Below are 72,089 nucleotides of genomic sequence, written 5' to 3' on the forward strand. Positions count from 1 at the left end.
ATACAATTCTCAGCTGACTTTTCATATAACAGAGACTCAAATTGTCCTTCCCTCCTCCTTGTCTGAATTGTCATAAGTAAATAATTTAAAAGTCTGCATTCAAATATTCAATTTAGTTACCATTCATTGCGTAAAGAATCAAGACATTTTGTTATTTTGAAATAACATCTAGAAACCTTGTTCAATATGCCTAGAGAAATCTTTACATACAGTTTAAAAAAAAAAAAATACCCCAAAATTTTCATTTCTATAAGCTAGAAGCTAATAACCACAACTTTTTAATTAAAATATATAACTGGCAATGGAAAGTATGAGATTAGGTATTAAACAAAACTATAATTCAGAAGAAAAAAATTATAATAACATAACACCTATCCTTATAGATGTATTTAAACAATGAGCACATGTCTATCTTAACTAAGCAACATTGGAGGACTATTATCTAACACATTACAAAGTCTGATTGATTGATCGTTTGCCCTTTTCTTTAATAGACTATTAGAGTAATAGACAAAGGAAGAAATAAAGTGCCCAGCTAATCGATCTAAATCATACCAGAAAGGTCAAAATAGAATTGTACATTACCACTGTCAGAAATACATAAAACATTAACATTTCTATACCATGTACTCATCACAGAAAAAGACACAATATTCATCCAAAATAGCTACTGAATTGGAAATGGAATAGCCAAAAATCTAATCTCAGGAGTGGTGCTGATGGGAAGACTATGGATTCATCTTTTTTTTTTTTTCAGGATCTTTAGTTCTCTCTCTAGTCATCCTATATATATACTGAGATTTTTTTTTTTTTTCCACAAGAAACACTCAATTTGATGTATGTGTAGTCATGGCTTATAAAATAACATTTCTGTTAGAAATAGATTAAGTAATAAAAGAATATCAAGTAATTATATATAATAAAAAGATAATAAAAATAATAAAGTGAATTAAGATGTATATTTTGCACTGTGTGGAGTATAGGAATTTGATGCATTATAAAAATTGAGATAAAAACTTGACAGAAATTATGCATAAATGTAAATAATCTATGAATAGATTTAAATTAATATATTATATTATATTTTTAACATTCCTTATGAGCCATGTAATTGTTATTCACAAAGAATTGTGAAAAATATTATATTAATACAAAGTTATTAATATAATGTAGAATTTGTATTTTATTATGTGAGATTAAAAGAAAAACTGTAGTGTGTGCATAAATTGTACACACATGCAGATATACTACAAATCATGAATTGCATTAAACATTTAATATGCCATCTTGATAAAAGTAGTGGCTTAGCAAAGCATATTTTTTTAGAGATATGAATTTTAGAAAGCATTGGAAATTTGAGGCTCTTTTTAGTTTTGAGAACAACTTGTGTGTTTTTTCTGCCTCCTGGCAGTTCAGTTTAAGTGTAGCAAACACTTTATCATATCTTCCTACCTCTGAAGATACTCTGTAATGATACTTGCACTGGAGGTTTCATTGTTATTTTGAAATACCCTTACATTGGAACTAAAAAAAAGATATTAAACTCGGCATGATGGCTGAAGTCACAATACTAATGAAAAAACAAAACAAACTTCCAGCAAATTTTTTGTTTTGGAAGAAAAAATAATATTATTAATTTGGCATTGAAAGTCAAATGCAAATCAATAAGTATTGAAATGCCTATTAAGTACAGCACAGTTTGATTTGAACTACACAGATTATAGGTAATGAGGAATACTCTTAAGGAGTTTATAATCCAGTTTCTATATATATCCTATCTAATAAAGATGGAATATGTTAATTGACCATCACGCCCTCACAAATGGTGGTTCCCACAGCTACAAGATGGCGATGCACAGTCCCCTCAGCCCTGCCTCATTCAGCTTCAGTCTCCCAGTCCTCTCAAGCCTGCCTCATCCAGCTGGAGTCCCCCAGGTGCTCAGCCCCACATAGGAAGGCATTTGGGGGCAATCGGCAAGCAGGGAAGCAGTTAGGTGTCAATTAGGCTGGCAGGGGAGTGGTTAGGAGCCAGCAGTCCCAGATTGTGAGAGGGATGTCTAAGGAGTCCCAGATTGGAGAGGGTAAAGGCTGGGCTGAAGGACATCCCCTACACACACACACACACACACACACACACACACATACACATACACACCCCATTCATGAATTTCATGCATTGGGCCTTTAGTATATAATAAATACTACAAAAGACATCAAAATATGTACTAGGGAAAGTTAGAGGGGAAAGAGATAATAAGGATAAAACTGTCATTACCCTGGACAGTCAGAGCACCAGGAGTCTTTACCATTGGCTAAGATTGTGGCAGGGGGAGGTCCTTACACTGAGCATGTCAAATGCTAAAAGTATGAATAGATAGAGCCTGAGCATTCTAAAAGCTATAAATATGAATGGATAGGGCCCAAGAGTGCCAAAAGCTAGGACTATGAGTGGACCAGACCCAAGCAGGCCAAATGCTAGAAAAACATGTTAATGTAAAAACATTCAAGCCTGTAAAGGATTTTTGTGAGTTTTATTTGAGCCAAACTGTCAACAACTGCAGAGAACAAAATCTAAATGGATTGGGATAATGCTCCAGAGAAAAACAGTTCTTCACCTGTTTTATACATTACAATCAAAGGAGGAGATCTAAGTGGGTTCCATGAAATCCTTTGGTGATAGGTTAGGGAGGCGGGAGAAAGCAAAGCAAGGAAACCTCTGGGATTGGATTAAAAAGTAAAATGGTAGACACTTCTTTTACTTAGGTGAGTGCAGGATAGTTAATAGTCAACAATTAACGTGATAACAATAACAATGAAGGAATTTATGGACCAGGTCCTGGAGCATTAGGTTGTGCCCTGAGGGGTCTGGTAAAGGGGAAGTTACAAGTTACCCAGACATTTCACAAGGGTGTTATCTCAGATGCAAAAGCCGATCAGTTAAGGTAAAGATTGACCTTTATCAGGCAAGATACTGGTCTAGAACTTGACTACCCACTATACACTGATTTTAGATAAAGTTTTAATCTCAGACAATCCATTGTGGTGACTTTAGGTTTTTGAGTGTGTAGAACCACCAAGCAGGCCTTCCCTGAGTTAGTCAGGTGAGAATGTGGCCCTTTTTTTTTTTTTTTTTTTTTTTTTCATCCACAGATTAATGGATAAGGCCCCAAGTTCCCCAAAAGCCAGCAAGAGAATTGAATAGAAAAAAATACCTTCCCTTCCCTATCACTATATAAACCATGGGTTTGAGATGGAGGGAGAGTGTTCATGTGGCTTCTAAATAAAAACCTCTTTCTTTGTGCACCAGCACCTGCCTCACAAGTTTGGATTTCCTTGTGGCAGGCAGCTGAGCCTGCAGGTTTTGGTTATAGTTTTGGTGATCCTGGTGGGACCTGCAGGGGTCTCAGTCAGTCCTGAAGGGCCCGGGCTTGGTTCCAAGCTGCTTGCGGCAGGCCAAGCCTGGAGTGGGACTGTGGGATTTCCCAGCAGCTGCTGAGAGTGATTCTCAGAGAATTTCCCTTCATTTGTTTTCAGGGTGGAAGCCTCCTGAAATGCTTAGCTGGTGAAAGGAAATGGGTTTCTGGGGAGCGGAATGACTCCGAGACTGAATGTGTCCAACCTGTGTGCACTCTGGGGTCCCTTACCCTCCCTGTTGGATTTCATGCCATTTGGGTCCCGCTAGGACTGCTTGCAGCATGGGTTAGCAGGAGATAAGACAATAAGACGTGTTTGTGAGCACTCACTTGGAATAATGTAATTATGGGTCTGAGTTTTATTTACATGTTTCCTCTTTGTCTGGGGTCTTATGATAGTTAAGGCTTTGGGTTTGTACTTTCATGCCTTTAGGGGTTTTTCTGTTTTGACTCCTAAAAGGAGCTGACTGGGCCAAATTTTAACAGATTGATCCATGTACAGCTTTGATCCAAAGACTAAAATGGAATGGGTTTTCTGTTGTAACACTGCTTGGCCTATGTGTACTTCAGACCATGGGGGCAAATGGCCCATGGTAGTTCCCAAACTGTATGATCGTTACTGTACTATCATTCAGTTGGAATAGTTACTATACTATCATACAGTTGGAATTGTTTTGCCAAAGGTCAGAGAAATGGAACAAAATCCCTTATGTCCAGGCATTTATGTCTCTACACAATAAGAATTCGGCAAAGAAAGGGAACTACCTACTGATACAGAGAAGGGAATTGGCTTCAAAACCCCTCCCTGATAGTAAGACGCAGGAAGAAAAGGAAAACGAGAGGAGTCTCTATAATTCCCTGAACCTGGGGGCTCAGGGCAAGCAACAGGAGGATTACCTCTGCCCCTTCCCCTCCCCATTGCTAGATACTTCTGAAATGGAGCCCAGAGGGTGACAGCTCCACCCCTGTATAATGAACGGATGGTCTCTCCCTCAAGACCCAGCAGGCCACCCAATTTGGCCAGGGCACCCAATTTGTATCCAGAGCAGGCCAATCCCCTTTGAGGTAATTCCTTATCAGTAGCATAAGCCTAGGCCAGCACACCGGCTACTATTCAGCCCATGCTCCATTTTCCACTTCAGGTTTACTGAATTAGAGGAATTCCAACCTCTCATGTTGAGAAGGAAAACCCATATTTTGTAAAACAAAAAAAAACAAAAACTGCTGTTTAGAATTTTCTGCTGTTTTTTCTTAGATAGCCTCTTATTCTAAAAATGTTTGCTTTCTAGCTTGCTTTAGCCTGCTTGTAAAATGAGGATCATAAAATTAGCTGTCTGACCTTGCAGGTCAAGACTAGGTATGCCCATAAATTTAGCTGTGTTTGTTTTCGAAGACAGCAGCGAGATAACCATTAATTGCACAGAGAGCTGGCTCCTAAATAAAAAGGGAAGCTCTGCTTGTACCTTTGCTTACAATTTGAATTCATTTTCTCTAGGCCCATCACGCGATGAATAAAGTAAGTCTCTCCAAACGCCCCTCCTGCATTGTTTGATTTTTCGGGAACTCTGTAACAATGTTGGAAGAATTCTCAGAAAATAACATCTTATCATCTCCATTATTGCCACTCACCATCTAAACTGGGCTGATGTGCAGGCTCTCCTTAGCTCCTGCTAATGGCAGATTAAAGATGACTAGTTGTAAATAAAGCCAATGAAAAGGCTCAATGCTTCCATCAAAAGAATCTTATGTGTCCCCCAACCCATCATTGGCAAGTCCCTCTACAAAGCCCAACTGGGACCCAAGTAGTGGGGACCGCGCCTTCCTAGGACATTACAAAAGGTGCATATTGGGAGGGCTTAAGAAAGGGGTGCCTAAATAAAAGGGCCTGAATATGATAGAGGCTGTTCAATGGATACCAAGTGAAGATCCTTCTGAATTATTAGAAAGGATCTGTCAGGACTAACAGAAACACACTGATGCTGACCCTCAGGCACTGGAAAATGTCCGGAGGGTAAATATGACTTTTATTGGGCAAAGTGCCCCAGATATCAGAACAAAGTTCAAACGTTTAGTCAAGGCACTGGGAATGAGTCCCTTCCAGATGGTGGACATAACCTTTAAAACAGCTGGTTTGGCTCAGTGGATAAAGTGTCAGCCTGTGGACCAAAGGGTCCTGGGTTTGATTGTAGTCAAAGACACGTACCTTGATTGCAGGTTTTCCCCTGGCCTGGGCCCTGGTTAGGGCTCATGCTAGAGGCAATTTATGTGCTCCTCTTATATCGATGTTTCTCACTGTCTTTCCCTCTCTCTTCTACTCTCCCTAAAAAATCAATGGAAAAAATACCCTTGGGTGAAGATTAACAAAAAATAAAAGTAAAAAATCTTACTCTGATGAATATGATTTGTACGGGACCTTAGGGCTATATATGCTATTGTCCAGGGCTTTCATCTTACAGTGACCAAACCTTATTGCTGACCACATGCCCGAGGATATCAAATGGTTTTCAGTCCTAGATTTGAAGGATGCTTTTTTCTGCATTCCAATAGATGAACAGGCTCAACGGTTATTTGCCTTTGCATGGCAAGACTCAGAAATGAAAGCCATGTTCCGATACTATTGGACTGTGTTGCCATAGGACTAAGAATTCCTCAGCCGTATTTGGGGAAAGATTAGCAAAAGATTTCAAGGATGTGGACATAGTGCAATTGAAATAGGAAATTCTTCTGCAATACGTAGATGACTTACTAAAAGCTAGCAATACTTATGAAGACTGTTTGCTCAACACCATCCATTCCTGAATCATTTGGCCGAAGAGGATATTAGCTATTGCCTCACAAGGCCCAGATTTTCAAACAGAAGGTCGCACACCTGAGATTCCAACTGAAACAGGGAGCTAGGAGCCTGGTGGTTGATAGGAAACAAGCCATTGCTACAATAAAAATCCCAGAGGACCAGAGGCAGCTTCATGGATTCCTAGGTATTATAGGATTTTTCCAAATTTGGATTCCATATTTTGCATTTATAGTAAAACCATTGTATAACTCTTTGAAAGGACTAGACTCTTCTTGAATGGACAAGAGACTGTCAGGCAACATTTTATTAATACACCTTGAAGGAAAAGCTAGTGTGTGTTTTTTTTTTATTGTTATTGTTGTTTTTCTTTTTTCATTTTTTTTTCTCCAACACAATTTTCCAAATTTACAGAAACTTTTCAAATTATAAATTCATAGAAGACAAGGAATTGTATATAGGGTACTAACCCAGATCCTAGGAAATTCCTTTCAACCATAGCCTATCTTTCAAAGAAACTAGGTTACACTACAAAAGATGGCCACACGCCTCCAGGCAATAGCAGCTACTTGTGACATCTTACAGGAAGCAGAGAAATTCACTCTGGGGCAACCTACTATGGCATTTGTGCCACACCAGGTCCTAAACTTATTGGAACAGAAAGGAGGATATTGGCTGACAGAAACAACATAGGAAAAGATCAGGAAATTGTATTAGGCATCCTCTATGTTACCTTCCAAACCACCACTACCTTAAACCTGGCCACCCTAACCCCTGGACTTAGTAGAAGGAAGCTCAGACCTCCAACACGACTGCTTAGAAATCATGAAGGAAGTTTATTCCAGCAGACCAGATCCATTAGACAAGCAGCTGGCAGACCCTCCCTGGAAATTATATGAGAGCAACTTCACAGAGAATTGTCAATGACGAGCCTTGTACCAAGGGTATGTAGAGAAGGTAATAGACTGCCAAGCCCTTGCCTTGGAAACCTCGGCAAAAAAGGCTGAACGGATAGCCCTCACCAGATCCTTATAATTATCCCAGGGAAAAAATACTGACAGTTACACTGACCCTGAATGTCCCTTCATGGCAGTCGTCCATGCCGTAGGGCAATGTGGAAAGAAAGAGGGCTCTTCATCTCGGGGAATCAGTGCATCAAACATGCAAGAGATTTTAAAATGCCAGAGGCAGTGAATCTACCAAACCAGATTCCCATAATGCACTGCTCAGGACACCAGGAAGTTGTTCCCAAACAACAGGGAAACCAAACTGCTGATAAAGCAGCAAGATAAGCCATTCAAGGGCCGCCACTTCTGGGAGCTTTAATGCCACACCTGGACTCGTCAGATTTTAAACACCATTGCACAGAATGATATGAGGAATGGGCCCATGAATAGGGATTCTCTCACACTGAACCACATTCTGTATGGAAGTTCAACACTCATGGTATGATCTACTCCCTGAAGCTCTAGTCTATCCCTGCCTCAAATACCTGCATGAAGGGACCCATTGTAGAAAGGATTCTTTAATGGGGCTCATTTGACCACATTTGAATGGCCCTCATTTACAAAGGACCATTAAGGAGATTATCCAAGCCTGTCAGACATGTGCAAAAGAACCCTAAATCAGAATGTGCTCCAACAGGCAAGGGAGTACAATATGAAGGGATAAACAAGTTGAGGACTGGCAGGTTGACTTCACAGAGATAACTAAAACCACAGGAAACTTTACATTTTAATCAATTTTATGGACACCCTTTCTACATGGGTATAAGCATATCTCTGTAATAATGAGAAGGCAACTGAAGTAGCAAAACTTCTATTCAAATAAATAGTCATTAGCTTTGGACCTTCTTACAGCATTCAAAGTGACAATAGACCATCGCTCAATTTAGAAATCTCCAAAATTGTAGGAAAGGCACTAAATATTTATTGGAAACTACATGCATCTTGGAGAGCCCAATCTGTGGGATAGACTAGGAAAATGAACCACACAATAAAGAAGACACTGAGAAAATATGCCATGAAACATATATGTTAAATGGGACCAAGCACTCCTAATTGCCTTGTTTTTAAATTATATTCTTTTAAAATAGTTCGATTAGAGATACTTCCAAGTTTCTGTTTTAAGAATACCCTCTTTAGATTTAAAATATGAATCAAAAATCAAACAATATGTACAACGTCTAGGGCAAACACTAATAATTTGCACAAGTTTGCTCATTATAGCTCCATCTAACTGTCTGACAAACCCTTACACCTGTTCTAGCCAGAGACCAAGCCTTATAAAGACCTGGAAGATTTCAGGACCTGGACAGCAGTTAGCTGTGCAATGGATTGGTTCCTAAACGACATCCTGCTGATAACACACTCTTCCCTGAGCTCATGGAAATCAAGCCTTGGACCCACCACACATGGGTAAAGTGGGCACTGCCTGAGGAGGACTTGGATCTTGCTGCTGCTGTCAATATGACAAAGGAAAGCCAGACCTGCACTCATGAAGGAGTTATAAAATCCCTCTTTTAATGCCCTGGCCAGTGTGTCTCAGTTGGTTGGAGCATTGTCCTGTCCACCTGGTCAGGATGCATGCCCAGATCCCATGTCCAATTCCAGTTGGGTACAGGTGGAGGCAAGTGATTAATGGTTCTCTCTCTTTTCCTCTTTCTCTCTCAAATCAATAGGAAAAAAAATCCTCTTTCAGAAAGGTACAGTGCCTTCTATGGTTATGTGACAATGTTATTTTTTGTTTTATTCTGCATTTTCCAGACAGGGCTTCCTTGGCAAATGTATCCTGCTGTTGGGTATGCCACCCAAAGCCCCACTCAGAATTAGATCATGGGGATCCCTTAGTCTCTCCACTCTCTGATTTCATCATAATTTCTTCTTCACTACTAGGCATATCCCTCACTATGTAAATATTTGATTATTTGTCTGCACAATAGGCATTAGTTTGGAAGCAGATCAGAAACACTGTCTTGACATATAAAGTAGTCCGCAGGCTTCCCTTATTCACCAGTTTCATCTTCTAGACACCACATATGCCACCCTATGAAGACAGCAATCTTTCTCCCCCAAGTGAGGGCTTTCCTCTATTCTCAAGCCCCCTCTTCCTGTAAGTCAGGAAGATTCTGAACTTACAGAGAGGTAAGATTATGCCCTTACAGAGTAGGAAGAAACTATAGAAGACGAGACAGTCATCCATTTACTCTTGTAAGATTAGATTTCTAGGATCCAGGGGGTTGAAGGGGGAGTTGTTCCCATAAATAGTCAATGGGAGCTCCAGGGAGTCTCCCCCATTGGAGAAGATGACAGGAGGTGGAGGTTCATGCATCGAGTGCACCAAAAGCTAGAAAGATGAATGGATAGGGCGCTGGGTGGGCCCAAAACTAGCAAGATCATTAGATAGGAACTAAAAGCCTTCCCCTCTCTAATCCTGTAAGGACAAATGGATGATTTTTGAGATGGAGGCAGAATGGTCTTGGAGACAGGAGTCCACTATTCTCCTAGGTTAGTGGTCAGCAAACGCATTAGTCAACAGAGCCAAATATCAACAGTACAATGACTGAAATTTCTTTTGAGACCCGAAAACCAACTTCTGCACATGGGCCACAAAGGTTCAATCGCACTGTACGTGCGCCCCTGCCCATGGTATTTTGAGGAAGAGCCACACTCAAGGGGCCAAAGAGCCACATGTGGCTCATGAGCTGCAGTTTGCTGACCACTGTCCTAGGTCATGTGGCTCCTAACTAAAACCTCCTTCTTTTTGAACAACACCTGCCTCATGAGTTTGGCTTTCATCACCACAGGCAGCCAGCTGAATCTCAATTTTTTATTGTTGTTGTTGTTCAGTTAAATTATCAGAAAACGCTCCATGGATGAAATACATAGGGTTTAATAAGAAATGTCAAGGGGGAAAACTTGAGGTGGATACCCAACATGAGACAATAAAAAAGAAAGTGTGCACAAACAGGGGGAGATAGTGTATGCTGAAAGGTGAGCAATCCGAGTACATTAGAAAATAGTACCTAAAGTAGTGCTGGGATGTAAAGGCTAAAAGTCTGATAGGATCGTATTTGCCAACAACCTTAATGTCAAGCTGAATATACAATATTACATCTTACTTGGTAGGAAATGGAGAAACGGAAACTGTTTTTAGTAGAGATATGAGTAAGGAAGATTAATTTAATAATTGTATCTAGAGTGAATATTGGGGGATGCTTTACCAACTCATTTATGAAAAGAAACACTTTAATATGGATTACAGAATAATCTCCTCAAGCAAGAAGACTGACTCTTAAATTTGAATTCATTGCTTTATACAAATACCTTACAGGACACCTCCAATGCCCTGATAGACAGAGTTTGGAATACTGTTTGATAACCAGAAAGGAAGCAAAAAAATATTTTCTGAATGATTGAAAGGCAAAGGATTGCCAATGAAAACCCAGCATAACCACTGGAAAGCTTTAGAAACTGCCATATTTGGTACTGTGAGAGTATGAGTAGTGATACAAAAATGAGAGCTTGGTGGAAAATTGTTTTTTGTTGATTTTTTTTTTTTTTTTAATAAAAGGCAGTCTATATTTTCCCTCCAGCTACTATACCCACTGTAGGCACACAGGTGGAAGTGTACATTTTGCATTAGGTCAATCTGTGTCTATATAACCTTTTGCCTAAGCAGAGCCTAAAAAACAGCAGCCAGATTTATACCACCAAGGCTAGAGACCTGACTGCCTGACAGAAAATTCAATGTACATAGAGTTTCCAATCAATTTTTAGCGTTGCATTTGTAAATATAAATGGTCTGCCAACATTTAAGGACAAATTACATAAACAAAGCAAGCAAACAGAAAGCAAAGGAACTTGTGATGATGGAAGGAAAAATATTAGTAATATCTTCAGAAAGATTGGAGAAGATACAACTAGTAAACAATACTTACAGTCACTCGGAGAAAAATATCTTTATTTAAAAAAGTTTTAAATAAAACGTTTATAAAAATAGTAAAGTAATTGGAAGAAAAGTCAAGTGTTAACTTTCAAGGAAAAGTAAAAGAAGACAGGCTGATGTAGAATAGAAGGACATACACAAGAAAATTAGGGAAGTTGAACTAATAAAAAACCTGGCAGATAGTGTCACCAGTGGGGTGTCCCCCGTGTCCCCATCTGTTACCAGTAGAAGTGGAGTTTTTTCACTGTTGCAAGGAAATGAATTTCCTGAGATTTGCACCAGAGGATGAGTGATCTTTATTTCCCTGGAATTAAGCCCCTGGGTTTCCAATGTCATTTTTCCCTCTCCTGCTGTGGAAAAAGTCCAAGCTTGTCTTCAGCAGGGTGAGAATTAAGGCAACTGCACAGAAACTCTGCTCCATATGAAAGCACTGTCCAGTCCAGCATCCTGTGTGCCCAGTCCCCATGGCCATGGGAGATGTGGGTTCTAAGGCCACATGGCCATAATGAGTGTGAATAGGCAAGTATGGGCCATGGAGCAAAGCAAGAGGGCCGGAGATGAGCCGGGAGCGTCACCAATGAACCCTTCAGGATGCCATGCACTTGCGGTGGCTTCACTTTCTAGTAAATTATCTTTTTCCCAGGTGAGACCAACAGACGAGTATCCCCCCTACATCACCCAGACTTCACTGCGCATTCACCCATCTCCCAGTTTTCTCCATCCCTCCCCCCGTGATCTGCAGAGAATGTGTTTCCCTGGGAGCTTAAAGTTGTAGATTCCTGGTGAAGCTGCCCAGATCACCATGCTTACAATGTCTGGCCTCCCCTTTGCTCTTTTGCTATTATTAGTAATAGCAATATATAATAATATATAATATTATTAAATAATATTATATAATAAAAATATATAATAATATTTGCTAATATTATTAATATTGTTAACTACCCAATTATGACAATAATAATAAAACTTCAACAAAAGGAGAAAAGTAAAATTAAAAGAAAGGAACTTCTGAAAGCAATCATTGAAGGGAAAGAATGTAAACAATGCTTATAAATAGGGGCATACATTTCCAGACTGATAGGGTCCAAAAATAATTTGGCTCAGGGATGAAAAACACTCTAGAGGCCCCATGAATGAAATTCATGCAAGAGTAGGCCTTCCTTCCCAAGGCTGCCTGCACTGGCTTCCCTCTGGTCCTAGCTTCGTCTAGAAGGATGCCTGGTCTAATTAGCATATTACCCTTTTATTATTATAGATAATATCATGAAATGTTATAACACAGAAATTAAAGGGAAGTTTCTAAATAGGGTATTAATATTATCCCTGCCTTGACATTTGTAAAATCACAAGTGCCTCGAATGGCGTAATGTGAGCCTTCCTCCCTACCATCTCACTCTGCTTCTGCAAATGAGGTCGTCTAGTCCCACAGCCCTCCTTACCAAAGAAATCAGGTGCTAGTTCCTGGGATTTCAGTTCTTTGTCAGCCCACAGAATTATTCAAACAAGCCAACATCCTCCCACGTTGAAGAAGTACATCTCAACTTTTTTATTTTACTGAGCATCCCTTGTTCACACTGTATCCAAGTGCACCCCTTCCCTGTCCCCATGGCCCTGTAGTACTTTTCTATCCTCAATTGTGAGTGAACATGACTAATAAAATGCTGACAGACAAGTATCTCCCCTACATTATCTCCTCTGCTCAGTGTTAGGTGTCCTATGTTCAGACATCCTTAGTTTGTGAGACTCTCACTCACTAATGAGGTGAATAGGACACAATTAAAATCACCAAAAATATTTCAAAGAACAGACATGCCAATTATAAAGAATGATGAATCAGAATTTCAGACTCTCAAATGCAGCAGAAGAAATAAGAGGAATTATGAACAGTTTTCAGAATTCTAAGGGAAATATCTAAGATAAAATTCTTTATGCATTCAGATCATCTAGCACATAGAGAACAAGAAAAGTATTTTTTTTTAGACTTTTCAAGAGTAGAAAAGTTGACTCTCTTAAATATTTTTTTCACGAAGCTTTGTGAGGATGATTTCTATCAAAACAAAGAAATAAACCAACATAGAACTGTGATCCAGGAAACAAGAGACACAACACAGTAGAGAGATGAAAATATCAGAGGCAAAAGGAAGTGTCTGTGATAATTGTAGAGTAGGCCCAGAGTGAAGAAAGATCGTATTTTAGTAAGAGGTCAGATGTCCTCTGTGTTCAGGGAAATAAAGCATGCTTGAAAGTGAGATGAAAGCTATGATCAGAAGGAAATGTTATAATGAGACATTTTATAGAGCTTCGGAATGTGTGTGAGGGGTGACATTCATAAGTAAAAAAAAAAAAAAGCAGGGGAAAGGCAGGCAATTTTTAGCTCCAGTAAAATAATAAATATAAAGGAAGGAAATGTAATCAGAGTACATTTCTTGGCTCAGCCGTGAGCAATATTTGAAAAGTCATCATGGAAACAATGTTTTTAAGCAAAAATTGAGGCATAATTATACTGAAAGGAAAATAGAGGGTATGAGTGAGCTAAATTAATAAAACCTTACAATAAGAAGTCATGTAGTGTTTAAATTGCTTGTACACAAGGTATAGCATTATATTCATTTCATGTAGATCTATGCAAACAATCACCAAACAAAAAAGTTAAATATCGAGTGTGTTGCCTTAGGGATACGGCAGATCATAAAATGTCAAGCAATATATTTTAAAATAATCATTTCGGAAAGTTTCATTTTAAACTATTTTTATCTAGCACAATTGTTGAAAATAAATATTAATTTTTAAAAGTGATCTGCCTTTATATTTCTTCTTATTAAAAATATGCTCTGTAGTTATGCTAACAAGTCACTTGATTTTTTTTTTGTTGTTGAGATTTTCTACTATTTTTCTGATAAAAGTATGAGTGTGATTGCTTTTACTATGACAATTTTTGCTGAATTAACTCTAAAAAAACATTTTGCTTTATTTCAGAGCTGCAAGTCATTCCCCTGAAGTTCGCATGGTAAATTAATTGAAATCTTTTTTAAAATCATTATGATACTCTTATTATGATTACTAACGTTTTGAGATCAAATTATGTGAAAATTAAAATTATTCTTGAGTTTTAATTTATCTCTAATCTATGGCAATTGGGAACCTAATTTATCGAATGATGACCATCCTGAATCACTAGGCCATTGGTAGTGATGGATGCCTAATCATTTAGTGGGTTATTGTATTTCTAAATATTCTATTTATAACTTGAAATATAAAAACCAAGTTGATAATTCATTAAAAATACAAAGTTAAATTAAAAAGCTACTTTTATAGAAAACCTTTTAAATGCCTGATAGTTCACTTTGTGTCTAAGTGATAGAATGATAGAATGGAAGTTCATTTTATATAACTCAGTTTATATTTCTACATTTGGAAACTAAACACTACCTAGATCAGACCTTGATTCCTAATTTATGTCCAATGTGAAATCCACATCTTTTTTCTTTTGGCTATTTAAAAATACTCCTAGTATCAAATATATTTTATTTATTCAAAATAATTACCGTATTTTCCGGCGTATAAGACAACCCCCTAATTTTTCAGTTAAAACATAGGTTGATGTCTATATTCACTGTATAAGACTACCCCCCACTTCCGAGGCAACACCAGTTCTTTTTTTAATAGACCGCCTCTCTGACTCTGGCCAATCTGAGCAGGCTTTTTACTAGAACACAGTGTAGCTTCGGGTACAGAACATGTACACTGTGTTCTAGTAAAAAGCCTGCTCAGATTGGCCAGAGTCAGAGAGGCGGTCTATTAAAAAAAGAACTGGTGTTGCCTCGGAAGTGGGGGGTGGTCTTATATAGCGAATACAGGCCTAAACCTATGTTTTAACTGTAAAATTAGGGGGTCGTCTTATACGCCGGGAAATACGGTAGCCTTATGTTTGTATAATGCAAATTACTGTGTGGTTCTAAACTTAGGGTCACTGAAGGCATAAATACAGGTGAGTTTAGTATTGTGGTTAAGTATAATACACTGAAAAGCAAAAGTAGGTGTATAGTTATTTGTATAGAAAATAATACAATTATTAATCCTACATAATAAAAGCATAATATGCAAATTGACTGTATCTCCACTACACCCACAAGCCACACCCATAAGCCAATTAGGAGTGAACATGCAAATAAACCCAACCAAGATGGCTGCAGCCACAGAGAGCAGGAAGGAGCTTGGGTTTCCCTGGCAACGGAGGAAGCCAAGCTTTCCACCTGTCCTTGCCAGCCTAGGCCTCCACTCAAGGCTACAAAGTTTCAATGATAAAAGATAAATCCAAACAGAAATGGTGACAGCCACAGAGCTGGAAAAAGCAGGAGGCTAGGGTTGCCTCCTGCGATGGAAGAAGCCAAGCTTCTGAAGCCCTAACCTGCCTTGGCCTCCACTCCAGGCTACAAAGTTTCAATTGTAGAAGCTAAATAATAGAAGATACATAAATCCCAACAGAAATGGTTGCCTGCTAGGGAGTGAGCAGCAGGCTTGGCTCTACTCAAGACTACAAAGTTTCAATTGTAGAAGCTAAATAAATCCCAGACACCAGGGCCTCTGGTTGGGTTCCTGGGGTGCATGGCCAGCCTGAAAACCACCACAGGCCTCTTGCCCAGGCCTCCCCATGCCCCAAGGGAACCCCCACCCTGATCCAGGACACCCTTCAGGGCAAACCAGCTGGCCCCCACCTGTGCATCAGGCTTCTATCCTATCTAATAAAAGAGTAATATGCAGATTGACCATCACTCCAATACACAAGATTGCTGCCACCATGTGGTCAAAGATCCTGCCCCCATGTGGACACAAGATGGCCACCACAAGATGGCCAGCAGGGGAGAGCAGTTGAGAGGGACCAGGCTGGCAGAGGAGGGAAGTGTGGGGTGACCAAGCATGCAAGGAAGGGCAATTTGGGGGGACCCAGATATGCATGGGAGGGCAGTTAGGGGCAAACAGGCTGGCAGGAGAGCAGTTAGGCATCAATCAGGCTGGCATGGGAGTGATTAGGGGGTGATCAGGCTGGCAGGCAGAAGCAGTTAGAGGCAATCAGGAAGGCAGGTAGGCAAGTTGGAAGTGAGCAGTCCTGGATTATGAGAGGTATATCCCAGATTGGAGAGGGTGCAGGCTGGGCTGAGGGACACCCCCCCTTCCATGCATGAATTTCGTGCACCAGGTCTTTAGTAAATAATAATACAATAATAAGGTCTGTGTTTCACATACTGCTGTAAACCTATATTTGCCCTACCTTAGAGAATTCTGCAATTTGGCACTGTCTTTAAAAAACGAGGCAGCCCCCTATAGATAAAACTGTTGGTGGGAATATAAATTATGGGAACCAGAGAGCTGTGCCCTACTTAAGAATATAATAGATGAGAAAGTGAGAAAGTAACCAGGTAAACAAGTAGGAGTGCAGATTTGAGGTCACGCCAGGGTAATGAACATATCAAAAATTAACTGAACTAATATCTGATTTTATGCAGAAATTTATGTTTTATGATTTTTAAGTTGATTCTTGTTTTAGATAAATGAAAATATTTTATAAATTAGAAAAACAGTTTAGTAGTGAAAAGTTAGATTTAAAGTATGCAATTCTCATTGATTTTCAAATTAATATTTGCTAAGCTAAATGGACAGACTCTTTAATAAATACAGACAGAATAGTCAAAATTGTTAGACTCTAAAAGGAATTCTAGTCAGATAATTAGGTGAAGTAATGAATACCTTAATCAATATTCATTTGACTCATTTTACCTTTGAGACAAAACAAATATTTAAAAAAAAAAACAATTCTGAGTACTATAGAAGTTGGCAGAACAAACCAACTTACAGAAAAATGTGAAAAAAGTAATATAGATGTATCAATAACCTACATAAAAATTAATGCATAAAAATATTTATTTGACACAATTGAATTATAATTCTGGTTAACTATTATTATAAGAAATATAATAATGTTCTATCAAGTATCAATAGAATATAAATACACGCCAGTTTCAAATTAGCCAATTATAAGCAAACACACTGAAAAATACAAGTATAGCAAATAAAAATGATATAGTTCATGCATTTTTTTTAACCTATTTTGAACTATTCCAAGATTCATAGGACATAACGAACTAATTTCAGTGGCTTTTATAATCTGTGTGGTAATTCTCCTAACTTCAAATAAGATATATCTGCACACAAGTTTAGCTTTAATAATGTCTATTTAAAAAAAACAAAACCCCCCCCCCAAAAACCTAGTCATGAGTTTTATGAACCTACTAGAGGCCTGGTGCACAAACTTCATGCACTTGGGAGGGTTCCTCAGCCCAGCCTGCACACTCTCCCAGTCTGGGAGCCCTTGGGAGATGTCCCTTGGGGGAGTGGGGCCTAAGCCATCAGTTGGACAACCTTAGCACTGCTGCGGTGGCAGGAGAAGCTCTCATCACCACCACTAAGCTTTCCATCTATGAGCCTGACTTCTGGCTGAGCAGCACTCCCCCTGTGGGAGTACATTAATCACCAGGGGGCAGCTCCTGCATTAAATGTCTTCCCCCTGGTGGTCAGTGCACATCATAGCAACTGGTTGTTCCAACGTTCAATTGATTTGCATATTAGCCTTTTACTATATAGATTTTTCTGAATTTTCCTTGTTTAGTTTCATCCATACTTAAGGTTACTACATTCTAACAAGCTATAGTATAGAAATAAGTGGCACTCTGCCATAATAGATGGAACTAATGTGTACAGGGAAGACAGGTGATATAAAATTGACAGCCAAAATCAGAAGTTAACATAGGAATCACCAAAAATCTAGTGACTATACATCAAGGAAACTGATAATGTGATATTCCTTTTATGCCATCTATACTAATAAAAGGGTAATATGCTAATTAAACCAGGTCAACCAGACATCTTCTGGACATCCAACTTTCTTCTGGACAGTTAGGGGGTGACCAGGCTGGCAGGAGGGTAGTTAGGGGGTGACCAGGCTGGTAGGGGGGCAGTTATGGGGAGATCAGATCAGTAGGGAGTAGTTATGTGGTGACCAGGCTGTGTAGTTAGGGGGCGACGAGGCCAGCAAGGAGGCACTTAGGGACCAGGCCAGCAGGGGTGCAGTTAGGATGGTCAGGCCAACAGGGGACCAGTTAGGGGGAACCAGGTAAGCAGGGAACCAATTAGGGGGCAATCAGGCCAGTAAGCAAGGGCAGTTAGGGGTGATCAGGCAGGCAGGTGAGTGGTTAGGGGTGATCAGGCAGACAGGTGAATGGTTAGGAGCCAGTGGTCCCGGATTGGGAGAGGTTGCAGGCTGGGCTGAGAGACCCCTCCCCCTGTACACAAGTTTTGTGCACTGGGCCTCTAGTTACACATATATTTCTGCATGTTTTGGATTAGTTTAATAAGTTATTAATCATATTTTTGTTTCAGGTGATGAGGCTGTCTAAGTATAATGAAGACTATAGGAAAGTTTCCCTGACAAAGAAAAGAAATCAAACAAAACACCCTCCCCTCCAATCCCTCTTTTTTCAAAGCATGCAATACTATATTTAATCAGAAGAAAAAAAACCATGAATAATTGAGGTCATTAGTGATACTTCTTATTATTGGGGATATATATATATATATATATATATATATATATATATATATATATGCCTAATATGCTAAGTGTCTGACCAATTGGTAGACCAAGGGGCAGACACTCTAAGTGGTAGGTTAGTTTGCTGCAGGGGTCCAGCAGATTGGAACTGGGCGAGATGGGCTGGACATGCCCTGGAGCCAACCTCCCACTGCCCCTCCCAGCCTCTAAAGTATTTCTTCTAATTAATTTCCTTTCAATATGCACAAATTCATGCTCTAGGCCTCTAGTTAATAAGTAAAAACACATGTAGCATTCATGCATATTCTTTTGGTCCTCTGTATTTTATTTGGGGTCTGATGAAGCTTTAGAAAGTGAATTTTGACTTGAACATGTATATGACTATGACAGATGATCTGATTTTTCCTTGAAAAAACTAAACTCACTCTTTACTTATAACTTTGTAGAACCAGCTAACTTAGTTCTCTGTTAGAGCTCATGTCCACACTGGTTGCCATCTCACTGCAGATGCCAGGTTAGCTACCTTCAGGGATGAATAGAGTACCTTGCTTTATCCTTCTGATGCAGAGGTTAGGATCATTCAGAAAACAACGCAACAGCAAACATACTGTCACTGTTATACTCTGTCTTACACCAAACCTTTCCTTCTAAAATTAAATATTATTTTTTTGTAGATGGGAAAGGGTCTGCAAATAAATGTCTCAAATTACCATCTCTTGAATAGGTATGGAGTTTATTCATAGTTTCCACTGATGTGGTCTATAGAGGTTCTGCAAACTGAATAATAAAGCGGGAAAGCAGTAAGTAATAGGACTTCTGAGCATGTGACATTTCACAGTGTGGCCTTATTTATTTCAGACAAAGAGCTTGTATAAGTGGATTTGTGAAGACAGAGATAGCAAGGCCCTGAAGGAAAGCCTGACTGTCTCTAGACAGGCAAGATCTTAAAATTAATGACATTCTCATGGTGAATATAATCTACTGCTACCAAACAAACTTTGACACTCCTTAGAGAGCAACACTGGGGAGATGCTGAAAGGAAGAGGAGAGGAAAACTTATGAATTAATACAGGTGGGAGGATAAACAAACCCCAAACCTGACATTCATCTTAAAATCTTACCAGACCTATGTTTTTAAAATTTGTAAAAAACAGTGGTTTATTTTTCTTAAAATATGGTACAAAACCACCTTGCACAACTACCATAAGCTAAATTACTTTGTATTGTATGTTATTAATTTTGTAAGCCCTTCAAGAGTAAAAATCTATCTTGATAATGAATTGCGTTGAAATAGTACAAGTGGTCGGAAAACTCATTAGACAACAGAGACAAATATCAACAGTACAACTGTTGAAATTTCTTTTGAGAGCCAAATTTTTTTAAACTTAAACTTCTAACATCACTTCAAAATAGACTCGCCCAGGCCGTGGTTGCTGTGGAAGAGTCACACTCAAGGAGCCAAAGAGCCTCATGTGGCTCTCAAGCTGCAGTTTGCTGACCACGAAACTAATAGACCTAAAGAGAGAATCTATTCTTTTCTTACTGATCTGTGCTATCATTTAGATTGGGGAACTAACCTGGAAAATTACTTTTATTGCTCAGGCATGTGTAAATGTTTGGACCTAAAGGGAACTTAAATAAACTTACTTGGAATTTTTAGTTGAGGTAAGGTTAGCCCATATGCATGATGTTCATGGCTGATGGTAAAGAAGAAGCCATTCAGACCAACCCTCTTACTCTTACTTGCCACTCTGTTCTGTTGTATCATGTGTCCTTGCCTGTGTGAAGCTGAAAACATGGCTAATATGGTGTCATGTAACTTAATATAATTGGGAATTAGTATTCTAAAATGTAAGGGGAAATCCCATATTTAATTTTGTCTAAGTACCAGAGGCCGTATACCTTTACGTTTTTCCAAAGTACATAGAACTTAGTTCTTCATCAAATATGATATTCCTATTCTCATCCTAGTGATTTGTTTTTATAAAATGTTTGGGTGAAGAAGTTACAAAGGCCACCATTTCAAGAGTATAATAAGGGAATTGTGATGATAAATAGCTTTTCAAAGACAAGTTGGCAGATGCCATTAAAAGCCACAAGCTGTTAAATCTAGAATCTCATATGTGTTTTGTTCTTGATTTCTAAATTTAAAACACAGTCATGGGAGGGTTGTGATTAGAGAAACAATTTGAAGTTTCACAATCAGAACAGCTGGTCCAGGGATGACAGAAGGTGATGCTGAATGTGTTATGAAGCAAATGCAAAATAGTAACTGGGGAATGTTTTGGCAAGTGATAAGGAAACCTTTCGGGACACTGCAGGTGTCAAGTTGCATTTGGGTTAGGTATGTTTTCCAGACCCACTGTTTCAATTGGCTCTCTTGCCTCTAAGTGAAAAAGCTATCTGAGTACTTGCGAACAAGCATGCACACAGGGAATGAGTATTGAAAAGACAGGTCACACGTTTTAAGGGCATAAGATCATTATCTTCTCTTACCTAAACTACTATAATCACTCCCTAATTGGTCTTCCTGAATAAATCTCCCTCCTTTAGATTTTATTATTCACAGAGAATACATAGTGACCATTTTTTTTTTAATTCAGGTTATCTTATTTTTGCAACCCTAATCTTCCACAGCTTTTTTTATCACATTTAGAATAAAATTTAAAGACTTTCCCTTTGCCTGAATTGCTGTATATGATTCATCTCCTGACTCCTTCTCTGTCAGCTCCTGTTTCTGTCATGCTTAGTAAATGATGGAATCCTTGTTGTTTATCAAACAAGCCAATTATTGATCCATTTCTTTTATCTGGAACACTAGAGGCCCAGTGCACAAAATCCGTGCACACTGGAGGAGGGAGGGTGTCCCTCAGCCCAGCTTGCAACCTCTTGCTGTCTGGGAGCCCTTGGGGGATGTCCAATTGACAGCTTAGGCCTGCACCCAGTGAGGAGAGGCAGTTGGACATCCTTAGTGCTGCTGTGGAGGTGGGAGAGGCTCCCGCCACTGCTGCTGCACTCGCCAGCTATGAGCCCGGTTTCTGCCTCCTGTGAGAGCACCCTGACCACCAGAGGGCAGCTCCTGTGTTGAGTGTCTGCCCCCTGGTGGTCAGTGGACATCATAGCAACCGGTCATTCCACTGTCAGGCCAAAACCAGCTCTTCAACATCCCCCAAGGCATTCCAGATTGTGAGAAGGCACAGGCCAGGCCTAGGGACCCCACCAGTACATGGTCAAGGCTGGGAAGGGATGTCAGAGTCCAGCCCATCTTACTTAGTCCTGACTAGCTGGACTCCAGCAGCAAGGTAACTTACTAGTTGGAGCGTCTGTCCCCTGGTGGTCAGTGCACGGCATAGTGAGCAGTTAAGTGGCCTTAGCATTTCATTAGCAATTTCGCTTTGATTAGTTGAATGGACAACTGGACTACCAGACACTTAGCACATTAGGCTTTTATTATATAGGATTCTTCCCCCCAAAATTTGTGTGACTGGCTCTCAAACTTCATTCAAGTTTATGTTCAAATGTCATCTTCATGTCACCCTATTTTAAGCAGCATATATGGTAATTACTTATTCTACCTTGTTTTTCTTCACATATCTCATATATCATCATTTATATTTTGACATGTACCTTTTTATTTTGTTTACTTATGCACTTGAATATAATGACCATTAGCTCTGATTTTTGTCTGATTTGTTTATTTCATAAACTTATCACTAAAACAGGGTCTAACCCATAATAGCACTAAAAAATATATCATTCTGTAACAACTATTAAAGGTAACTTTATATTATATAATTTATTGTCAAATTATTATGCATTTTACTTATCCAAATACAACAGGCTCTTTAAAGGGTGTGGGATGCCCTGTTTTATCTTTCAGAATTCTATGCAGAATATTCTTATGGTTCAGGCTTTCTCTCTTCATTTAGATATGGTTCTGATCTATCCATATTAGTGCCTGTTATTAATTTCTTATTTTGGATTATTACTTGACTATCTTGGTATCTCATTTAAAAAATGGTTTCTTTTTTTAAACATATTTTATTGATTTTTTACAGAAAGTAAGGGAGAGGGATAGAGAATTAGAAACATCAATGAGAGAGAAACAACAATTAGCTGCCTCCTGCACACCTACCATAACCAATGTACATGCACTTGACTGGAATTGAACCTGGGACCCTTCAGTCTGCAGGTGGATGCTCTATCCACTGAGCCAAATCTGTCAGGGCTAAAAAATGTTTTTATTGATTTCAGAGAAAGGAAGGGAGAGGGAGAGAAAGATAGAAACATCAATGTGAGAAAAACATTGATCAGCTGCCTCCTGCACATCCCCTGCTGGAGATCAAGCCTGCAACTGGGCCATGTGCCCTGACCTGGAATCAAACTATAACCTCCAACCAACTGAGACAGGGTGGTATCTCATTTTAATTATAGTCATTTCCTTGTGTCTGTTGTGATAACTTAGCACAGTGAAATGTGGTTAGTACATTTATCATGATGGTCACTTTGTAAAGTATATGTGGTTGGATACTGATGTATTCTTGAAATTTATGGAATGTCTGTCAATATGCTTCAATAAAAATTTAGAAAAGAAAAATAAATAAAATATTCTGTTCTCTCGGTCTCACCTTTCAAATTACTTTGAGTAGCTACTATTATATTTTCTTGTATATTTATAGAAATATTATTAACATAAATAAGTGCATATAAACATATATTTATATACACACATCTTTTATGCAATAATTATATAACCCCCACACATATACACAGATACAGTTATACTAAGGGCCCAGTGCATGAATTCGTGCACCTTGAAAGGGACCATGGGCCATGAGGCTGTGGTGGGCACAGGGGGTGGTTCTCAGTCTATCCTCTGTGCTCTCACCCGGCCTCTCCTGCCATATCCCCTGGTCCCCTGTCTGCCAGCAGCCCCATTCTGCTGCCGGTCCCACATGCTGAGGGCACCTGCTGATCACACAGAGTGATTGTGGCCAGTGCCATCAGTGGGTGTGAGCACTGGGCAGGACTACAGTGTGTGGGAACAAAGAATTTTTAGTAACCACCAGAGGCTCGCCCTGATGACAGCGACCAGTGCCCTGCCTTGGTCTGGCACTCCTGCTCACCTGCTCCACCATCCTGCCACGGCCAACGCCTACTATGGTCCACTTGCACCCCTAGTGGTCAATGCACGTCATAGTGACCAGTTGTTAGTTGTTCCGCTGTTTGGTCTATTTGCATATTAGCCTTTTATTACATAGGATATAGACATGCAAACATAAACAGACACACTAATCTGTAATTTACTCCTTCTACTATTTTACCTTAGAGTTTTCCCCATACCTATACACTTAGATCTACCTTATACTTTTTATATAATTAGCAAATAATACACTATTGCTTTGGATTATTATAATTAAACAAGTTATTAATTGTACATTGATTTTAGTTTTGCAATTAAAAACAATGCAACAATAAGTATGTAGGCAAATTGTATTCACTTTTTGGAAGACTTAGTAGTAATTCACTCTTCATAAGTTTATTAGGACTTCTGCATATATAATGCTTTCAATCTTTAGCTTTTAAAAATATCTCATACTTCTTCAATCAAGATGTCTCCTTGATTGCTCTTAGTTTATGAAAGAGAAAGCATTAAATTCCTCATTAACAGTCATTGTTACTTCTCCATTGAAACAAGAAGAGATTTTAAATAGCAATGCCTTGGTTAATTTTTATAGCTATAACAAGTTCTTCATAAGGGCTCATAATGATTGGTTTCCAATAGTGGAATTAATTCCAAGATTTCAATATAAATATTCTTATATAGAGAATAAAATATTTTAAGGGATTTTTAAAAATAGTTTTAGAGCTATACCTCTCTGAGCTATTTCAAAATAATGCTGAATTTAAAAATAGAAGGGATTCTTCACATTTCAGCACCTTTCTCCAGATTCTTTTTCCTATAGTTATTGGATAAATGTTGAATGGGGTCACTCAGTGTCTCTTCCATTGCTGGGCTCTTGTTTTTTATTTTTGCTTTTCTCAGGAACATGTCTCCTCAGGCCCACCCTCATATCATGCTCTTACTCTGCCCCTAACCTACACCGTTTGCACTTTCCCCTTGCTTTCAAAAAAGACCCTTTTTGTGGCGATAGTGATTACAATAATTTTTATTTTGTGGAAATCTGTATTTTTTTTAAATTGGGGAATATTTACCAGAAGCTTATTACAAACTGTAGAGTGTTTAGTTGCTAACCCTAGTTTGCATAGGGGAAGATTTAAGCTTAGTGAAGTTGAGTAACTTTGTCCAGTGACCATACAGCCTCTCTTTTAACCATACATCCATTGGTCACCTCTCACATGCAATCTGACCTGGGCCGGGCAGTCCAATGTGCAACCCAGGTTCATGTCTACAACTCTCATGCACGTGGCCAGTGCTCCAACCACTGACTTTTTATAAGAGAATATAAATCTTTAATTAAACAGAAGCATAACGCTGTACTAACCATCTAGAATGTATCATATATTAAGTGATAAGTGAAAGTAGGCATTGGATAAAATGTTTTTACAGGTAAGGTGGTAATGCTGACAAATGATAGTATGAACAATTACCAGCGTACACATTATTGTTTTAAAGATCTTTGTGAAAATTTGAGCCCAAACCAGATATAAAATGGCAAAACTGAACTGCATCACAGTATCATTTAAAAACAGTAAAATAAATGAACACTAAAAATAAAATACTTTTAAAAAATGTCTGCTAAGCAAAGTATCGCATCATTCTAGGAACTGTTAAAACCACCAAGGATATTGACAGTCATGATTATTGAAGCCTATAAATTCAGGGGGCATAAGATAGGCAAGCAGAGGCCAGGAGATTCTTAATCTTAGCCTCAAATATAAGGAATACGGTAAAGATCTGAGGCTGAGCCCTTATATATGTTAAGACTGGTAACTTCTACAAGGGCTGCCTACATTAAAGTGGTGGAAACATCTTAAGGCACAATGTGTTTTTGTTTCTGAATATTTCTACCCTTCACTCAAAGAGAAGTATGTCCCTCTTTTCCACAGGTATTTCTAGTACCTCCTCCAGGATGGCAGATATATTTCTTCCCAGGCTCTGCCAGGTGCTACTAAAATATCAGTGAATGCATCGTGTGCCAGTTTCCAGTTTGCATAGCATTGCGTGAGTCTGTTCATTCTAATTGAATTGTGAATTTAAAGTTATACCATTAATGCTCTAGCTGGTTTTGCTTAATGGATAGAGCATCAGCCTTAGGACTGAAGGGTCCCAGGTTAGATTCCAGTCAAGAGCACATGCCTGGGTTGCGGGCTTGATCCCCATTAGGGGACGTGCAGGAGGCAGCCAATCAATGATTCTCTCTCATTGATATTTCTATCTTGCTTCCCATCTCCCTTCTTCTCTGAAATAAATAAAGATATATTTAAAAATAAAGTTATATCATTAATAGGGGAAAAAGTCTGTAGCAGAAGAATAATAACATCCAATCATGTGACTGACATTCTCATCTAAGATATGTATTTGTTATTGCACTCAATTACCACTTATTGAGCATCTATAATGTGCCACGTTCTATGGCAGACATTGAGAACACAGAGTGCAGCATTTAACGTCATTATAGAAACCAAAGCAGAATTTGGATTTTTCTAGTAAGGATTGCATACAGCTTCATTCAAGCTTTTTCCTTTACCTGTCATGCTTCCAGGCTACAGAAGTATGCATAAAACAATAAAAACTAACTTGGTCTTACATAGTAACAAAGCAAGGAAAGCAAGCAATATAGATATATTGAGAACATGGTTAAGATATGTCAAATAGCAAAGAAATGATCTGGACAAAGTTGTCTAAGGAGGAGAAAAATGAAAAGAAATAAATGGTAACAATGCAAATGAATGCATGTAAATTAAAAGCAAGGATCATACTAGCCACAGTGCAGAGTAGTTTAAATAAGCTGTAAACAACAACAACAAAAATTCCCCCCAAATGATTTAAATAATAAAAATAGCATAGTGTTTTTTTTAATTTAATAAAGCAATATCTATAAGATAGAATGTAAAGGGGAAATGGAATCAAAATTTAGCTTGCAAACTTAAATAATAAAATCATGGACAAAAGTAACATAAGAAAATTAATTCAAAATAGCAATAAACAGAATCAACAAGGTGAAAATAAAATCATATAGATTATTATCCTTCATTATTATAGAGAAATGCTATAGACATGCATGTTTGAGGAAATAATTATTCTAGTAAACAAATGGGGGTAAATCTTGTAAAAAGAAGAATCATTCGACATAGCCTCAAACTTTTCTCTAACACCATGACATGCTTGAAAACACTGTAGTGATAACTGAAAAACTCTGAATAATGAAAAGTGCAACCCAACAATATTGTACTTAACTTAAATCTTTTCCATGTATTAGATATAAAACTAACAGAACTCAAGGATGACAATACACAAGAGCTCTCTTCTCTTTGGTAAATCTAAAATCTGCTCAATTAAGAAATGGTCTAGGTAAAGAGGCAGTGAAGAAAAAAAAATTCATTATTTAAGTCTATGTGAAAGAAAATTAATATAAATATTTATCTAACAGATTGAAAATGTAATAAGATATTGTCATATTATAGTAATATTACCAACAAAAGTATTAAATAAAGAAGATCATTTTGATGACATTTAAGACTCCTAGTAATTTAGTCAAGTGATGATTTTTAAAATTAAAAGTTAAAAAATCACCTAAGGATTACAGTTTTTATATGTGCCATCATTGCTTTTCTTATCCTTAGAATGATCTTTTTGAGATCAACATGTTTTTCAGTGGAGGTTTTTTAACTTAGAACATGTTCTAATTAAAATCTATTTTTACTTTAGTTTATTTTCTGATTTTAGATTAATGATTAATTTAAAGATAGAATGGGGATTTTGAACTATTTTAATAACAATTTTTATGTACCACTTGTCTATCCTTTGATCAATATATCAACAGGGATGATGTTTTTAATAAGTTAACAAAATGTTAGCAAAATAAATTCATAATTATATAAAATTATACATCACAAATCAGAAGGATTTGTTGAAGATGCACAATGCTGGTTCAACATTTGAAAATTAAATTATGAACTATAGGAACAGACCATATGATCATTTCAAATAAAGCAGAAAATAAATATTCATGAGTGCATATTGATATAAATAAATGACTGAATTTTAAAAATGGGGAAGAGAAGAAAATCTTCTGTGCAGATGCATCCTAAGTCATCCATGTCTGTACTACATACCCAAGTAGTTTCACATAAGTCTCCACTCAGATAGTTGTCACCCAGAGTGACTTTTCTGCAATGATTGTCATGAGAAACCAGGTAATAGAAGCAACACAACGGTGAAGAAACACTACCTCAGCAAGGTGATCAAGACCAATGTGAACAGTGATAATTAATATTGATAGTAGGTATGCTTAATGTAAAATAATGACAATGGCACTTTACCTTTGTGACCTTTCTCCCCTCAAACATTAGCATATTCTAATCATGAGAAAAACAGTAAACAGATCCTAATAAAGGGATGTTCTAAAAAATATCTGACTGCTAATACTTTAAAACTGTGAAGATCATAAAAAACATAGAAATTTGAGAAATGGATACAGTCAAAAAATAAAAATAAAAAGCCTAAGGAGACATGGCAAATTATTATAATGTGAGCTCCAATATTGAATCCTGGGACAAAAAAGGGATATAAGGAAACAGCTGAGTATGCCTGCAAGAAGTATAGACTTTAATTAATAATAATGTATCAAAACTCATTCATAAAATATAATAAAAATATCATACTAATAACAGGGGAAACTGAATGTAGGTTATGTGAAAATCCTCATTCTATCTTCTAACTTTTTCTGTAAATAAACTATTCTAAACAATAAAGTATATTTAAAAGAAAATTAAGGATGGGTACAGGTGGGTGGTAGATTTGGAGAAACATTTCTCTGTAAATGCTTTGCTAAGATAATTTAACATCTTACCTAATAAAAGAGAAACATGCAAATTAACCATAAGTCTGCTATGCCCACAGCCAATCAGAATGAGTATGCAAATCAACCCAACAAAGATGGGGTTAATTTGCATATGCAGGCACCGAGCGGTGTGAAGCCTGTTATGAGGGGAACAGGGATGTTGGAGGGAGCTATTGTAGTGGTGCTATGGACAGAAGCGGGGACTTGCTGGCTCTCGGGTGGCCTAGGAACTGGGATGTGCTGGCTCCTGGGCAGCTAGAGTGAAGCCAGGGGAAGGAAGGCCTATTCTTGCACAATATCGTGCAACAGGCCTCTAGTATAAAAATAATAAAGTATTTTTTAAACAAAGCCCCAGCTTTAGAAATTGTAGATAATTTCATGACATTGTGTGCAGCTGCTCTCCTGATTCTGCCTTACATCACTATGATTTATAAAGGATATAAATTATAAAAAAGGCATAATATATATGAACACAAATAAGCACATTATTTCTTTCATGAAGTATCTATTGAATACTTACTTTTATATGAGTGTGGCTGTTGCAAATGTAGATGTTAAAAATATTGAAAAGTTAACAAATAAAAAAGAAAAATTATTCTCCTTCTTATATAAAACATACCAGATGTTGCCTTTATTATGCATTCACCCAACCCCTTCTGAATTAAATTTGCCTTTTATTTATAAATGTTTCTTATTTAAGGCATACAAATTAGATTTATCAAGAGATCTCAACAATACGACAGATTATTTATCACACACACACATACACACACACACATACACACACATACACACACACACACACACACTCAAGTGTTTTAGAGTTCAGAAAAACCAGGGGTTGCATATATCTTCAAATGTTCTCTTCAAATGTCTTTTCTTCTAATACAACTTTAAGATGATTGGCAGTAATTTTAAATCTGTGTGTTTTCAGGTATTTTTAAAAATATGTTGGCATCTTTTTTGTCTAATTATTAGTCTCTGGTATCAGATGTATCAGATCCTTTCCAGGATGGACTATTTCTAAGAGAACACAGCTGATACTTAAACAATGATTTTGTTAACAAGTTACTGAAAGCATGACTGTATAGTGTCAATTGTTTAACAAGATAATGTTTCTGTAAAAGGCTGTTTTGCCTTAGGTATTTTTGAGTTCATAAAATCATGTAGACTGCTTGCGATAAGTCACAATTGTTTTTGTTTATAGAAAAAAATTGATTCAACTGTCATCAGCCTTGATCTGAGGTATATTTTTTAAATTAGAGAAAATAAATATATGCATCACCTGGATAACGTTTGCTGACAAAGATTAGCCAAGAAACCAAAATTTTTGTTAAATATTTTATTTTTATTTTTTCTTCTTTTCTATTTCTCTCTTAAATAGGAACACACAGAACTTACAATGTAAAATCTCTCTCACACATGCTCATCTGTTTCAAGCTTCAATATTTTCTTACATTTCAGAAATCTAGAGTTATTAATCTTGTGAATTAATATAATATTTGAGAACAAATAACCTCCAATATAACATCTTCCACCACTCTACTAAAATACCTATACATACCTATTTATACCTATTTATACCTCCAATATAACTATTTATACCTCCAATATAACATTTTCTACCACTCTACTAAAATACCTATTTATACCCATATAAAATAATGAAAACCCTAAATTCTAAAAATTAGAATAAGTAGAATGTCAGAACCTTGTAGTAACCCCGTGTTTTCTTAGAGTGCAAATCAATCTTGTGCTCACACCTCTGGCCAAGTTCTCATTACAGCTGAGAGCAGCTTATTCTGGGTAAAGAATCACTGGTGCCAGCCATAAAACTGCAGGTGTCCACCATAAATCCATAGATGTTCTTTTCAAGGAAGATAAGATTAGAATGAGGGGAGTGAGCTTGAGAAGGAGCTGCCTGACTCTCCTTCATTTCCCACTCTCTTTACCTCTCTCAAAAGAAACAGCACATTTTCACTCCACCTAGTAATTTTCCCACCAATTCCCTATAAGAATTGCTGGCTCAACCTGAGATGTTAAAATGGGCTTTTGAGGACAGGAGTCCTCCCATCTTCTTGAGGTACTGGCAACTTGAATAAACCACTTTTCCTCTTGCCAACACCTGTCTCATCCAAGTTTGGCTTTCCTGATGGTGGACAGCCAAACCTGACGGTCATTTCCCTTGTTTCAAATATAGTGAGTCAACCAAGAACATCTGGCACCCCCTCTTCTGTAAGTCTTTGGCCTTTGGAGAGGGTTCCCCTGCTAAGCCCGACTGGGGGGAGGAAAAGGGTTACTGGTGGGTTGGCTGGGTAAGGCTATAGAAACCATCTTCCCTTGCTATCTGGGTTTATTCGCCATCTGGGATTCCATAGGAATCAACTGGCAGTGCTCTGCAGGTCAAGGCTTCGTGATACAAAAAATCCCAGTCTCCCTCCCTCTTATATTGGAATCTGTTAAGAGTATTTATTCTGGTCTAGATATTTGTGGATTTCTGAGTTCTGAATGCTTTACTGATTACATATAGTTTATAGTTTTTTTTATTTATTTTTTTTATTTTGTTAGTTTTCTTTGTTGGTTTTCTGTATTTCCAGCACCAGTACAACATTACTCTGCAAAAATGACACCTTCCCCATTTTTACTGGTTCTGTCCTTGGCTAGTAACCATGGGAACAGTGTAGTATATCCCCAAAGGCAGCCCCCTTAGCTTCATTTTAGTTGGTTGGTCTACATATGGAAACCAGCCAATGACAAAAAAAAAAAAAAAAAAAAAAAAAAAAAAAAAAAAAGATTTTCTATTGTAATAGGGCCTGGCCAATGTATGTTTTGGTGACAGAAGAATGATGGCCCCTGAATGGTTCTCTGAATTACTATACTATCTTGGAGTTAGAATTATTCTGTCAAAGGTCTGAGAAATGGTATGGGATACCTTATATTCAGGCTTTTATGTCTTTGCATAATAAAAATGAAGCCAAGAAAAGCAATAAATTAATGGTCCACAAGGAAAGTGCTCTGAGGCCTTCCCTTACAGACAGCAAGACACAGGAGGAAAAGTATGATGAGGAAATGCCTCTTTTGGCTTCCATGAACCTTGTGGCACTGAAGCAGGGAGATATAAAGTATCTGCCCATGCCACTCCATCTCCCCAATAGATCTTGGAAACCAGGGAATTGGGCTACCACAGCCCCTCCTTTATATGATGAGGGGATGGTCTCCTCTTCTAGGACCCAATAGGGCACCTAATTTGGATCAGGGCATCTCCAGACTGAAGCAGGGCAATATCCACTGAGACAATTCCCAATTGAAGGCATTAATTAACAGGGTCAGCTTATGGGGTATTATTGGGTCCATACCCCATTTTCAACTTCAGACTGACTTAACTGGAGGAATTTTAATGCCACCTAATGAGAGGACCCTCAGAAAATGATTGATTTAATTACATATATTTCCACTACTCAGCACCTAACTAGGCTGATGTACTGGTGCTCTTGACCATCCTACTAACAGGAACTGAAAGAAGACTAGGAATAGATAAGGCCATAGAGGAAGCCCATCAGCTTCATTAAAATGACTTCAAACTCAATGCTGTCAGACCCTCTCCTGGAGCCTGATTGGGATCCAAACAATGGAGGCCTAGTAAGCCTGGATCATTACAAGAGATGCCTATTAAAAGGATTAAGGAAAGCAGTGGCTAAGCAAAATAACCTCATTATGGTTCAGGCAGTACAACAAATGTTTGAAGTAAATCCCTCTGTCTTTTTAGAGAGAATTTATCAAGTCTACTAAATGCAAAGTCTACTAGATATAAACCCCCAGACCACTGAAAATGTGTGAAAATATGATCTTCATTAGCCAGAGTGCCTCAGACACTAGGAGAAATCTTCAAAGGCTGGATGGGGCAATGGGAATGAATCCATCACAGCTGGCTGATATTGCTTACAATGTGCTCCATAGCGACAGAGGAAGAAGCAGAGGTAAGCTACGGTCTTCGGAGAGACAAGATAACATAGGACAGTCAGAGTAGAAATCAAGGACCTGGAGGGGAAGCAGTGGGATGTAAAGAAGCAAAGCAACAAAGTCTCTAGGCACAAATCAGTGTGCTTATTGTGAAGAGAAATTGCACTGGGAAGGAGGATGCCCTAGAAATGGAGACAGAAATATTCTAAGGAAACAACTTTGGAATGTAATGGTTGAATGGGGAGGGGGCTTGGATGAAGAATGACTGGGCTCATGGTTTTCCTTGGCCCTCTGTAATCTCCTCATAGAAGGCCCTGGTTACAGTTGACAGTGGGGAATAAACCCATAGACTTTCTTGTCAATATTGAAGCAAACTATTTGGGTTTGAATACCAAACAAATGCAGCAAAGCTCTGCTTCAGTTGCAGTGAGTGGGGTCTCAGGAAAACCACAGCAGCAAGCTTTCCTCAGGCCATTAGTGTGCCAACTGGGAGACCTTAACCTGACACAGAGCTTCCTTTACATGTCAGACTGCCCGATTCCACGATTGGACTGGGACTTGCTTTGCAAGGTAGATGCTCAAGTGACTGTTTCCCAGGAAAGCAGCAAGTCCACTCACACGTGCCCCTGGAACAGGCACTGAAGTTCCAGATGTTCCTTGTTGAAACCAGACGATCCATGGAGGAAGTGTTCCCACTAAAGATATACAAGCAAACAAGTAAAGCTGCATGGGCCAATGGGACACAGGGGTGGGCAATCTTTTTCCAGTTTCCAATCAGCTGAAGGAAAAGGCAATTATGCTTAGGTAGAAACAACACCCACTGAAAAAGAAACTTTAGAAAGGATTCAGCCCATCTCGCACAAATTTCTAAATCCTGGACTAATTGGGCTTTGAAGATCACTGCATAGAAAGCCAAATTTGGGTGAATACTGTTTTGTTGATGACCTATCGCTATTAATGAGATGCTCAGGACATCCATTCAACTATGCTGGACGCTTACACATTGCTGATAGCCATGCAAGGGGGCAGCACCTGGTTCTCTGTTTTACATTTAAAAGATACTTTCTTTGTATTCCAATTGACAAGCAGGTTCAATTGTTGTTTGCTTTTGAATGTCAGGATCCAACAAATAAGACTACTACCCAATATTGTTGGGCTGTGTTGCCAAGGACTTGAGAGATCTACAGTTGGATTCTGGAAATGTTTACAGTGTGCTGATGACCTATTATAACTGGTAGTTCTTATAAGACCTGTTTGGAAAATACCATCAAAGTTCTTAAACATCTTGCATCCTGTAGATATAATATTTCTCACCACAGGGCTCAAATTTGCAAACAAGAGCTACCTTATTTGAAAACTTGAAACCAGGGAGAGAAGTCTTAGAACAGACCAAGCCATGGCTGCCATTAACACCTGTAAGAACCAGAGACAAATGTGGAGGTTTCTTGGAATGACAGGATTCTTTCACATTTGGATCCCAAACCGCTAGCAGGGTCACCTAAGACCATGGGAAAACACAGATATTTACAATACGATTCATAACAGTAGAAAAATTACAGTTATGGAGTAGCAACGCAAATAATTTTATGGTTGGGGGTCAACACAACGTGAGGAACTGTATTAAAGGATCACAGAATTAGAAAGGTTGAGAACCACTGTCATACAGCAACCATTCCAGCTGGGTGACAGAGTTCTACTGAAAGCTTGGATGACCGGCACTGGCTGGTGTATCTCAGTTGTTTGAGAGTCCATCGTCCTATGCACCTAGGTTGCCAGTTGGATTTCCAGTCAGGACACATGCCTGGATTGTAAGCTCAATTCCTGGGTAGGGGGCATATAGGAGGCAACTAATGTTATCACTCTCACATCAATGTTTCTTTCTCTTCCTCTTCCTTCCCCTCTGTCTAAAATCAATAAAAATATATTAAAAAATAAAAACAAAAAAAAAAACCCATAAAACACTTGGAAGACCCAAGGTCCAGAATTAGCAGAACAGTGGGTTGGTCCCTGGAACATACTGGACACCCCTCCCTCATATATCTCTGAAGCAGGCAGGCATGAAATCCTGGTGCACCATACTCTGGTGAAAAAAGCCCCACTAGAGGAGGACTCAAGTTCCAGGTTAGAGAGGTAGATTTGCACTCCTGAAGGGGAGCTAAAGTCCTTTTTAAGAAACAGAGTTCAGCTAAAGCTAAGTAACAGTGCTACTCTTCCTATCCTTGAATGTTCTCTAATTCTATAGACATCCACTTGCACAGATAATGACTTTGTACACTTATCCCAAGTTATGGCTTTCTCAGCTAATCTATCTCTCGATTGGATCAGTCATTCTAAACCTAGTTCTGGCTTAGACCATGGTGACCCACTAGTTTTTCCTGTCTGGGATTTTCCCTCCATCCCACCTTGTACTCTTAAGGCAGTGAAATCTGAAAGCTCCTACCATGCCCAGCGAATTAGCTGCTGGGTACAAGTAGCCAGAAGCCACTCTCTTTCCCAACTTCCTTCTTGTTTTGTCACATCTCTAAACATTACAGAACATCCCAGATATGATATCCTTGGTTTGGAATAATAGCTTCTATAATTCATAATGAAGAAGGAATTCTGCCCCCATGCAATAATGCAAGTGTTTGGTTTCTCCTTAAGATAACCTCATCCACCTCACGTAGAAAAAGTACTAGTATATCCCATTCTTAAGATTCCAGAAAGTGAAAATGCACCTTTAGAAATATGGGCTTTCTTTCAAAAAACAAACACTGGATACTATTCAGGTTGGCTGTCTAAGATTACATTTGCTCTAGCAACAACAAACTCTTTAATGCAATGAACCATTGAAGGATATATATTTGTTTGTGGCTACAAAAAAAAAACACCAAGCAAACAAAAAAAACCCCACACACATACCAAACAAAAAAATAAACAAAACACACACACACACACACACACACACAAAACAAAACAAACAAACAAACAAAAACCACCACCACCACCACCACAACAAAAAACCAAAAACCTTGGGCTTAGCACTGCCTATGGAACAAAAAAGACTTTCACCAATGTTTTCCTGGAACTTTAGTTGCACCTTTGTCTGTTCGCTCACAAAATGAAACACAACATTGGACTAGCACTCTCAAATTATTTGAACAAATTTAGAGAGACCTCCTAGGAAAGCTACCGAATGGAGATTAATGTTCCTTTGGATTTATGCTTTTATGCTGGTGGGGACTAGCAGCCCAAAACATGTCCCACAGCATCTCTCTAAAGGATGAATAATTATAGCTAATGAAACTGCTAGTCCAATTGCCAATCTGCAGAAATCTTTAGATTTCTTAGCCACAGTAGTACTAGGTAATCATATAGCATTAGATCACATCTTAGCCAAATAGGAAGGTGTTCGCATGACCATTGCCTCCTTTTGTTGTACCTTACGGTGTAATACCTCTTCCCAGGCAGAAACCAGTATTGCCAAGATTCACCAACCATCTACCTCGTTACAACAAACGTCAGATCACTGCACCCCTGTAGGTGAAGGGATGAGTAAAGGAATTAGTACAGATAGGTTTCCTTCTTTAAGGGGTAGTCTAAAACTCTGGACAGTCTAAGATGAACTGTCTTATTTATTAACCTTTTGATAAATTGTATATTCAAAGTGATTGCCTGCTGTTTTAGCAAATGTGAAAAAAAAAAACATTGCCCAACCCTCTAGAGATGCCTTTGTTTGAAGCTAAAAGCTTTGCTTTTAACCACAAGTGCTTATTTCATAACAAAGTGAAACAATGGAACCCTTAAATGGGCAATGCTGGATGGGTGGCTCACTTGTTTGGAGTGTCTTCCCATACTCCAGAACATTGTGGTTCAATTCCTGGTTAGGGCAGATTGTGGGTTCAATCCCCATAAGGGTGAGTATGGGAGGCAACAATCAATGTTTCTCTTTCCCTCTCTTTCTCTTCCTCTTTCTCTCTCTAAAATCAATAAAAAGTTATCCTTGGTTGAGGATTTTTTTAAAAAAGATACCATAGGAGTTGACAGTCAGGAGTAGTACCATGATTTAGCATTTTAACATTAACCAATTCAGTGATCAAATTTATGCATGCTGTGTTTTCTCCAAGTGTATTATCAACCCTGTTTTTTGGGAGGTTTTTCTTAAAGAGTGTAAATCAATCCCTTGCTCTCACCTCTGGCCAAATTCTCATTACAGCCGAGAGCAGCCTGTTCCAGGAGAAGGAGCTCTGGTGCCAGCTGTAAAACTGCAGGTGTCCACCATAAATCCACAGACGTCCTTCTGAAGAGAGATCACACCAGAATGAGGAGAGTGAGCTTGGGAAGAATTTTCACAACAGCCCCTTCAGTTCCCCCTGCTGTTACCTTTCTCAAGAAAAATAGTATGTCCATATGTTCCCTAGGAATTCTCCCTCTCCTGAGTTTCCATTCATTCCCTATAAGAATCACTGGCTTGACCAGAGATGTGAAGATGGGATTTTGAGGCCAGAAGTCCCCTCCCCCTATCTTCTTGAGTTGCTGGCATCTTGAATATACCAGTTTCCTTCATGCCAGTGCCTTTATCATGAGTCTGGCTTTCCTGGTGGTGGGCAGCCAGACCTGCGGATCATTTCCTCAGTTTCACCACATCCAAGTCTTAGCAATTTTATTGCGAAAAATTTACCAAGCTTGTCTTCATTGCATAGTGTGTTTCTTTTTACTTCTCTCTCTCTCACTTTCCCATCTTGTCCTCCTCCCCACCCCTCGTCTCTCATTACATAGAGGCTGCCACAGAAAAAGTAGAAAATGCGTACAAGTTTTCTTATAGCCTAGCCAGTGGGTCAATGAATCAGTCTTCTTTGACATGAAAACTGAGCAACCAAATTATTTTTGGCTACTTGCTGATCCTTTTCTTCCAGACAAAGTATTGACCTTTCAGTTACCTACCATTTCCCACATTTATTCAAAGGGAGCAATTCTTAGGAGAGAGAGGGGGAAAAACATGGAAGAAAAGAGAAATGTGTGTATATATATATGTGTGTGTGTATGTTGAGGGGGAATGCTAATGATGTTGTTTAAAAATTCTTAACTATATAGTACCCACAAATAAAGCATAAGAAAGAAGGAGTAGAAGAGGAAAACAATAGTAGTATATGCTTTTGGAAAGTTTCCCTCATGCCGGAGGTACAGATAATCAAATAGTATGGTAGAGTTGCAAAAGGATGCTGCCTCATTAGAGGAGAGACATACAAGGTAAGAATGTGAGGAAAGTTATAGATTGTGCTTAGAGGTCTGAGTGATAATTGCCCTTTATATATAATACCTAGAAAGAAAGTGTACGAGTGAACAAAAAGCAAATTATAATAACAGTGATTATTAGTAAATAGAGGCCCAGTGCATGAAATTTGTGCACTAGTTGGGGAGGGGTTATTCCTTAGCCCAGCTTACTACCTCTCCAATCTGGGACCCCTTGGGGAACGTCTAACTGCTGGTTTAGGCTCGATCGTCTGGGATCAGACATCCCTCGCACAATCCAGGACTGCTGGCTCCCAATTGTTCACCTGTCTGTCTGCCTGATTTCTCCTAACCACTTCTGCCTGCCAGCCTAATAGCCCCATAACTACTCCCCTGCCAGCCTGATTGATGTCTAACTGCTCCCCTGCTGGCCCAATCGCACCCCAATTGCCTTCCCCTGCAGACCTGTTCTCCCCCAACTGTCCTTCCCTTCAGACATCTTGTGACAACATCTCGTGGAGGCCATCTTGTGACGATGAGGGGGCAGGCATCTTTGTGAGGGCATGAGGGTGAACTTGAATATTACCTCTTTATTATATAGGATTACATAATGTAATTATATTTATGTAAATATGTTGTTTTCATCATCTATAATTATAAAATATCAATTATTACATAATGTTATTATAACTTGCTTTTTGTTAACACTATCAACAAAAGCTACCTCTAAAAGTATTAAATATTTCTCAAATCCCAAGTACTGTTTTAAGGACTTGGTACATATATTACTTAACTAGAAGCCCGGTGCACAAAATTTGTGCAGGGGGTGGGGGATGTCCTTCAGCCCAGCCTGCACCCTCTCCAATCTGAGACCCCTCAGGTCTAAATGGGCAGTCGGACATCCCTCTCACAATCCAGGACTGCTAACTCCCAACTGCTCTTCTGCCTGCCTTCCTGATTGCCCCTAACTGCTTCTGCCTGCCAGCCTGATCACCCCTAACAACTCCCATGCCAGCCTGATTGATGTCTAACTGTTCTCCTGCCAGCCTGTTTGCCCTCAATTTCCCTTCTCTGCTGGCCTGGCCACCCCTACAGGGTTGATTGCCTCCAACTGCCCTCCCTTGCAGGCCTGGTGCCTCCCAACTTCCCTCCCCTGCTGGCCATCTTGTGTCCACATGGGGACAGAATCTTTGACCACATGGGAGCAGCTACTGTGTGTTGGAGTGATGATCAATCTTCATATTACTCTTTCATTAGATAGGATAGAGGCCTGGTGCATGGGTGGGGGCCAGCTGGTTGGCCCTGAAGGGTGCAGGTTCCCTTGAGGTGTGGGTGGCCTGGGAAAAGGGCCTATGGTGGTTTGCAGGCTGGCCATACCCCCTGGTGCCCCAAGTGGAGGCCCTGGTATCTGGAATTTATTTACCTTCTGCAATTAAAACTTTGTAGCTTGGAGCAGAGCCAAACCTCCTATTCACTCCATGGCTGCCGCCATTTCTATTTGGTTTTATGTATTTTCTATAATTGAAACTTTGTAGCCTTGATCGGAGGCCAAGGCCAGCCAGGGCAGGTGGAAAGCTTTGCTTCCTCCATTGCTGAGGACAACCCTAGCCTGTTCTTTCCAGCTCCTTGGCTGCCTCCATTTTTCTTGGGATTTATCTTCTATAATTGAAACTCTGTATTCTTGAGTGGAGGCTTAGGCTGGCCAGAGTGTTTGGAAAGCTTGGCTCCCGTTGCCGGGGAAACCCAAGTCTCTCTCAACTGCTCTCTGTGGCTACAGCCATCTTGGTTGGGGTTAATTTGCATACTCACTCTGATTGGCTGGTGGGCGTGGCTTGTGGTGTGGCTCGAGCAGAGTGATGGTTAATTTGCATATTGCTCTTTTATTAGGTAGATTTCTCAAAATAACCAAGAAACAGTTACTATTATTATCTTCATTCTATAAATCAGGAAACAGAAGAGCAATGTTAAATAATTCACCAGGGTCATTCAACTGGTAAACAGTACTTGAAGTGATACCACAGTATATAAGGCTTGTATTTGCTGCAGAGTACTCAAACTGCAACCAATTATGGATTATTAATGGAAGATGTGAGTTTGATTTTTAAAAACCCACTGTGCATAATATAAATATTTTTTATTAAGAATTGTATTACCTAGCCATGTATTGTTTAAATATAAACTATATTCTAACCATGAATACTGTAGAAATTTGTTTTATATTCTTATTTTGGGAGAACAGATAAGGTTTTGTATTCCTTTTCTTAATATTTTATTAAAATGTCTTGAGAAATTATAAAAATCTTTACAATCCTAGGTCTTAATTTATTTAATCTTTAAATAGAAAACTGTTAATGAACCTTCTCTCCCCTGAGAGTTAGCTAACCTGAAACCCAAGAATGCCATAACCTTTCTGGAAGTGTTTCTAATTGATTAGCAATTACAAGTAATTCAATTAAATGAGCTCATTTTTATTTTTAATGAAGTTGTTACTGTAATAATTATTTTCTGAGCACTGTACTTGAAGCCTCTAAGCATCCTTCTACTTGCCTTAATACTTCCTCTTGAAAATTAAAACAATGCTTCTTTTCGATGTTTAATCTTTCCTTCATCACGAATACTTTATTTTCGTAACACTGCAACATTCAGACACTGTCGTAGTATCTTCAGATAAAAACAACCATTACATGGTTTTATTATTTTAAGTAAAAATAAGATAGTTTTGCACAGATATAGAGGATTATATGGTTGAATAGGGGAGCAAAATTTGCCACCTCAAAATGTCTCCTTGGCATGAGGGTTAATGTAGGCTGATTTTTATTTTTTATTTTTTTGAAACGGAAGACTTGGGAAGTTTTCCTTGTTACCTGCCTAGAAGAATTTAGATAAAGGGCTTGTTCCCAGAACAGAGATATCACCAGAGACATCTACAGGAGTCTGTGTTAGGTGTGATGGGGAGCCTCCACAGAGTCTAGAGTAGAGTCTACTCTGTGTCCCATTGTATAGTCATGGACCAGCAAACACTGGCTTACCAAACATTTTTTTCCATCTCAATGTGAATTGCCTTCCTCAACTTCCAAGTCCCAATTCACAAACACCCTTTCTCCCCAGCTAACGAGGGCATATAAACCTTACTTGCCAGATTTGTCCTTGGCCCCATATTCTTAAGACCCTCACACATATACACATAATTATATTTATTAGATTTGGTTATTGTCTCCACTTAATCTGTTTTATGTCGATCTAATTCTTAGGCCAGCCAGACGAACCTAGAAGGGTAGAGAAAAATATCTTTTTCCCAGACAATTGCTATTGCCTCTTACATTGCTGTCATGCTCCACTTAATCACAGGGATATGTTCTGACAAAAGCATTACTAGGCAATTTTGTCATTGTGTGAACATCATAGCTTGTACGTATGCAAACCTAGATGGTATGGCCTGCTACTGCAATTGTACCATACTTTTATATGACTGGCTGCACACTACTAGTAAGTTTGTTTATACCAGCATCACCACAAATAAGTGAATAATGCCTACTACTATTTCTTTCTTTTGCTCTCTCTTCCTCTCTTTGATATCATATACAATGGCTATGATATCACTAAGTAATAGGAATTTTCAGCTTCATTGTAATCTTACCAGATTATCTGTTTGGGATGCAGTTTATCCTTAACAAAAGCATTGTTATGTGGCACATGAAATATATTGAAAAATTATCTGTGATGATAACTGTAACCACAAAAAAAGAGCTTGGAAGAAGTTGAAATGTTAATTAGCATTCTTGTTTCCTATATAAAATTCTAAAGAACTGAAAGAAGAAAGAAAAAGCATACCTTGAATAATTTTTTAAAAAATTAACAATATGAAGAGGCAAGGAGAAAGAGGAGAAGTGAACCAGGAAATTTTAAAATTCAGAATATCTCAAAGTTAAAAATTTATAATTAATGAATGATTTTTACTTACATGCTTTCTCTGAGAGGGGGTGATTTATAATTAAAGAAAAGAAATTGAGGAAATTTGAGAGTTAAAACAAAGATTATGGCTTTTAGGATATGCATAATATTTCCTATATATCTGTGTCTCTCAAATATATAATCATATAGAATACTAATATACTCAGCAATGTATGCTAATTATATAGAGAGATCCAATATGAAGAGAATCAAGAAGATACCATATGAACATTCAGCTGGTGTTGCTCAGTGGTTTATCAACAACCTATGAACCAGGAAGTCATTGTTCAATTCCTGGCCAGGGCACATGACCCAGTTTGGGGCTTGATCTCCAGTAAGGGGTGTGCAGGAGGCAGCCGGTCAATTATTTTCATTATTGATGTCTCTCTTTCTCTCTCTCTCTCTCCCTTCCTCTCTGAACTCAATACAAGTATATTAAAAGAAGATATCATATGAAATAAGAGAAGCAAGTTAAAGAAGTGAATAACAAGCTTATCCTTGACCAAAGAAAAGTCTTAATTGGTGATTAGGTGATTGAAACAAGGTCAATCTCCTCCATTTGATAAGTTGATAAGACATAGTGACTTAATGGAGTAACCTTTGCAGACAAAACAAGATGAGAAGTCTTGTTCCTGATGGGACTAGGAATAGGGAGGTGACTGTTTCCTCAACTTTTGTTTTTAGAGGATGAAGACAGAAAAGTTATCTTTCAAGAAAGGGCACTAAATATCTGAAGAATTGTTTCCTAATCCTTTAACTCTTTCATAGCAAAGATGCAATATTATCTTCTCTTAATATTTTCCTAAAATATGAATGCCAAAGTACTTTCTTAAAATATTCTCAATACTTTAGCTAACTTCAGAAACAAAGACAACTTCTGTCAAAAGGGAAGAATTTATCCTTAAATATTGGGATAGAGACATATTGCATCTTGAAAACAAGAATGAAAATTCTTCATGGAATAGAAAAGAAAATCTCTCCAAACACTCTGTCATTTATTAGAAAAAATAAATATATTTTGAGTTATCTGAGAGTACATAAACTTTCAGAGGATGAATACGTTCCAGAAAGGAAATCAGAAAGCACCACAGAATAAAGAAATGGGTTACAAGGAGAATAGGTAAGCAAGTAAATTAGTAAAGTATATCAGTAATCCATATAACTATATTTTTAAAACATTGTAATTAGAATAATACAATTTAATGTATTTAAAGGCAAAGCAAAATTAAAATTTTAGATATTAGTAGTGTAGATTTTTATCAAAGAGAAAGTTGAAAGAAAATTATAGCAAGCTTTTAATTTACTGAAAATATGCACATATATTTCTGTTGTAAAATTTAAGGGGGAAAAACTCAGTCTGTGTAGATGTATATATTATCTAAACCAATAGAGCAAGAAAAATGAAAGTCAAAGAAATTCAATTAGTGTGAGAAGCCAAGGAAGGTTAATGAAGGAAGAACAAAAGAAGAATGTTATGTTTCAAGTAATTTCAAATAAATCAGCAATTATAATGAATATGAATAAATTAAATACTCTCTTAAAAAGCAGAGACTTCTTTTGGAGAAAAAAAATGCATCCTATCAAGTGATTCCAAATAAATCAGTAACTATAAAAAATGTGAATAAGCACAGGTTCCTTGTGATTGGAAAAAACTTTTTAGAAATAGACCAAATGCTTTGTAATGAATATGAGTATAATACCATTAGTATTATCATGAATAGGATAAATTGAATCAAAAAAGAGAAACTGGAGAAAATAAGTATAATCCCCTTCAAAGGAATTTTGCTGCAAGGTAGAGGAAAGAAGTAACATAGTAACTTGTGTGAAAAGTAGGGATAAGAAAAGTCCTTTTTTTTTTTTTTCAGAATGAAGAAAAGTAGGATTATGTGTTCATGGAAATGATACAGCAAAAAGTGAAAAAAATTGAGGATGAAGGAAAAAGTGTGGATAATTACTGGAGCAATGTTTGACATAGGCCTGGTTATAATTTATTAATCATGGAATAGTATATATATCTATATATCTATATATCTATATATCTATATATCTATATATCTATATATCTATATATCTATATATCTATATATCTATATATCTATATATATAATAGTATATATCTATATATCTATATATCTACATAGATATATAGATATATAGATATATAGATATAGATGATATATAGATATAGATGATATAGATATAGATATAGGTATAGATATAGATATAGATATAGATATAGATATAGATATAGATATAGATATAGATATAGATATATAAAAGCCTAAGTGACCATTATGAATGTGACTGGATGATTGTGACCATTATGAATGTGACTAGGTAGCTATGATGCTATGATGCGCATTGGCTACCAGAGGACAGATGCTCAATGCAGGAGCTGCCCCCTGATAGTCAGTGTGCTCCCACAGCCAACCTCCCATAGCTGGACAACCTCCTGCAGTCTCTCCCCCTAGCTGACCAGCCCCAATTAACCCTGATGGGCACTAAAAGAGAAGGCCCCCATTGGCCCCAATTGCCCGCCAAGCCTATGGACCCCACCCATGCAGGAATTCATGCACCGGGCCTCTAGTTTTAACATAATAACCAAATCATGAAAGTATGCCTTTTAAGAGGCAATTATAGTTAAGACACAAATGTTTTGCCTGGCTGGTTTGGCTCAGTTGGTGGAGCATCAACCCATGTAATGGGAGGTCACCAGTTCAATTTTCAGTCAGGGCACATGCCTACGTTGCAGGTTCAATCCCAGGGTGTGCAGAAGGCAGTCGATTGATGTTTCTCTTTCATTAATGTTTCTTTCTTTTGCTCTCTCTTCTTCTCTTTGAAATTAATATTTTACATAATAAAAGCCTAATATGCTAAGTGACCAGTCATCTGGTTGGCTGTTCAACCAATCAAAGCGTAATTTGCTAATGATATGCTAAGGCCGCTCAATCACTTGCTATGATGTGCACTGATCACCAGGGGGAAGATGCTCGACTGATCGACCAGTTGCTATGATGTGCACTGACCATCAGGGGGCAGGTTAGCTTGCTGCTGGGTTCTGGCCAATTGGGACCAAGTAAGATGGGCTGGACTTACCCTGGAGGCTTCCCATGATTCCTCCCTCCCTGGCTGGCCAACCTCTCATGTCCCTCTCCAACCCTGATCGTGCATTGGTGGGATCATTCGGCCTGGCCTGCACCCTCTTTCAATCTATGCTGAGGGAACCTTCCTGAGGGCACACATTTCAAGCACCAGCCCTCTAATAAACATATAAAAAGATACAAGTGTTCTAATGTTTGGCGATACAACAAATATTCTTAAAAATTAATAAATTAGCAGACAGGCTCAAGATAGATATAAACATTTTATACATATATACACAAATATATGATTGATATAAGCATAGTAGGTTTTAATACAGAAACTTTTAGCACTGTATGCCTTTGTGAGTGAGAAAAATGAAGGCTTTATTTTGGCTTCTATATTCTTTAGAAATATTTTTTCAAATATTTGAAATTTCAAGTATTCAAATATTTCAAATTTTCAGACTATTTGTAAATTATTACTATGTGTATACATCATCACTATATTAGAAAAAATGAACTTATTTTTATGGCAATGGATTATAGTACATTTTATCAATGGAATGTAAGGATGTAATTACATAGAACAAGATAAATTTATACATGCTGACAAAGAAAGTTTTTCCAATAAATTATTAGGTGAAAAATATGTATTACATTCTAAATACATACCTTTGGGTATAGAATTGAATTGGGAAGATGAAAAGAAAATCTATTTTCAAGTATAATTTTTAAAAATCATAAATATTAATTACTGAAATAATTATATTCTTAAGTAATAAGCTTCATATAACTAATAAAAATTCTAGAAGTAAGAGGTTTCTGAGAAATATTTGAATCACAGTAAAAGGATATATGCCATTTTAGAAGATAAAAAGCTTTTTTCTTTTGAAGCTGGAATAAGGTCATGGAGCCTCCATTAACTTATATCAATTGGAACACTTTTAGTGACATCTATTACTGACCACTGAGAAATGAGAACTTACCTTTCATTTAGAATTTCTGAAGATTTGAGAACAGTAGGTCAGACTTTCATTTCTGCACTAATTTCCTTGCATTTCTATGTTGATTTTCTGTGCAGTATTTGCTATGACCCTGAATTCTTCCAGGTAAATTATGTGAATAGCTTTGATCATTTGATAGGGTCATAGCATGTATTTATATTCCATTAGACTATAAATTAAATATAAGTTGACAATTATTTTAAAAGGGAAATGTTTTAGAAATTTCAAAATGAAATTATGTTAATTAGCACAGAGTTAGAAAGCTGCCCCATCTATGTTTTGAAGCTACGTCTGGCTGTATAGCACAGAATTCAAACCCAGACTCAGGTGGCACAGGGTACCTGAAATTAAATCTTCCTGATTTACTTTAATATTTATCATCTATGTGGTTTATAAAAATAATAACACATGTGTGCTTCAGTTTCCTCACCAGTACTAGTAAGTAGGAATAAAAATAACACTTAAATTATAAGGTTATTTTTAAATCAAATTAGTTGATATTTGTAACAAGTGCTCCAAAAAGAGCTTGGCAAATAGTAAATGCTACATAAAGTGGAAAATCAACCTAGACCTAGACTATGAATTGATAGAAAAAGTAATAGTTAATGTTAGGCAATGTAATACTAAAAATTATAGTATTATTTGTTCAAATTTATTTTAGTTCATTTCTAGTCACAAACTTCAAATTTTTAAGAAGTCAAATTAATCAAATTAATTTTATGAAAGTAGATGAAAGTAGATGTTGATTGAATGGAAACACACACAGACATCCACATGCACACATACCCATGTACTTCCATGTGTTTTTATTAAATCAAGCAGTCATCCTTCATCTCATGTTATTATAAGGTTGATAAGCCCATGCTGCAGGACAATTTCTGTCAAACGAGAAAAGAAATGTAGCATATGCTAATATCAAACACATATTTGGATGAAATGAAGTATCAGGTAACTAGTTACAAGTTAATTTTAAAATATGGTTCCAAACCTAGTCATAAGGATCCGATGAGGAGATTTAACAGCTCAGCTATTCAGACCCTATCACAGATATATGGTCCAGAATCTCTAGATCTCTAGGGGTAAGGGTCCGAGAATCCCTTTTCTTAAATGAATGAATGAGTGAATGAATAAATAAAACCTAACAAAAACAAAGAAAACCCTCTATACACAATATAATTAAAGCACATGTAAGCATCTGCAGCCAACAGAATTTTTAAGGTCTCTTTCAAATGCTTATTTTTATAATTGTTTATACAGGAGCATGAATCTCTCTGTAACAATCAAGTATTATTGTGGAGGCAAAACATAATGCTTTCCATCTCACCTATGCTGCCCATTCCATCCTTATGATCCAAGCACTACCAACTTCAAATCCTTGTCCACAGTGGCCATCGGTCCTCCTGTGCTCAGTTCCTATGGTAGAGTAATGTGACTCCTGTGGCTAAAATGGCCTGAAGGGAAACAGTTTTCATTGTAGGAATAAACTCAAAGTATAGCTGTGACCAAAATAATATCTTGAGAGTTCAAAAATCAACATCAGATGATTAGGTCATTGCCCAGTGATTTGCTGCATTTGAATATAGCAAATAAGCTATAGAAAAGTGATTTCTTTTTTTAAAAAGGAAACATGTAGAGGAATTAAACTTGTAGTTCAAAATGGGTTAGTGACAAAACTCAAATTTTTTAAATTTTAAATTTTTTTTTTAATTTTTTGCCGGGGGGGGGGGGGGGGAGGAAAATACAGTGAAAGGAGGAAAAAATGTACACTTTTACATGATTTGGCAAATCATGATTTCATGGTGTTGTGCTATTATTTATTTTCTAGCTTAAAAAGGCACAGCTACATCATTAATAAAAAACAAGGTATGTAACTATTAAGAGGTATTTTGTTTAAGAAATATGAGATACAATATCTCAGTAGGCAGATCACATAAATCTTCCTGCTTGCTGCACCGATTTTGTACAAGTTGCTGTTAATGCAATTCAAGTAACTTATATGCAGATGGTTTATTGGGAGGAATTCACACTGAAGTGTTGACAGACATTTCAGAAATTCTGCCAGGGGTACCATTCATAGTCCAATCAACTCTGAATGCCTTTCTTTAACCAGTAATGGGGTCTAATTGGTTTTAGATTAGCATGTCTTTCATCTCTTTTCCATTAAAGTTCTGGAAATATCCTGGAAAGGAATCCTCAGTCTTCCTTCACAAAGTGGTATTTAATAGTAACTCTACTGGTTTCTATGGGAATAACACTGTTTTTACACAAAAGGACTTAGAACCTTAGACATTTTCATCCTTGTTCTAAGATATGCATCAAGAAAAATAAATTAGTATTTGCATGATATTTTACTAATATTTCCTTCTACGGCTCAGACATCTTTCCCCATTGGGGCTCACAAAAATCTATTTTTCTTCAGCTATTTATACAATTTCCTTGACTCCCATTTAACTGTTCTGTTTGGAAAATGTATTTTTAAGCCAACATGCTGCCCTTTCTAAATTGTATTTTATAAAATCGCCAAGTTAATTTAATAAGAAAATTAAAGAGATTGAAACAAGTTGTTTCCTCTCATGCATCAAAACAATGATCTGATCAGACATTTTACACTTTATATTGACTATATACTGTATAGGTCATGACAAAGGCAAAATTGACATGGTTACTTTATTTTATCATAGTCTAATTCACTTGTTTTCCTACTTAGTTTTGATACTACACTATTCACAGAGCAGCATAAAAAAGTGCTATTCTCATCTTAAGTGAGCACCCTGCTGGGCTTTTTCAAACTTGCTGTTCAAGCTAAATAAAAGTCTGGTGGTCTCAATAAGGCAGATGGGGATCTGGTGCCAAGAGGCTCTCAAAAATCACTCATAAAATTTTATATTTTTATTAACTAAGTGCCTAAAAAGTATAATTTTGGAAGACAATTAAGAACCGCTTATGCTGATGTAGTTCCATTTGTTTATTTTCTCCCTTGTTTCCCTTGCCCTAGGAGATGTATCAGCGAACATATTGCTATGAGAAATGTCTGAGATTTTGTTGCCTATGTTTTCTTCTAGGATTTTTATGGTTTCACCACTTACACTTAAGTATTTTATCCAATCTGAGTTTCTTCTTGTGTATGGTGTAAATTGGTTGTCTAGTTTCATTTTTTTGATATATCTGCCCACTTTTCCTAACACCATTTATTGAAGAGACTGTCTTTTCTCCATTGAATGCTCTTGCCTCTTTTTTCAAATATTAATTGAGGGAGGGCTGATTTCTGGGATCTCTGTTATGTTCCATTGATCTATTTGCCTGTTCTTATGCCAGCACCAGACTATTTAAGAAGACAAAAAGGGAAAAGGGCCTAAATAGAGACTTCAAAAGTGGACATATAGATGGTCAAGAAACACGAAAAAAGGCTAAAAGTCACTAATCATCAGAGAGATGCAAACTAAAAGAACAATGAGGTACTACCTCATTCCTTTCAGAATGACTATCATCAACAAATCAACAAATGACAAGTGCTGGCGAGGGAGGATATGGAGAAAAGGGACCCCTTATACACTGCAGATAAGAATGCAGACTGGTACAGCCACTGTGGAAAACAGCATGGAGTTTCCTCAAAAAAAAAAAAAAAAAATTAAATATTGAACTGTCATTTGGCCCAGTGATCCCATTTCTAAGAATATATTCTAAGAACCCCAGAAAGAGTATATGGGCCCTGATGTTCACAGCAGTGTTATTTACCATAGCTAAGATCTGGAAACAGCCCAAGTGCCCATCAGCAGATGAGTGGATAAAAAAATCCTGTGGTACATTTATACTATGGACTACTAGGTAGCTGTAAAAAAGCAGGATTTCTTACTATTTGAGATGGTTTGGAGGGACCTGTATAGCATTATGTTAAGAGAAATAAGCCAGTTAGAGAAAGACAAGTATCGCAGGATCTTATTCATATGTGGCATGTAATGAACAAAATAAATTGATGAATAAAATAGTTCCAGAGACACAGAAGCATAGAACAAACTGATGAATCTCAGAAAGAAGTCAGGGGTGGATGGGTGGGGAGATATTAACCAGGGAAATTTTATTCATAGAAGCATGCCCATAGAAACAGACGATAGTGTGGAGAATTCCAAGGAAGAGCAGATGAAGGGTGGAGGGGGTCAATGAGAAAAAAGGGGCCCATCTGTAGTACTTTTCACAATAAAGATCATTTTTTAATAAAAAGAAACACAGGATTGTCAAGTCTTTCATAGCAGAACAATGTATCTGTCCAACCCTAGATGTACTGTGATGGTGGACACACTTACTCCTTGCAAAATCAGAAAATAGTGATTATTTGATTCATGAAAGGGCAAACTTGACATGATTCTATACCTGCTATCATGAGCAAATAGGTTCTGCAGACAAACCCTAGGCAATACTCTGCTTTTAAATTTCCTGATATTTGAACACTGGATAGAAATTTGAGTTCATTAAATCTCTATTTTCTGTCCTGAATTTGCTGAAAATATTTTTCAAATTTTAAATTAACTACTATCTTTATTACATAAAATGGTCAATAGTATATCCAATGGTTTAATAATATGAAAGGATTTTTTAATTATACTAGTGGGGTCCCTCAGCCTGGCCTGTCCACAATCCAGGACCCCTCAAAAGATATCCAGAAGCTGTTTTTGGTCTGATCCCCACAGGTCAGGTTGAGGGACCCCACACTAGTGCACGAATCCATTCACTGGGCCTCTGGTATGCATATAAGATCTTTGGTTAATCTCTTCCCGCCTTCCTCCCCTCACCCCTTCTCTCTGAGATTCATCAGTCTGTTCCATGTTTCCTTGCCTGTGGTTTCCACTCCTGAGTTGAGTGTCTGTCCCATGGTGGTCAGTGTGTGTCATAGCTACCTGTTGGTCAGCCTGTTGGCCGTTGGCTGACTGTGTAGGCTTTTATATATATACAGATATTTTTGTTGTGATTATACATGTCATTAATGTAATATCCTTGCAGATTTTCTACTACCTGCATGACAAATAGTGCAATAGAACCTCCACTCAGTATTTATTTATTTATTTATTTATTTATTTATTTATTTATTTATTTATTTATTTTGGGGTCTTTAATGCTTTGCCAGAAATGGATTAGTCGGTGTATGATAATTTGGTAATTTCTTACAGTGGAATTGTTAGCTCTCATGCTTTTAAAAATGTATGTGGTTAATTAAGTATGCTATCCTATACACATAGGAAGAGAAATAGCACTGTGGAACACTGTAAATTATACCAACTGAGCTTTAAATGCTGTACAAATCTACCTCGGCTGAACCCCCACCTACTGTGGAGGACAATACTAGATATGAAAACTGTTCTGGAATTCCAACGATGAACAAACTCAGAAAGAATATAGAACATCAGCTAAAAAAGAACAAGAAAGCACATCTCCCCTTTCCTCAAAATAGCTTAAATGCAATCATTCAGAGACATCTATGAATATTAATACATACATATTTTAAATAATAATTAAGGAGAATAATAAAAATTCAATTAATTATATTTATAAAACTAATATATTTTCCTTGTAAAAATGCCTAACTCCCTGAAATCTCACAAGCATATAAATTGAAATCTAACATTTCTTGACATTTACCATAATTTATTATGTCCTGGAGAAATAAATTGAGTGCTCTATATAAATGAAAACCATATTCAAAAGTAAAGCACATACATGTAAAAGAGGAAATAAATATGAGAAGAAAAGGCAATAAGTTGAATGCTATAAAAAATTAATGTTTTATAATAAGTATCATAAAAACTTACCAGTAAGTGTTTGAAAACAGAATTTTCATCTCAATAAATAAAACCCCATAACATTTTTTTGGAAAGAATAAGGTATCTAGAATATGGGAAAAGTAGGTGGAATATGGTGTATATCTTCTTGCTATGAATAAATACAAAACCTGAAAATTGATTAATAGACAGAGCTATATCTAACTCATCTTGGCCCAAATCCCTATGAATAACTGAAGGTTGTGAAATAGAAAAGCTAGGCATATAGGAGAAGACCCATGGATTTGAATAAAAAAAAAAGAAGTCGCAGTCGAAACAGACAGGAGCAGACTAATGGGAAAGATAATGGATGTGATTGGCCAGAGTTATCCCTGAGCCAACATTGGTATCAACATTTGGAGTGTTGCCTAAATTCACTAAGCTAATCAACATTAAAAATACCAAGGAGGGCGGATGAGATACTGATTCTCAAAAGCAGAATTAGTGAGTGTGAGATTCAGAGAATGAGAGACAGAGCTCCTGAAAGGCTGACGAGGATAGGCGAAAGGAGAAGCGTCTCAGCCAGAGAATACTCATTGTCTGTCATAGGGGCCCAACAATATGAGACACATCACAGAACAACAAATACTGCAAAGAAACATTAGTGAGTCCAAGGCTTCATTCAAATTAGTGTACATTCTTCTTTGACTATTGGTGTTTTCTTTTGTTTTTGTTTTCAAACCAGCACTCATACCCTCTACTGATGGTGGTCACATTTTGTTTTTCTTTGGAAAATCCTTTCTTTCTCTCAGTGTCTCTGTGTCCTAAGGTCACTAAAGCTACTGCTGCTGCCCTCTTGAGCCCACAAGGAGGAATATTTTCTGCTAAGGAAGACACTCTCAGAAAAGCTTAGCTAAGGGATATGAAGAACCAAGTTCTGGTGCTTTGAAAGGGCATCAGGTCCATCTGAGTCATCATCAGTACTCTTGACATTCCACTTAGATGGATTTATAAATTGCTTTTTAGACCGAGGCAGTTTGAGCGAATTATTTGCACCGGACATATTCTAACTAATACATAGCATGAAGGCAATAGATAAAAATAAGGAAGAAAAAAGTTCAAGGGACATGAAGATACAAAATTTCTAACATATTTTCTAAGAGAAACTCCAGGGACATATTTTTTTTAATTCAGAAAAGAAAAAAAAAATCAATATTAGCAGAATACAAAAAGAAAAAAGAAATCAGGGTCAACCAGGCACCAAGCCGGATAAATGAATGAAGATACAACACCTAGATGTGCCATTATAAATTTTAAACTGGATAGAATTAAAATATTCTAAATTCCAAACATGGAAATTTGTTTGCTCTGTCTGACTTCACTTTTCAAACCCATTATTTACTCTGAAAGATACTTCTGTCGGGCTTCTAAGCCCAGCAATATAATACCTGTACAGTCCTCTCAGAAATTCTCTATAAAGATTTTTGTTGAATATCCTTGCCTTCTATGCATTTCTCTGCCCAGCAAATATTTGTGAAGTTAGGATTCAAGCTCTAAATAATCACCACATTCCAGTTTGATCCACTTGTTTAGATTAACCTCAGTCCATTCAATTTCAATTTGTCTCCTCCTTTTAGTTTCGGCTACTCACAGCTTGGGTAACCCTCACATTTCATTAAATCTTCTCAAACCATACAATAGGAACTATATTGTGGTTAGTGCATTCTCTTGATGTGGATAATTTCGTTTTCTATGAGATTCAACTTATTGTCTGATTTAAACATGTTTGAACTACTGGAACCTGTAACAACTGGCTTCTGAATCCTATATAATCCAAAGCATAATATGCTAAGTATCTGACCCATCGGTTGACCTTTGGTAGACCACTTGATCAGATGCTATGATGCACACAGGGGGGCAGATGCTCCAACCGGTAGGTTAGCTTGCTGCTGGGGTCTGGCCAATCAGAACTGGGTGAGAGGCCCCTACACGCCCTGGAGTCCTCCTGTTGTCTCTCCCCAGCTATCCAGCCCCCATCGGCCCTGATCGGGACTGGGTGAGATGGCCCTGATCCGCCCTGATTGCCAAGCCAGGCCAAGGGACCTCACCTGTGCACAAATTTGTACACTGGGCCTTTAGTGTCAGAATAATAAAGTTATTACAGTTTCCTAGTTTACTGGCAACATGTACATTAAGTTGTTTTTCCTGATCATTTTAAGAAATTCTGAAGTTATAATGTTAAAGTTATATTCTATAAGAAAGCTCTGGGCATTCTGCCAAATATTCCATGATTTGGTTGATATTCAAGAAGAGCTTTTGGGGGCACAATTTTATTACTCTATTCAACATGACATTGATTTGCCTTTGAACCCAACTAAAAGTCCATCACTCCATAACTCAAATTAATGGGTATAAAGATAAGAAATTTCCTTACCATAGCAGCATATCCCTATTTTTATTTATCAATTTGTTGAATGCTCAAAACTCATCCATGTCTCTGAGCATTTAAAGGAATAATAAGAGCCTTAGCCAGTTTGGCTCAGTGGCTAGAGTGTCAGCCTGTAGACTGAAGAGTCCCAGGTTTGATTCTGATCAAGGGCACATGCCTGAGTTGTGTGTTGTAGGAGGCATCTAGGAGGTAGCTAATCAATAATTCTCTATCATCATTGATGTTTCTATCTCTTTCTCCCCCTCCCTTTCTCTCTGAACTCAATGAAAATATATTTACAAGTAAAAATAAATAAAAGAATAATACAGGATGATACAAATATGTGTACATCAAGGCAAACCTAATATAAATAGACTATCGGGAGAGTTTCCCATAGATGGCATAGAATATAAACCACAGGTTGCTTTTTATTTTAATCCTGTTTATCTGGACTGCATAATTTCTTAATTACTTAGGATAGTATTTTGTTCAAAAGTTCAACAGTTTAAAAATATAATTATAATAGGTACCTGGACTGTACCTATTTAGATTTTATATTCATATTTCATTTGGTCAAGATTTCATATTCATATTTCATTTGGTCAAGATTGTTTATGATGCCACTTGTTTTCCATTAACCACCTGGAAGAAATACATGTAAAAACAACAACAAAAGACATAACCTTAGACAGCTGAGCAATGCTGATAGTAATTGAGAGTTTTAAATTGGTTCCTCTGGCCCAGGCTGGTGTGGCTCGAATGGGTGGATGTCATCCTGTGCACCCAAAGGTTGCTGGTTTGATCCCCGGTCAGGGCACATGCCTGGGTTGTGGGGCTCGATCCCTAGTAGGGGTGTGAGGGAGGCAGAAGATCAATGTTCCACTTTCACATTGATGTTTCTTTCTCTCTTTCTCCCTCTCTCTCTCTTTCTAAAAATCATTTCTAAAAAATTTAAAATGATTTCTCTCCCTCAAATATCCATTTTTGAATGTTGAGCTACTCATCAAACAAGTGCTCTGAAGGTAAACCAAATTACATAAGACAGTCACAGCTGATACCCTGAACAATCACTTCAGAGTCCACTACAGCCCAACTAATCAGCTTCTCCAGATAATGTGGCTAATTCTCTATAAGAAATATAAATTGTGTTTTTTCTATAATGTATGATACATTACATTTTAGAAGACAGAAGAGGTTGAAGGAGGAGAAAGAGAAAAAAAGAGGACATGAATTTTCACAACTAAACATCCATGTAATCATTCCCTACAGAAATAAAAAGAACATTTCTGTTACTTAAGAAAAACCTCCAGTGCCTCCTTCACTCACTACCACCCACAAGGATAATCACTATGCTGACCTCTAACAGCACAGATTAGTTTCACCTGGTTTTGCCTTTCCTATAAATGAAATCAGAAGATATTGAACTGTGCCTGGATTCTTTCAATCAACATTATGTTTATGAGATTCAGTTCTATTGCTACACATAATGGATCTTTTATTCTGTTTGCCATATATCATTCCATTATGTGGATATGCTAGGATTTAATTTTCCGTTTTATTGTTGATAGCCTTTTTGATTATTATAAGTAGTGTTGCTATAAAGATTCTGATATTTTATCACATTATTCTATTTTTATTTTGGCATTTCCTTTGCATATACATCTAGGTAAAAATTTTAGGCTATGGAGTGTGAGTATATGGAGTTCAACTCTACCAAATATTGACCAAAAATTATATAAAGAATTTTATACTCTCATTAGCAGTATCTGAGAATGTGGATTGTTTATCATCAGCAACATTTGTACTTTACTGTCTATTTTTAAATTTCACTGTCATGGTGGATATTTAATGATATTATCACAAAGTTTTAATTTCTTCCAGGATAAGTGGAGCATCTTTGCATGATATTTGTCTGCTTGAAATATTGTTTAGCATGAAAACTTTATAAAAATTGTATCCTTTGCCCATATTTCTATTGTGTCTTTTCTCTGACAGATTTATGAGAGTTTCTAAAATATATTATAGATACTAGTTGTCTGTTATATTATGAAGATATCTTCTCTCAGCCCAGCCAGCATGTTTCAGTGGTTGAGTGTAGGACCTATGGACCTGGAGGTCATGGTTGGATTCAGTGTGGGGCATGCAGGCGGCAGCCGATCAAGTTTTCTCTGCTCTCTCTCTTTATCTCTTTCTTTCTCTCTCTCTAAAATCAATAAAGTATTTTAAAAAATCTTCTCTCACATTTGAAATAACTGCTGTTATTTCACTATCAATATTATTTGATGAACAGAAATTTTCAATTTGTTTCAACACATTTTTTTTTCTTTTATGGTTAGTACTACCTGTATCTTGTTTAAGAAATCTATTACTATCTTAGATCATGAAGACATATTCATTGTTTTTTCTGAAAATGAGTTATTTGTTTATATCTAATATTTATAGATTAAATCTACTTAAAATTTATTTTTACAAAGTGTGATATTGATATATTTGGGTCAGATATAATATTTTAGTAATTTTTAAAATATTTTTTCATCTATTTTGCTGTCTTTCATTATTTTATTTTTGCTGAATTATTTGTATTATTCTATTTTATTTATTTTCTTAGCTTTTTATATCTATATCTTTCTGACTTTTTTTTTAATATATTTTATTGATTTTGTACAGAGAGGAAGGGAGAGAGATAGAGAGCTAGAAACATCGATGAGAGAGAGTCATCGATCAGCTGCCTCTTGCACACCCCCTACTGGGGATATGCCCACAACCAAGGTACATGCCCTTGACCGGAATCGAACCCGGGCCCCTTTAGTCCCCAAGCCGACGCTCTATCCATTGAGCCAAACCGGTCTCAGCTATATCTTTCTGACTTTTTAGTCATCATTTTAGGGTTTGCAGTATAAGCGGTTTCATAGTCAATGTTCAAATAATATTATGTCATTTTATGTATAGTGTAAGTATACCACAGCATAATTCAGTTTCTCCTAACATGAAATTGTCATTGTCATACATGTTATTCTACATGTCTAATAAGGCCACATTATTGTCAAAATAAATTTTGCTTTAAATTTTGAAACTTAAAAAAACATTTTAAGTAGGAAAAGTATATTTTATTTTACCATATATCTATCATTTGCAGTAATTATCATTCTCCTATAGATCTAGATTTCCATCAAGTATTACCATCATTCTTCCTGAAGGACTTCCTTAATATAAAGTTTCTTACAGAAGCATAAAAACGTTGCTTCACAGCATCATGGCTTACCTCATTTCAAAAGGAATTCTATCACCATCCTTTATTCTCCTACACATGTCCCTCTCTTCTGGACAATGTGCCATTTTTCTCAGTTGCTTTAAAGATTGTTCATCACTAGTGTTAAATAGCTGTTGTTTTTATCCTTATTGTGGAAAGTAATACAGATGTACCCTTTCCCCCCATTGACCCTTTCTGCTCCCCCTCTCCCTACAGGCCTTCATCACACGACTGGCTATGTCCACGGATTATGCATATATGCATACAAGTTCTTTAATTAATCTCTTCCCACCCACCCCTTCCTTGCCCCTGAGATTCATCATTATGCTAAGTGAAATAAGTCAGAAAAATACAAGTATCACATGATCTCACTCATATTATAAAATAAAGAATAAAATAAGCCCTGGTCAGTTTTCCTCAGTGGTTAGAGCAATGTACCGAGGACTGAAGGGTTTCTGATTCCATTTCAGTCAAGAACATGTATCTGGGTTTCAGGCTTGATCCATGGCCCCAGTTGGGGTGTGTGCTGGAGGCAACCAATTGATGTGTCTCTCTCCCATTGATGTTTCTCTCAATCTGTCTCTTCCATTCTCTCATTTTTTTTTTTTTAAATTGACTTCAGAGAGGAAGGGAGAGGGAGAGAGAGATAGAAACATCAATGATGAGAATGAATCATTGATTGGCTGCCTCCTGCATGCCCCCTACTGGTGATCGAGCCCACAACCCCAGCATATGCCCTTAACTGGAATTGAACCCAGGACTCCTCAGTCTCAAGCTGACACTCCACTGAGCCAAACCAGTCAGGGCCCTGCAACTCTCTAAAAATCAATGTAAAAAATATCCTTGAGTGAAGATTAACAAACAAACAAAAAAAAACAACAAAAAAAAACACCCAAAAATAAACTGCTAAACAAAACAGATCCAGAGACATAGAGACCTGGAATAGCCTGATGAATCTCAGAGGGAAGACATTAAGTTGCTTAATGCAATGTGCCTCAGTGCAGTTTCTTCTTGTTTCATGAACATGATATTTACTGAAATTCTTGCTTCTGAGTTTAGAAATTTTATCAATTTTTGAAAATTATGGGGGATTAGTTCTTTTTTTTTTCTGCTGCCTTCATTCCCAAATTTCTCTTTCTGGGACTTATACAAATATTAAGGTGCTTAACACTTATCTACAGCTTACTGATGGGACATAGTTCAGTTTTTTGTTTTTTTTTAGTTTGCATAGCTTATTTGAATACAATATCTAAATGTGTTTTTATTTTAATATCACTTGGTGTTGTTTTTAAATATTCAGTGTTTCCTCTATCTGAATAGATATCATTTGCCACATATAAATTTAAAAAGCAATTTTGTATTTTTAAAATTAAAGCTGTCTAGCCGAAACCGGTTTGGCTCAGTGGTAGAGCGTCGGTCTGCGGACTGAAAGGTCCCAGGTTCGATTCCTGTCAGGGGTATGTACATTGGTTGCGGGCACATCCCCAGTAAGGGGTGTGCAGGAGGCAGCTGGTCGGTATTTCTCGCTCATCGACGTTTCTAGCTATCTATCTCTCCCTTCCTCTCTGTAAAAAAATCAATAAAAATTAAAAAAAAAAAATTAAAGCTGTTTCCCATACTGACCAAGTTAAATCTCCCACAAAACTTGGCACTGCCACTTAGTGGGAGGAACATGTAAACAGATAAACTGTCACTTTGTGGAACATAGAAATAAACTCTGAGAGAAAATTTTATCTGTTTCATGATATTAAAGTTTTGTGTGTGTTTAGTATCTTGTCTCAATTATAATTATATTATACTTGAGTTGGTTTCCTCTCTTACGACTTTTGTTCAAATGTCAAAAAATGTTCATCCTTCTTCTTTGACTTTTTCTTTTACCTTCAAAAGTTACTGGTGCTCTTTCACCTTGAACAAGAAACCATCAGCAGCTGTGAGGTGTGTTTTTAAGTATTTCCTTGAAATAAAAAGAAACAAAATATTTTTATCACTATAAAATAAAAATAAGCTTGACATAGGTTTGTTAAAAACAAGAATATCTTCACCTCTATGAAGTTAAATAATATAAGGATTTCCTCAAGCCCTTTTTCAAATTCCTTCATGTTTTGTGTAGCAATGTCATTATCAATCCATTAATCATGTCATTTTTAAATAATAAAAATGTCATTTTTAAATAATAAAAATGTCATTTTTAAATAATAAAAATTGAACCCAGGACTCCTCAGTCTGCAAGCTGACACTCGATCCACTGAGCCAAACCAGCCAGGGTCCTGCCACTCTCTAAAAATCTATGTAAAAAATGTCCTTGAGTGAAGATTAACAAAATAAAACAAAACAACAACAAAACCCCGCAAAATAAACTGCTGAACAAAACAGATCCAGAGACACAGAGGCATGGAACAGCCTAATGAATTTCAGAGGGAAGGCATTAAGTTGCTTAATGCAATGTGCCTTTATTATTTAAATAACAAAAATGATACTCTTAAACATAAAACCAATCCTATCTTTTTTCTATCGAGGCCATTTCCCACATTGAAAGAACCTTGTCCATAAAAATGTAGCATATTTTGTGACTAATGATTTTAATGAGTCCTAATGATTTTTATAAATGTTGAAGCTAATATTCCTGTGCCAAATCACCTAAAATTTCTCTTGTTCTATTCAAAAGTTCCACTATTATTATATGAAGTTCTGTATTATTTGCTTCTGATTGTTGGGCTTTGTCAAAAAGCAACCACAAGCTTTGCAGGTCCTCATAGGCAAGAATTTTTGCTGTCTTGTTAGTCTTTCAATCCCTTCAGCCAAATTGTGTTCCTTCAACACATCTTAAAATATATCAGTGAGTCTATAAACATAACTCCTCTTCACCACTTAAATTATCACACTTGGATGGTTTATATCCTCTAGTTAACTCCCCATACATATATTTGTTGTTCCCCACACGTAATCTAAAATAAATGCATGGCCCCAAATGGTTCAGGCTTCCATTTAAATTGCTCTATGATTCTGGCACCTTAAGATGCAGAATCTGGTGTGTTAAATAATTTTAAGACATTGACCAAACTATATTTCCACATGGAGATTGAGCAATGCTAGGAACTAATTAATGGATACAAAATACTTAAGACTATATTAACAAAACCTGAACAAATTAGGATCAAAAGTTGAAATAATGGAACAGACCTGTGTGTGTCTGAATTAGATTGTACCACAGGAAATTACAAAAAAAAAAAAGAGTCTCTATTGATACTTAAGCTAACAATTCCTTTATTCCTCTCACCTACTTTATTATGTAATCATATGAATTTTTAACTCCAAATAAGTATTAAATCTTTTAATTTCTTTCTGTCGATACTACTCCAATAAAAATATTCAAACATAAATTATGAAAGCCTTGCAAAAAATCTGAAATAATATAAAAGAATAATCATGAGAGTCTTGAAAAGTGAAATAAAGTAATGATTTAAGCATAACAGAACACAGAGTAAGCTTTAGGAGTCAGATAATATTCCCACTGTACATGTTTGTCTTAGAGTACATTTTACTTTGAGACTATGGTAGATTTTTTTTAAAAACACACACAAATTTTTGCAACTCTCCTTTTTATGGGAGATGGAGAGCTAGAAGTTCTAAAACATTATAAGGCAGCACAATAGAGAGGAAGAAGAACATCTAAGATAGTACTGATTGTAAAAGCAAACTGAGAATGAAATAAATGATCACTTTTTTGTCATATTCTGGACTTTATATTTTAGCTTTATTTCACCACTAGAGGCCTGATACATGAAGATTCATGCTAGAATGGGCCTTCCTTTCCCTGGCTGTGGGCACCAACTTTCCCCTCTGGCCCAGCCCCAGGGCTACCTCTTTCTGCTCAGGCCCCATCCACCTCTTTCCATTCTGGCCCCGCCTTTCCACATTGCCCAGAGGCCCTGGGACCAGGGAGCTAGTAGCCCTGTGTATGCAAATTAACCACCATCTTTGTTGGGTTAATTTGCATATTGGCTGGTGGGCATAGCAGAGGTATGATCAATTTACATGTTTGTCTATTATTAGGTAAGATTTTTTTTTTCTGGAAATGGACTATATCTTCTTGTCATTACAACCATTAAAAACAAAGTGATGCATTAGATAAAGATTTTAAAGATAGACTTATCATAAAGTAATTAAACTGAATAAACTGTATAGCAAAAAAAATTAATCTTCTAAAAGATCATCTTAGAAAGATTTTTGTGTTTTAAAGATTCTTGTTGAAGAATAAACAATAGTGTACACATAGGGAAGTAGCAAAGTAGAGTGGAGAGTCAGTAGGTCTTCCCTTAGTCTCACTTTCTCACATTTTTGGAGTTGCACCCTTTAATAAGATATTGTCACCTAAATTCCTGTCTCCAGTTTGTTTCCTAGAGGACCAAAGGTAAGAAAATAACCTTTCTGAACTGTACAGAATGTGTTGTTGTTTTTAAAAGAGAGCATTTTATTCTTGTGTCCTGCAATCCAAGATTTCTTGATTCAACATAGAAACAGATCCATTTTCCTGGACTCATTTAATACAACTTCTCTCATGGACTCTCTGCCTAACACTGCAGGAGGCAGGCAGCCTGTGCCTCCTAACCCACCAGGCCATCTTCTGAATTTCATAGGACAGAGATTAAAATTCATGGTTTCCAAATGGAAACTATAACCTGAATCCTAATCGGATAAACAGAGCACAGAAGCCTATTGATTAGAGATAGAAATTTCTAGACAAAAAATTGAGTCCAAGGAGTATAATTGGGCAGGATTGCCAGCATTGCCTAATAGACTTTGGATTTCAATCAAAACAAATAAACTAAGAAGCTGATAAAAAGAAACTAAAAAAAAAAAAAAAAAGGTTATATTTTTATTAAAAAAAATTAAGGAAATTGTATTTTTAACCTGTTCTACAAAACATCTTTTCTTACCAAGCAGTTAGGCCAAATTTGCCTGCCCATCTGAACCATGCTTATAAAATATTTCCACTGAGAATTACACCTTGCAAAATAGAAGGCCATCTGCATGTTTATCTCAGGTATGTTCAAGATGGGTAAGAACAAATAGAGCATATGGATTATGTAAAAATACAAAACAATAACAAAAGCAAAAAAAACACCCCACAAAATTTAATTTTGTTAGTTTAAGGTTTTCTTTCTTTTCTATATTTTAGGATACTGTGCCATGTATGAATAGTGCCATGTGGATTTTATTTTGTGGCTGAAAAGAAGTAAAATTTAACTACAATCAGATGCATATGACTTACATATATGCTTAACATCACCCCCCAAATTCCAAATTCTGGTTTTGAATCTCAATGTTATGATTAAGTGAGACTATGATCAGTCCTTCAGAACTAATACAGGGATGGGTAAAAGTAGGTTTACAGTTGTAAATACACAAAACAATTTCTTATATATTATACTTTTTTTCTTTATAAATACCTATAAACTTACTTTGGGCTGCTACTGTATAAGACACACACACACACACACACACACACACACACACATCTTTACGTGTGTGTGTGTGTGTGTGTGTGTGTGTGAATGTAGTCAATCAAGTATGAGCACTAAGTAGTTCTTTGTTTCTGTTCTTAAAGTGCTCTTTGTTGGTTGCATTGAAGGTTATAAAAATGAAGGCTAGCCCTAGCTGGTTTGGCTCCATGGATAAAGCATCAGCCTGTGGATCAAAGTGTTCTGGGTTAAATTCTGGTCAAAGGCATGTACCTTGGTTGCAGGCTCCTCCCTGTCCTTAGCTTTGGTTGAGGCTTGTGTAGGAGGCAACCAATAAATGTGTTTCTCTCACATCGATATTTCTCTCAGTATTTCCCTCTTTCTCCCACTCTCCCTAAAAAAAATCAATGGGAAATTATCCTTGGGTGAGGATTAACAAAATAAATAAATAAATAAATAAATAAATAAGTAAATAAATAAATAAATAATGAAAAAGGAGATTATCTTCTAGAATCTGAGAGTTAAACAAGTTGAACAGAAATGTGGAAGAATCAGGAAAATCCTCATCAAGTATTATTTGCACCAAAAACTTAGCTGTATTTGAACCAGTGCTACCTCTAAATTTCTTAGGTAAGAAAGGAAATGAATTCTATTATTGATCTAGCTGATGTGAACTGAATGCCCTAAAACTAGGAACTAGAGGGATTTAAAAAAAAACACACCAAGATAAATAATTTGGTACGTTAAGTTAATTTGCTATGTTGGCGATTAATCTCTTTAGTCACTGGGACTTCTAAAGAACAGTCTAGTACAATAAACCAGAAATATCCTCATTTTCCTGTGCTCTCATCCATCACTTCAACAGTGAACAACCAGATACCATGGTTCTTCAAAATATTTAATTAACATATTAATTCTCAATGGCATTGTAAAGTCACAAAGATGTTTTGCTCTCCTGTTATTATGTAGAATAAATACTCAGTGAAGGAAAACTATATATATATTTTTTAACTTTCACAGAGGACTTATGATAATAATATGCCTATTTGAATATTTAATATATTCAAATGATTATATTTTATACTAGAACAGAGGGTTCTTTTGAATAGCAGCTGTTGAATGACAAAAAAATAAGAAAAATAAAAATCAACTATTTCAGACATATTTATAATATTATAACTGAATCCTCTTTAACCCTCTGATGGCTACAGCTGAATCTCCAACTCTTACCTTCAAATTCACTGAATTTTGGTTTGCTTTGCAATGAATGTAGTTTCAATGTCTTCATGTTTATAAAAAAACAATTTAGAATACATTCTATAATTTGGGGATTATCCTGGGTCCATGTGCCAGAAATATTATATTTGGGCAGTTTTATAGCCCCTGGGAGTATTAATAAATAAGAAATGGCTTGAAAGAATATCAAATTCTAGACTGAAAGAGTCTAAGAATTTAAATGGTTTACTCATTTCAAATGCATTTTTTGGGAAAGCTGGAAGAATGAAAACTCAAATTTTGTTTTTTGAGCACTTCTATTGGACATGCTATCACACACATACCTATACACAATTTTATAATAATTTATCACTTCGATGGCTACCAGTTTCACTAAAACTAGTCTCTTCATGATGTACTGTGAACAACTTATTTTATTTCATTTAACCTTAAATATCACACTGTTTAGGAGCTAAGGGTGTGGCTTTTATTTCAATTGGAAAATCTGGTGGGGAAGTCAGTGGTAAGTATGAGGGAAAAGTAAGAGTTCTACTAGTTCAGAAACTCATCAGGCAGGAGACCAAGATGATTATTATCATCTACTATTTGAGGACATTTGTACCAAAGTATAAAGTACACAAATAGACTTATTTAATTAATGACAAATATCTATATGCTATCAGGTTGTGGTAGTTCTTTAACTTTAGGGGGGTAATGACACATAGATTGCCAAAGAAAACAGAATATATTTGATTTTTTTTTTTTACTGCAGAGTAGATATTCTTCTTTAATATCTTTAATTAGATATTAATTAATTAATTAAATTAAGATATTTTAATTAATTAAATTAATTAAATTAAGATTTTAAAATTAATTAATTTTTAATTAATTAATTAATTAAGATATTTCATTAAATTTAATTAATTTAATATCTTTAATTAGATATTCTTATTTAATAACTAATAGATTCTATATTTCCTAGTAAAATTAGACATATGCAGACATTTAAATAAAACTTCATGTTGAGAAAAATCTACAAAAAATATGACAGTTATACACATTCTGAGTAATACTACCGTGTTTCCCAAAAATAAGACATCCTCCGAAAATAAGACCTAGAGCATGAAAAGATAAGACATCCCCTGAAAATAAGACCTAGCGCAACTTTGGGAGAAAAAATTAATATAAGACACTGTCTTATTTTTGGGGAAACAGGGTAATTAGAAATTATTAAAACACACACACACACACACACACACACACACACACAACTGAGCTTCTGCTTTGCTTTAAATAAAATTTTTCATGATTTGAGAATTTGAAAAAATGTAGTGAAATTTCTATTTGTAACAAAGTTAGTAAATTATACCTGTGATTTACTTAAATATAATTAAACTAGAGGCCCAGTGCATGAAAATTTCATGCCCTAGAGCAGGGGTCTTCAAACTACAGCCCGCGGGCCACATGCGGCCCTCAGAGGAGTCTGATCCAGCCCTCCAGGTTTTTTGGGCAGTGAGCGCAGCCGAGGTGTTACAGTAGGAATTAGTAGTTCATATAGTCCGGCCCTCCAGCTCTCTGAGGGACCGTGATCTGGCCCCCACTTTAAAAAGTTTGAGGACCCCTGCACTAGAGGGAGGGTCCTTCAGGATGGCCTGCCTCCTCTCACAGTTTGGAAGCCCTCAGGGGTGAGAGGCAACTCGGCGATTAGGGGAAGATGACACCCCCCTCACACCTCTGCTGTTACCACTGCCAGCAGCACAAGCCTAGGCTGGCCCTGGTTGCCTGAGCCTTAGGCAGTCCTGGGCGGCTGGGAAGCCAACACCCAAGACTTATCTGTGCCTCGGGCTGGCTCTGGGTGGCTGGGGGTCTGAGGGAGGGTCATACCACACTGTGCACCTGCCACCCCTCTGGCTGGGCTGATAGGACTGGGGGACTCTGGCGGGGATGAGAGGACTGCACATCGCCATCTTGTGTGTATTGGCACTGTCAACTTTGTGATGGTATAATGGTCAATTTGCATATTCCCTCCTTATTAGATAGGATGGAATGAGCTTAGTGCATCCATAAGAACTGGATTCTAGTATTAAATGACATATTGGGGGGGGGTTTAATTTGTTGTTTGAAAAAATATATTTTTAAATTAATATAAAATAAATATTTACAAATGTTTTCCATGTAATGAAAATGGCCCACACCAAGGCACATCATAATTAAAATGTGGAAGGTTAAAGACAAAGAAAGAATCTTAATTGGAACAAGAGAAAAGCAGTTAGTTGCCCACTAGGGAGTGCCCACATGACTGTCAGATGATTTCTCAACAAAAACTTTTCTGGCCAAAAGGGAATGGCAAGAAATATTCAAAGTGATGAACAGCAAGGACCTCCGATCAAGATTACCATACTCAGCAAAGTTTTTATTCAGAATTGAAGATCAGATAAAGAGCTTTAAGACAAGAAAAAGCATTACAAGAAATGTTAAAGTGTATTCTTTAAGAAGAAGAAGAAAAGAAATATTAAAAATAGGAATAATAAAATGGTAATAAATACATAGCTATCAACAATTGAATCTAAAGTTAAAAAATAAATGAACAAAGAATCTAATGAACAAAATAAACTGATGAATAAAATAGAACCAGAGGCATGGAAACATAGAACAGACTGGGAATCTCAAAGGGAAGGGGGAGGGAAGATGAAAAGATTAATCAAAGAACTTACATGCATACTTGCATTACCCATGGACACAGACAATAGATGGTGAAGGCCTGTGATGGGGCAGGATCCAAGTGGAGGAGGGAAGTTGAGGGAAATGAGGAGACATATGTTATGCTCTCAACAATCCATATATATAAAGGGCTAATATGCTAAATTTCCCTCCACCTAACCGACAGGTTGCTATAATGCACACTGACCACCAGGGGGCAGACACTCAGTGCAGGAGCTGCTGAGCTGCAGTGACTTGGCAGTGGCAGTTCTTGGGTGATGCACTCCAAAACCAGAGAGGATGGAGCTAGATTCCTTTCAGGGCCACGTGAGTCAACCTTTGGCCGCAGGTTATGTTGTTGCTGGGGTACTGTCGGCCCTGAATCTGGTTTACTGCCCACTTGCGTTTGCATTCCACACCCTGTATGACAACAACTTTGCAGAGTGCTCTCTTGCACTCTGAGACCCTGCCAGAGGGACCCTGCTCACTCTGCAGACACCTGGGAAGGACCACCGGAGGTTGGCTCCAGGGCATGTCTGGCTTGTCTCTCCCAGTATTGATCCACTGGCCACTTTCTAATTAATTTCCTTTCAATGTGCACAAATCTGTGCACTGGGCTATTAGTAAAGTTATATATAAAAAAAATCATGCATATACTGAAATAGAAATATTAATTAACATTGAGAGTACTATATTATTCTTCCTTCCTATTTAAAAAAAAAACTTTGTTTTTTCCTTCCCCTTCCCAATACCTCACTTTAAATGAAGGAATTTGTCTTTCCTACACAAGTTGCCTCATGAAGATGAATTCACAAAAATTATTCATGGATGTTGAGGATACACACAAATGTTAGGCATCTCATTCTAGTCCATGTGGCTACTGTGAAGCTATCATGGGGACTGAGCTAAGAGATTTTTTCAGAGAGCCTAACATATGCTCCTGGGAAATTGGATAGCATACAGGGAAAAGAGGGGACCAGCTATGAAGCCACTAGGCCTCACTATGGAATAGCCAGTGGATATGATTACACCTTGGATTGTGTGGATGTCACAAAAAGTAGCTGAGCTTGACCTCTCTTGCTAATGCTCTATCCTAAATGGCTGTCACCAGGCAAAGTGTCCCCTGTAGACAGAGGCTGTGGCATATACTATAGAGAGTGAAATCTGGAGGTTGTGCACAGTAAGCAATCAAAACTAGAGGGAGCTGCGGAAACTGGTTTGGCTCAGTGGATAGAGCGTCGGCCTATGGACTGAAAAGTCCCAGGTTAGATTCTGGTCAAGGGCATGTACCTTGGTTGCAGGCACATCCCCAGTGGGGGGTGTGCAAGAGGCAGCTGATCGATGACTTTTTTTCATCAGTGTTTCTAACTCTCTATCCCTCTCTCTTCCTCTCTGTAAAAAATCAATAAAAATATAAAAACAAACAAGCAAACAAACAAACAAAAAAACTAGGGGGAGCTTTCATATCAAGAAATACTTCAATGGGGAAGTTACTACAGAGTCTCTAGAAAAAAATAATATAGCTGTTTTCCATTAAGTAGCAAAAATAATATAGCTGTTTTCCATTAAGTAGCAAAAAGAAAAAGAAAAAAGATTCAATCTCTTTAATCTCCTGTTACCTTATTTATTTTTTTATTTTTTTTAGCAGATGAATAAAACAAGGCGATGGAGGGTGGGACAAGGGAAGTGAAGAATAAGGAGTGAAAGAAAAAGCAAACTAGGCCTCTTTCCTCTTGCTGGTATATTGGCCACTTACCAAGTCTCTGATAAAGTGAGGGACAAAACACGGAGTTGGGTATATAATTGAAGTGATGATTTAGACTACAATAAACTCATTTCAATCATTTTAATTACAGAGTGAGTCTTAATTACTATATTTATATTGTTCCTATTAGTGAACGTATATAGAATAAGAACAGCTGTAGACTAATCTTCAAATGTCAACAAGAAACACAAAATGGGTATGCAAGGGAACTTATTTGAAGGGGCAAAAAATATAGTTGTGTATTCTATAGTTTAAATTATTCATCATACTAGTTACTCTCATATATTAGGTTCTGTTTTTTTCTTATTTTGCTTTGCTTTTTCATTCCAGAAATTCCCCCCCCCCCCCAGTTTGACTTAAACATCACTGATTCTGTATTCTCACATGCAAAATCTTCTATTATTTAAAAGCATTGATTAATTTCAAACCTAAACCTATCATCTCATATATCTATTTTTTATCATATCTTTGTTTTTGTTTCTGTTTTTCATATTAATATCCTACCTTGTTTTATAATCTTACTTTTAATTTGCTTCCGAAGATTTTAAGAATGGTCTTAATTTTTTGGTATATTGCAATTCACTTAAAAGTCTTTTGTCATATGTTTCTAATGTTTCCTATATTTTGTTTTATAAAACCATATTATAATAACAATGCTAGTAGCCAATTTCAACTCATTCAGATGCCTTATAAACAGAAACCTACAAAACAAACACACATACAAGTCATTCTTGCTAGAGCAGATGAAAAATAAAAATGCATATTTTATAATATTCATATAAAATTATTGTAATGTTATTGAATTCTAATCCATTATCCAGGCTGAAGGAGAAAAAAAAAAGATCTTTAAATTAGAGAAATGGGTAAAAAATGATTATGTTCAGTTTAAGTATTTAAAAATTCAAAAGTTAATAGGTTGTGATATTTGTTAAGCTATAAAAAGCAATAAAGGGTATTAATAAAAAATAATTTATCAGATACCCAATCATAGCTATATTATTTATGTGCTATATATTGATCAACTTTTACTGGTAATTTTTCTAGGCTCATAAGTAAATTAATTTATATCATTTTCAATTTGTTATTATACAAATATTTATATTTACATTTCAAATTATATTAATATATATCAATATAATAGTCATTTTTATAATCAGATCATGCAAAAACTATTTTCCTTACTTATAGAAAACCACTATAAAATCTAGAATTTGTCATAATGATTATAAATATATACTCTATTAATATTTCATGTCCAATAATTTATTTGATAAAATACTTGTAATTTGAAATAATATAACATGATTCTGAATTGAATAATATAAAAACTAATATTTTTTTAATATAAAAATGCTCAAAATTAACTGTATTAAAAAGATGTATAAATAAATAGAAGTATTATATTTGGAAAATGCTGTTTTAGGTAAAGATCAGATGGTGGGAAAAGATTAAAAGTATGGAATTTTACATCTAAAAATACCTCAATAGAGAAAGTTAAAACTACAAAGTCAGGAACACAACTTAGTGATCAAAAGTTTTATCTCATAAACAGTCTTACCTGGCCTTCCAACATGTTTTCTTCTTCCATGTGCTCTTGCTATATTTCATGGAAGTATTTGAAGAAGAAAGAACTAAGAGATGGGATTATTAATATATAAAATAATGGAAGTAATTAAGTTATTTTAAATATGTTTTTTGAATTAAATGAAATAAAATAAAGTTTAACAGGTTAAATGAGCATTAGAAAATAAAACTTTATTTTTATAAGACAAGTTATTAAAACCATAGGATATAGACTTTAGAAAAACTAGTTACATTTAACAGTTCTTAGAAAAAAAATCATGTAGTTTTGATTTTTCAATTAATAATAATATATCCCTTTTTATTATGAGACAAGCATAAAGTTATGTAAAGAGATGATATCTAGAAAGCTGACATTTTTCCAAGTACATAAATTCATTTTTCTTTAAAGTAACCTTAGCACAGGAAACAGTGAAAATATATACATGAAAAACTCTTATCTTTATCCACACATTTTATTTAATTCTGAGACCCTATAAAAAAGATTTGAGAATAGCAGCATAAATAGTAACAGTATAAATCACCAAAGATCTAGGGGAAGTTCAGAGGATTTTAGAAAAATGCTTGGTTTTCTAATTAATTTCATTTCCATAAATATCCAACACCATATTCTGTTCAGCATGATAAACAAGTATGATAAGAAAAGGGGTCTGTTACTGCTTTATTTCAGGGAAACATTTGTGTTTCTTCACAGTAGATATTTGTAGCTAGACTTTCTGAATCCAAACATAAACAATTAACTAAAGGTAATAAAATCATTTCCCCCCCCAGATTTCAGAAGTTCATTGTTGTTTACAGAAAGAAAAAAAAAAGATTATGTTATTGTTAAGTATCTGGATGTAGTGTTTGCAACTTTGACATAGAAAGAAAAAGACAAAAATGAGCACCCTGATGAGAATTCAAATGCTACTCAGTCTAACTTCTAGACACATTGCTCTGAATGCTTGGCACCTGGCACATAGCAGACACTATGCAAAAGTTCAATGACTGAACAAATCAATGCCAAATTCACCACTCCGTCTTTCTTTTCACGGACTTTAATTCCCATTTCTTGCTTAGTAACTGTGCAAGCAGAGAAAATACTCCACATTTCTTTTCATTCCCAGAATTCAGTTCATTCGGTTTATTTGCCCCTTACAGTGTGCAGCGTGCCAATAATGTTTTGAAGTCTATACACTGAATAACAGTTTGAAGTCCACACATTCCTTTAGGAGGCTATAGTCTCGCACTTTGAAAATGTGTACAGGAGTAGCTAAAGTAGTTGGCCGATTCCACAAAATCTGACCTAATTTCTCAACACATCAAAAATTCTTGTGCTTTTGAAATTCACATTCAGAAGGATAAATATTATTTTGGAAAGTTGTTTAGTACAAAGTTATTTCAGCAGCATCCCCACATCCAGATGATTTCAACAAATGGTATTCTAGTTTCAAAGGTTAATTCCTTTAGGTTTCAAATGTTTTCTCCATTGTTACATGACATGGATGAATAAATCTATATTTGTAATATAAATACTGTCTTTATAATTATATAATATAAAATAATTTTACTTTAGATTGATCAGTTCTAATTATTTAGAAAGAATAAACTATTTTTCTATACCAATTTGCTCACAAATAATTATTGTATTAGTATTTTAAGGCTTTGTAAGTACAGTAAAACCTCGATATAACAGACTCATTCAGGTGAAAGGGGTGTCTGTTAAAGCCAAAAGTCCATTTTACAATAAAGTAGGTTTTCTGAATGTGTAGGTTAATAAATTCACAAATTAGTTTACTTGTGTTTACTTATGTAGACATGTTGGTGTAATTAAAACTAAGTATGACTGAAAAGTTTAATTTTACAGAAAAGTTTTCTATATGTATTACTGCAATTTTAAGTTTATACTGAATAGATCTAATAAGTGCTTGCATTCACAAGTCACTATGAATAAACAAATGC

Source organism: Pipistrellus hanaki, assembly GCF_964339955.1.
Source record: "Pipistrellus hanaki genome assembly, chromosome: 10".
NCBI classification, from domain to species: Eukaryota; Metazoa; Chordata; class Mammalia; order Chiroptera; family Vespertilionidae; genus Pipistrellus; species Pipistrellus hanaki.